Below are 60948 nucleotides of genomic sequence, written 5' to 3' on the forward strand. Positions count from 1 at the left end.
AGCATTGGTCAACTCGAAAAAGCCCGCTAGTTTCCGTACGCGTACACTTTTTTTAAAAAATATTATAAGTATTAAATAAAATCTAATTATAAAACTAATTGTAGAACTTCTAGACTAATTGGCGAGATGAATCTATGATTAATCCATAATTAACGGATGGTTATTGTAGTATCACTGTTGCGAATTATGGATTAATTAGCCTTATTAAATTTGTCTCGCGAATTAGCACTTATCTATGAAAATATCTTTTTAGACAAATTTAGCCTTTGGAACCAAACGGGATCGTAAACCTACATCCTTGTGTATACACTCCTACTAAGTATAGCACGTCAACATCAAATACTAGTTCGTACCATTGGATTCAGAATGTGTAGCTAGCCATCACCCAAAAAAATGATGTAGACTTGTTCATCTATATATATTCATAATAAATCATCTCCAATCATCTAATATATTGCTGGGAGTTCATTGCAAAAACGAGAGGAGAACACCATTTGAAATAACATTTTTAGGATTATTAGAGAAGTAGAATAATAAAACGCATGCACAGTATGTAACATTTGGGGGGCTAATCAATCGAACTCGGCGGGGTAGGCGCAGAAGGTCTCGTTCTTGACGCAGAGGAAGAGCCTCTCGTACGCGAGCGCCATCTTGGTGGCCGCGAACATGGACCTGGCGTACTCCCGGCACGCGAGCCCCCGCCGCCTGGCGCGGCGCGCGCCCTCCGCCACCACCGCCTCCAGGCTCTCCAGCAGCGACTCCGCGTTGGGCGCGAACATGTGCCCGAACTCGCCGTCCACCAGGATGCTGCCCTTGATGCTCGGGAACCGCGTCGCCACCACCGGCTTCCCGCACTGCATCGCCTCCATCAGCGTCAGGTCCAGCCCCTGCGGCCGCAGCGTCGGGTCCACGAAAACGTCCAGCGCGTTGTAGAACGCCTTCAGCCTCGCCGGCGGCACGGCGCCGAGCACCTTGGCGTTGCGGCCCAGGTCCATGTACCGGTTCTCCCAGGGCCCCTTGCCGGCGATGAGCAGGTACACGTTCGGGTGGCGCAGCACCAGCTTGGAGAAGGCCTCGTACAGCAGCGGGTGGCCCTTGTCCTTCACCAGCCGCCCCGACACGCCGAGCACCAGGTCGGCGCCCCTGGGCACGCCGACCTCCTCCCGGAACGCGCGCCCCAGAGCGGGGTCCGGCTCGAACTGCGCCTCGTCCACGCCGTTGAGGATGACGTGCACGCGCCGGGACGGGATCTGGTACACGTCGCGCAGCATCTCCCCCGTGGAGTCGCTGATGGCCACCTGGTGCGCGTAGCTCCGGAAGAAGCGCACCTCGGAGAGCACGCGGAACACGGACTGGCCCAGGCTCTGGTTCAGCGCCGGCGACATGGACTCGTCCTCTCCGCGGGCGAGGTCCTGGAAGATGCCCGAGTGCAGGGCCTCCAGGGAGATGCCGTGCCAGGAGACCACCAGCTTGTCCACCCCGCGCGCCCACCGGTGGAACACGGCCACGCTCTCCGAGTGGATGACGTCGAATGGGTCGTTCTCGCCCTCGGCCTCGTACAGCTTCCATGCCTCGTCGCAGCGCCACTGCCCCGGCTCGCCGTCCAGGAAGTGGAGCTGGGGCCCATCGGGGGACGCCGACGGCGCCGCCTCGGTGTGCGGCGGCGGGGAGGTGAACACGTGGACGCGGTGGCCCCGCGCCGCGAGCGCCGTGTGCAGCGTGTGCGCGTGCCGCTCCATGCCGCCGGGCGCTGAGGCCACGGGCCACTTCCGGGAGAACACGGCGATCTTGAGCTTGGCGGGCGGCGGCCTGGACGCCGAGAACGGCAGGTGGTTCCACGAGAACTCGATGTCGCGCAGGTCCCCCGAGAAGCCGTCCGCGCTGGCCCGGCGCGAGGCGGCCCCTGCGAGGGCCGGGGAACAGGAGGAGGAGCGGTGGAGGAGGAGGAGGGAGAAGAAGGGCAGGAGCAGGATGAGGGAGAGGAGGGACGGCGAGAGGGAGAGCATCGGGTGGGGCGGGCACCGCTGCTTCCTGGGCCTCGGCGGGGAGGCGAGCAGCGCCATCGACCACGCGGCGAGCGAGCTAGCTCGAGCTAGGCGTGCATGGACGGGGGCGCATGCAGTCTCCGAAATGGCGCCAAGGCGAGACCGGGCGAGGAGGGAAATGGGCAGGATTTTAGGCGCGGTTCAGAATTCAACGCAGCTATTGGAGGAGGAGCAGTGGGGGTGGAGTGATCTGCAGGCATTTGACCTTCACTTGGGAGCTTGCTAGCTGCATCATGCGTGGCTGCTTTCCATGGCTGAAGTTACTTACGGAGGCGGCGATCCATGCGAGGGTTACGATCGATCAGCTGTGAATCTTCCGCAGTCTCGTGCGATGCGTGCGGAGTTCCATGCACTTCGATGGTGCGCAGTGCTAGTCGGCCGGCACGTAAGCTCATCACCGGCATCGCCGTGTCGACCAAACCAGAGTTTCCGTTTCCATTTTTGAGAGGTCAAAACAGGGAGCGCAACTGGGGGGGGGGGGGGGGGCGCGGACCGAGGGAATCGACCAGTGGGCTGTGGCCCAACAAAAAAGTAACATGATGACTGTTTGGTTTATGGGCCAACCAAAACAGAGATCACGAGAGAGGTTCTGTTTCGGGGATAATGGGCCTGCCCAGCTTTAGTTTGGATTGTAAACACATCAACAGACTCACTGTTTGGTTTGCGTCCTTTTTTTTCCTTCAAAATAAGGATGATCGCCTTACAAAGTTCTTTCAAAAAACTAGAGAGCTCAGAAGCTGAGTATATCATATTATCTCTCGAAAAAAAAGATGCATGAGAATCAAACTGACGAAAAGTTTAAAGTTGGAGATTTTCGGAAATACCTGCGCAGTGTGCCCACTATTCAATCTTCGTAGCTGATCTAAAAAAAATAGACCTTAGGTAGCTGAGGATCACATCTCTCCTGAAGAAAGGTACATGCGGTTCAAACTGAGGAAAAATTTAAGGGTTTGATTGGTTGGCTAAAAAAACGTAGGCATATTAAAATGTGGGTATGCCAAAATGTGGGCATCCCAATCGTTTTTATCAAAATGTTGACAATTTTGCAATCAAGATGAATTTTGCATCCACTACTTTGCAATCAAGATGAATTTTTTGTAGGGCAAAACAAAACCAAAGCACGATGCGAATTGGAATGGTGGAGATGTACGCGCAAGGCAAACTGACCGGGGAGACAGCTGCACTATATTAACGTTGCTTCCAGATAACTTCAGAGAGAGAGAGACTTAAACTTCCGAAACCCACATGGGCGAGTGATTACATCGAATCTGGTAAAAAGCTGCGTTTTTGGCATGGTTGGCCGTACGATTTCTTGGTTCTAATGGGAATGCTGCATTGCCGTTCGCCCGTTCTGGATTGAAAAGCCACGCCTCTGACGAAACTCTGAACAAGTAGTGCAGTGATTTTTTTTTCCTTTTTTTGAAGAGAAGCTGGTGCAGTGAATATAGTACGAACCAAAGCAAAACTGCAGCTGGTCAGATTCCTCGAGGGGATAAAACTAGGGTTCCGCGGCGTGTGAGCCTCGATCGACCCATCTCTCCCCGCCGCAAACGCCGCGGGCTCCGTCCCCCGTTGCCAAGTTCAACTCCTCGGTAAGATTAAACAAGAGATCACAACCTTATTGGCCCCAAATCAAACGTTGATCTCCTTGTAATTTTCCCTGCAACGTCCCAAGTGTTTCGTGTGGACTACTGCTAGATCGATTGACGCCGACGATCGACGTGCAGGCAAGGCCCTTTGTAGCTAGGATTTTTGTTCTCTTTCCCGAAAGTTCTGAATTCTGACAGCACGATTATATCTGATCTACTAGTTTCTTTCAAAAAGAAGCTGTATCTGATCTATTGCATGATTCAGAATAGTAGTGAAGTTGCGAGTAACGACATCGTTGAACATTCGTACATAATTCAGAGACGAGGTTAGAATAGGGCCACTGGGACATTAACAGCACTGACACCAAAACGTATTGGTTGCCTTTAGAAAACAAATAGGATTAGGCGATGAGCAGCCGCCTGCTGTAGCCTGTGGTATCGAATACCGAGAGGGGGTTTACTAAAAAGAACAAGTCATGATGTTGAACAGTAGTAGCAAATATACAATTGTTGCCAGGCATGTGACCGATCGATCCGAAGAAAGTTCCCTTTCACCTCCATTTCCAAGCAGGGCAGAATTATGGGTTCTTTGTGACCTCACCTCAGCTCCGATCCGGTGTTACGTTGAAACAGTCGGGTAGGAACTAGGAAGGTTGGGCCTCTGATTCAGTATTAAGCAAAGGCCAAATGCCACCGATCCCGACGCTCACACTCTCCAGAGCACTGCACACTGCACAGCCGCCACAGCAGCCTGGTGAGTGTCTGAGTGAGCACTGAGCAGCTAGCCATGGTTCTGTGCTTCAAGCTCCTGTTCGGCCCCACGGCCGCCATCTTCCTCTCGGCCGTCGTCATCCTCTCCTGCTTCACCAACGTGCCGCGCCTGCAGCTGGGCTACACCGACGGCGACCTCGGCCGCTCGTCCTACCTCGCGGCGCCGGCGCCGCCGCCCAAGTGCGACATCTTCCGGGGCGAGTGGGTGCCGGACCCGGACGCGCCGCACTACACCAACGAGACGTGCGCCTTCATCCAGGAGCACCAGAACTGCATGTTCTACGGCCGCCCGGACCTCGACTTCCTCAAGTGGCGCTGGAAGCCGCACGGCTGCGACCTCCCGCGGTTCGACCCGCACAGGTTCCTCGCCGTCGTCGGGAACAAGACGATCGCGTTCGTCGGCGACTCGCTGGCCAGGAACCACATGCAATCCCTCCTCTGCCTCCTCTCCAAGGTGAGCTAATTATTTGGAGCTAACAGGCCACAGCTTTAGCTTCTTAAGCAGTTGAGCATGTACAACGAAGTTGGATTGGAAGCTGGCTCATGCCACGGATTTTGCAGGTGGCGTCGCCCAAGGACGTGTCGGTGACCGACAAGTCGGACCCGAACAAGATCCTCTACTACGAGGGCTACAACTTCACCATCTACCTCTTCTGGTCGCCGTTCCTGGTGCGGTCGGAGGAGGTCGGCGGCGACCGCCCCGGCGTGTTCAGGCTGTACCTGGACGAGCCCGACGACAGGTGGCTGTCCGCCTCATCCCGGTTCGACTACGTGCTCCTCTCGGGGGCCAACTGGTTCACGCGGGAGTCCTACTTCTACGAGCGCGGGCAGCTCGTCGGCGGCATGTACGTCCCGCTCAACTTCACCAGCTCCCTCACCAACCAGTACTCCCACCGCATGGCGTTCCGGACGGCGCTCCGGGCGCTCACCGTCGCCCGGTTCCGGGGCAAGGTCATCCTGCGGACGCTGTCGCCCATGTCGCACTTCGAGGGCGGGGCGTACAACGCCGGCGGGGACTGCCGGCGCACGCGGCCGTTCGGGGCCAACGAGACGGCGCCCATGGGGGGCGTGGAGCTGGGGTTCTACACGTCGCAGCTGGAGGAGTTCAGGGAGGCGGCGGCGGCGAGGGGCCTGGACGTGGCGCTCATGGACCCCACCGCCGCGATGCTGATGCGGCCCGACGGGCACCCCAGCCGGTACGGGCACTGGCCGGACGAGAAGCGGACGCTGTACAACGACTGCATCCACTGGTGCCTGCCAGGGCCCGTCGACGCCTGGAACGACATGCTGCTCCACATGCTGTCAGATTCAAATTAACACACGATTAAGATGGGTTTTTGCTTCTGATCATGGAGTTGGTTTAGTTTAGTTTTGCCTCGATACATACAGTGTACCCCGTGCATCATGCTGGATTGAGCACAGGTTTACCGTACCCTCATCGATTTTTATCATCTTAGGCATGAGCATTAGATCAGGGTTGTAATTGGAGTGTCAAACACCGTAATTATAATGGATTGTATGTGAAAGGATACATACTGTTTTCTTACCGCCAATCTTTAGGTCATTTTGTTGATGCTCTCGAAATCCTAACAAGAAAATTTGTTCAGCTTGCCAAGTCACACGGGCATTTTTAAAAAAAGGCCTAGCACATGAGCTCCCCCCCCCCCCCCCCGCCCCCCCCCCCACACACCAATTCTCTCCCATACTTACCAACCCTAAGGACGTTCGCCACCACACAACGAGCCCGAGCGCACCCTACACACGTACACCCTGGTGAATTTTAGCTTTCTTTAAGAAAAAAATAGTTTGATGAGGACTTGACGTAGGTGGTTGGGATGCACAGCTACACCTCCACCCCAACCAGTTGAGTTAGGCTCACTTCCTTCCATTTTTTTTCCTTGACACTTGTGGATTAAATCTTCAAGCAAAATATAAGATTGTGAAGCTTCATGCGAAATTTCAAGGAAACTTTCATATCTTGAAATGGAATCCACACATGTCCTAGAGCAGAGACCAGTATCTTTACAGTTTCTAGAAATGAGGCCTGGATTTTCAAGTTCTACTCCAGAGTGTCAGAATGAAATTTCAAGATCAAAAAATAGTGGGCCTGTAGCCTGGTCGCCTTACCAGATCACCGTCCCTGCTTCTGGCCCAGCCCGTCCACTGTTTTTTGTCGGCCTGCTTGAACGAAACTAACAATCGCCAGGCCGCGGCAAAAAGGACAGGCAAGTGAAATACAAAATGCACGGAATGAATTGATCCATGTCTCCAGGTGCTCAGAAAGTAGTGGGCTCGTATTGGGCCGTGCGGCAGTCTCGCATAGGTTTCCGGCAGCCGGCGTTCTTCCTTCGGCGGCTCGACAGCCGCCGGTGTCCTGGCCTACGGCTACTCCGCTCGCAGCAACAATGTCATCCTCCTGATCTCCACCCTCCATCCAGGTACCTCTCAACCGCCGCCGTCCGCGCCAAGGGAAGGAGAAGCCGCCACCGCCTCCGTTGTCCTTGCCTTGGCAGCACCTCGTCGTTGACTCCTGTTCCGCCGCGACGTCATCGACGGAGCTCTAGCCTGGTCGTCAGCCTCCACGCCAAGTCTTCCGCCCGGCCGCACCCGCCATCCCAGCAGCTACTGCTCGAGGTGATTTTTTTTCGTCGCCATTTCTTAGCGTGATGTGTGCGCTACTCATGATCAGAGTTTTGCTCCGAGGGTCCCTTTCAAGAAAACAGATTTTTTGGACTATATGGTTGGCTGGCATCGGGAACTTCTAAACTAGAGGACACATTTGAGGGGTAATGTGCTATATTCAAATAGTGTTTGGATCCAAAGTGCAAAAGGGTAAAAGGGCAAAAATTTTACCATTTGCTAAAAGTGGCAAAAGTTTTGCCATTAGAGGTGTTTGGATCCAAATGGCAAAAATTTTGGTAAAAACTCATTTAAACCTCTTTTCTCCTTTTTGCCATAGGATGTTCGGGTCCAAATGGAAAAAAAGAGCAAATTTTTTGCTGTTTTCTTTCACTATCTGTTTTTACTGTTTCCTTTTTGCCATAGGGTGTTTGGGTCCAAATGGCAAAAAAAGAGCAATTTTTTTGCTATTTGCCCTTTTGCCAAAGCATCCAAATAGGCCCTCAATCACAGATGGTTAGTCATTTATGTGCGGCTACTGCTGGAGTAATTGTCAAATGTTGTACTAATTTGGCAATGTGCTGTTGTGCAATCTAAGCTGGGGGTCTTTGAGCTGTAAAGCTACAAAAGATGCCCATCATCTTAATTGATGAGGCATTATGCTGGCCTTTGATTTCAAAAACTAAATTTGCAGAGTTGGATCAGATTTCCACGGCTACTCACACTTGAAAGAGACGATCCGCTATGAACCATGCTGAGGCTTCCATGATTTCATTAGTAGTAGGAGTGAGGACGCGAGTGGGCCGCATTTGATGACACCAGTTTACTACCCACCCGACCCAGTAACTAGAATTTAGAAAATGGGTTGACCCAAAAACAAATAATATATTACCCAAGAATCCACTAGGTTACCCAAAAGACTACAGAACTTGAGTCCAATCTGCAGCCACATCACCCTCTCCGCACTCACCTTGCCCGCTACGCTGTTCAAGCATCTCGAGGGTGAGCTCGAAGCCCCGTCATCGATTGCGTGACCTCCCATCCCCTGCTACGCCATGCGGACACAGCGGCACAACGCCATGCCTCTATCGACGCTGGCGCCGTCGCCATCGCATGGCTCATGCCTCGCTACCAAGAGAACGCCGCCGCATGGCTTCGCGTCTGCGAAGCAGATGTTGAGGCGGCCGTTGTCAGTAGTGATGGATTTGCAACCAAATCTTCCTTCTCCTTTCTTCATACTTGCAAGTAGCAACATGCGAGCTTCCCCCTCTTCTGTTCTTGCTTGCGGCAGCACGTAGCATCCATGCCTCCAACGAATCCAAGCAGAGGCACCTGTCCCTCCACCCATGCCATCCCTGCTCCGTATCGAGACAAGAAGTAGCACCAGCTCCATCCAATCTTTCTCCCTCACGGCCAATCCAATCCTGCAGTCCCTGCTCCGCGAGACCCGAATCGATCCACTAGCACCAGTCAAAGCGGAGCAAGCCCAACAGAAGCTGCTGCCCAATGCCACCGTAGAGTCACTGACTTACTCATTCCTTAAATTCCAGGCTATCCGCGCCAATTGAAGTTCTCGCCGTTTTCCCCACCACCGGCACCGTCGCAGGAGAGGAGGCGGAGTAGGGGTGCGCGGCAAGCGGGCAGCAACGGGACTACGGGAGGTGACGGGGTTAGAAGGGAGGTAGCGACTAGCAAACGGAGGAAGATGGAGGCTGAAGACGGCGGACGACGGGACGGGAACATGAAAGCGCAGGGACATTTGGGTAACCCATCGACCCACGTATTTAAAATCATTTTATATTAATATTTGCTAGGTTGGCCCAATGAATATATACACAATATTTTGTGTTTTGGGTAGTGGGTTATTGGATTGATCCACCAAAATCTGCAACCTGAACTAGGAGAGAACCGAAGAAATCGGACTATCGGAGTACCTACGAGTTTTTTAAAAAAAGAGGATAAAAAAAATTAAAATTCGAAAAAAGGGAGCCGGATGGGAAAAATTGGGAAAATGGGTACCCCCGCCCTTTGATCGGGTGGGAGGCGTGGGGCTGGGGACCTCCCGCCCACCCATCTGGCGGGAGGTTCAAAATTTTTTCCCAAGGGCCTCTTCGCGAATAAGAAAAATTTCTTATTCGTGAAAAGGCCCTTGAAGCAGGCGTTCCGCCCGTCCAGCGGGCGGGAGGCTTCCCGCCCGTCCAGTGGGCGGGAAGCTCCCCGCCCGGCCAGTGGGTGGGAGGTCCCCTGATTATTTTTGTTATATTTTTTTAGAATTTATGTTTCACAGACAATTTGAAATTCAGAATTTTTTCAAATACAAGATTTATTCGCGTTACTCTTATGTATGCATATAAAATTTTAATTCAATTTTACGAAGAAAATTACGGTATCTAAAACTCGTACGAAGATAGTTAAACGATACCGTTTTGCAACGTAGAATCAAAATGTTACGATAGTACAATACATGAAGTCATTAAAAATAAAATAATATGATAACAAACATTACAAACATTACAAATATTACTAATACATGAATCCAAATATTCTGTCTTTAGTCAATGCGGCAAATATTACAAATACACATCCAGGTCTGATACAATCTCAACGCGGAAAATATTACATATGAGCAAACAATGTTCAAATAAAATTACAACTAAATGATGCCTGATGATGTACTAGCACTCGATCGGCGACGTCTCCCACTCCTTGATGCAACCGGAGGTCTTCCATCTGTAGCATCACCTGTAGGGCCAGCTTCAGTAGAACTAGCGCCAGCATCATTGTTTGGACAACATTTATACGTGTGTCCAATCTGATTACATGCACTGCAGCGTTGTATCCTCGGACGGAGCTCTGACTCATCCATATCATTACGAATACGCCGTGTCTGACGGCGCCCTCTCTTAACCCGTGATGATCTTGGGTCTGGAATATGTATAACAGGATTCGTTGTCTCAGTGAACGATCCAACCAAACGGAACCCATAGATCTTATACTGCCAGGTGCTGGCAATTGTCTCCTTTCTGAAGTAATGGGAAACATATATATCGACAGGATGTCGAATATCCGTACAAGCAGCCATTACATGAGAACAAGCTAAGTGCAGCAACTTTGGCCTCATACATGAGCAACAACAAGTTCCATCAAACTTGAGAATGCATTCCTTTACAGGAGTTTGACGTCTCATGCCACGTCGCGCTCTGTCTTTAGAAGATACCTCAAACTTGAGCTTCTGTGTACCACATTGCCGTACGTGGTGTAGCCGGGCGCTTTCTGCCTTCTTAGTCATATATTCTGTTATCATTTTCCCAAAATATCGGTCAGGATCTCGCATGAATACCTGATTTTTAGTGAACTGCTCACTAAAGTAATCGGTACACCCGTGGACGATGAATTCCATAATTGCAACCAGTGGAAGCGCACGAACACCTCGCAGCACCCAATTAGAAATCTCGGCGAAGTTGGTAGTCATTATGACGTACCTTCCACCATCGGTATCATAAAGTAACGCCCACTTCTCCTTGAGTTCATTCTCAATCCATTCAGAAAAGGTTTTCACCGCTGACCCAGACCTTCTACGAGTACGTGCAGTACCTGTTGGCAAAGGACACAAAGCCTCTGCTTTATCCTGTGCAGTTATATTTTTTGATACGTCCTCGGCTCTTTTCTTCCCGGTCAATTCATTAAGATTCTGCTATTGCTTTTTAAATTTTTGCTGATTCGTTTTCTTGCATAGCCTCTTGAACATATCCATAAGGTGCTTGTTTTTGAATTGCCTGAAAAAGTTTGCACCGATATGTCTCATGCACCACCTACTGCGAACATCACGCCACTTGACGGCTTTCCGGTCTCCACACACCCCTGCTGCAAATCTAGTATTGCCCTCGGTATGCCAGCGTGACGATCATGAATCAGGCAGACATCTTCCCTATCCCGAACGACTGCAACCTTAACCCGTTCCAAAAAATAGTACCAATTGTCTGTATTCTCACTCTCAACAAGAGCAAAAGCAACAGGAAGCAATTGATTGTTTCCATCCACTCCAATAGCTGTCAGCATTTGTAATCTATACTTTCCTGTGAAAAGGTCCCGTCGATGCACAGGAGAGGCCGGCAGTGATGGAACGCGTTAATGCATGGACCCAAGCTGAAAATGACCTGCTGCAATGTGTAGGGCGGACCTTCTCCTCTGTCTAGAGTTTTCAGGTAATAATAGCTTTCAGGATTTCTCTGACATAGGACGGCCAGCAATCGAGGAACATTATCATATGCAGCCTCGAACTTACCAAACCTAATCTACAACACCTTTTGTTTTGCACTCCACGCCTTGCTATACGAGACGGTATACTTGTATTTTTCTTGAAGATACCTGATAATAGACTTTGGTTCATATGACAAGTTCTCTACTATTGTCCCGTACATCTCATTTGCGATGTATTGCGACGTGAGATTGTGATGGGTCTTCTGCACCCCAGGCAAATGACAAGTATGCTGAGTGACAATGGAGCATTCCCTGTAATCTTTACATTTACCCTTATAGGCATGCACCCGCCACGGATAGCCCTCCTTCACACATATCACATCGTACTTATGAGATTTGTACTCGACTGTTTTAAACTCTCGCATAAGAGAGAGACCAACACTTAACAGCTTTCTTCACCTCTTCAATTGAGTGGTACCTCGCACCCTAGACAATTTCATTCTCCCTGCAATCCGAAGGCCAGCTAGATCCATCATTTACGACAAGATGACTGAAGTCGCTGCTTACCCAATCTTCAGGCATATCATCGTCATCATCAGACGAATCGGCATTCATTGCTTCGTCCAATTCACGTTCTTCGTCTTGCAGCTGTTCAACAATGAAGTGTATGTTCTCCCCTCATCAGCCACGCATTGAGGTGCTGCGGTGCCACCTGCCTCAATGTTTGCCTTCTCAACTTCTTCATCAATATTTTCATCCCCCGGAGCAGCTTCAATATTTATCAAAGGATTCTGGTGCACACTGACAAGGAGTACCAGTGGCCATTGCCAATGACTTGCATTTTGCAGATAAGTTAACCAGTCCTCGTTGCTTGCAAGTGGCATCAGCTCCCAGATCAAAGCGTGAGTGGTACGATTTATGACGCATTGAACACTCACAGTGTGTGTCTCCTGATTAATCCTTAATCCCCTCATCCTCTCGTGCGGTCTGGTAATTCCGCTGGCCGCACAGTTGAATTCACTTAAATCTACCCGATTTAGCCCATAAATCACATTTCCTTCTCCGTAATATATACTGAAAATACCCTTCTCGGAAGACATATCTGAAAGTACTGCACAGTTGAATAAACTAGTTATACTACATATTAATACACAACGACGACCCTAAGTTTCAGCGATTGTCAGATTATATTTTACAAATTCTAAACTATTCAGAACATAAATTATACTAAAAACAAATGAAAATACTAAAAACTATTCAAAATATAACTACTCTAAGAAATATTTTCTAGATTATAGTTATTTGAAGTAATTATACGGCTAGAATGAGAATATACCTCCAAATCGACGTGTGAACAGGGCTTCGCCGCTTCCTCTCCTCTCTTTTTTTCTGATTTTTGCTGGATAAAATAAAATTTTTGGGGCAGATTGGGGCTTATATAGCCGGGGGGACCTCCCGCTCGACCAAAGGGCGGGATGCCCCTCAGGGCAGCAGCGGGATGCCCCCGCAAGGACCTCTTCGCAAATAAGAAATTTGCGAAGAGGCCCTCGGAGAACCTCCCGCCCGCTGGATAATTTTATTATTTTTATCCTTTTTTAAAAAAAAGTCAGTACCTAGACCATCCAGTGCAGCAGCGTTTCCATCACAACTGTGACAAAATGCAGTGGCAGTTGGGCCTTCGTTTCTTAAATCTGACGAACCACAGGATACGGCAAGTCGCAGCCCATGTGATTATGTGGGCCGTATAGACACGGCAAGTTGGGCGGGCCGAATTTCACACTAGCAGGTGGGAATCTGTGGGCTGTTTGTGGTCGCTAGCTGTCCGACTTCTGACTTCTGAGCCTCTTGCCACTTTCGCTGGTCCGTTGTTCTGCCGTGTTCGTTCAATCATGCCTGCTGGTTTGGTCTGAAACTGAAGCACGATAAACCCTGCATGGTCTGGATCTGAATCTGAATCTGAAACTGAAATACGATTGCCTTCCAGAATCGGATGCCGCAATTAACGGCTCCAGTCGACTCCAGGCAGAGCCAGCAGCTGGCTGGCTGCCTGGCTTGGCTGACGGCGACGGGGATCGTGTTGCTCTCGTGGAGCTCAAATCGCGCACCACGACTTCTCGGGACAGTAGGCAGGTAGGTGCCAACCCTTGCTCCAGCGGCCGTTCGGAATGAGGCAGGTCTAGGTTTTGATCAACGCCAGTCTCGCCGCACCACGCTCGACTCGACGCTATGATAGAAACCACGTTGGACGAATGATTGGATGGATCGCGCTCGTGCCAACAATTGCAGGCTCATCCATCGATCGGCTGGGGCCAGCTGAACCCCATTCACGCGGCGCGCCCACGTTCAAGTTCAACACCAGCAGCACGTTGTACCACGTCCCGGTTGACTGCTGACCCGCCAGGGACCGCCGTGCTTCGTGCGCTCCACCACGCCGGCCGGCGACCGACCGCCTCGCCCACCGCTTTGTTCACGATCACGGGGCGGTGGTCTCCCGGTCCTAGGCTTTGTTTCACCGCTCGTTTTTATTACCGCCTCCGTTTCCACCGACGCCGATGCGTTAGCGGCGGGAACAATCACGGCTTCGTCTCGCGCCGGGCCAGGGCTCTGTGTTGCTTCCGGTACTGCGAAGCCAGTTACCCCTAGCGTGGCAGCGGCAGCGGCAGCCACTGGTCCGAATCTACCCAGCCCAGGCCCAGCAGAGGGTGTCGGTGCGCCACACTGTGCTAGGCGTACAGCGCGTACGATTTCTTTTGGACGCACGCCTCACTCCTCAGCAGGCTCAGGCTGTCTGGATATGTTTTTCTACTACTTTACCAACAGTAAGAGGTAATCATGATTAATCGATGCTCGCCGTTCCTTGGATCGGAAGCTTGGCCGGGGCGATCATATGCTGCTGGGCCATGGGCCACGGCTGCTCTCGGAACAGTGGGGACACGGCTGTCGATCGCCCTGATAGCGTGTGGGTTATAAGGGTGAAAACTGAAAAAGCTCACCCATGCACAAAATAGTACGGATGCCAGCACCGAAGCTAACAATTTAATCGGTTAATTACTTTACCTTTTAACCCGTGCTTTAGGAGTACTAATAGTAACTTTTAGTTGTTGGCAGGTCCACGTGCAGGGACAGTTCACCGCGGCCCCCATGTGGCGCCCAGTGACAGTACCGGCTCGGAAATTTACGCCCCTGCCTGCCGGGCCGGGGAAGCTAGCTGCAACCGCCCCAACCATCGAAATTCAAACACCCCGGAGATGGCCCAGAGCATCATCTTTTCTCCCCCCCTTTGGTTCGCTTTTCTTTCCTTTTTCCTCTTGGAATGGATGGCCCTGAGGTGAGCTGAAGATGGAGGTGGGCTTCACATACATTGGAATGCCTTTCCACTTTGTTGAAGAAGCATGCAAGTACCGGCTGTAACACGCATGTGTTTTCATGGCCCCTGAACCTTTACCTCCCCTCCCAGATCTAGAAGATTTTACTGCAACGGAATCGTCTCGCCTGTGCGTGCTGCTACTTGACTCGAATGTATGTGAGCAAAGATCCAACGCCAGCTTCGCACTGCTGTACGATTACCCGTGCTCTGGGGTTCTTCAGGCCATACATCCCGATCCAGATCCTGCTTGCAGGATTAAGAAAAAGAGCAGCAGGGTCATCCCATCTTCCATGCATGGACTTGGCAGGATAACAAGAACGCACAGTGAGACCTCAGTCTGTGCAGGTCGGTTCGATTATTTTAGCTCCTCTGCTCATGTCCATTGCTTAGCTTTGTAACCATGCAGGCATGTCGTCGCCGTCTACCGGATCCCGGCCCCATGTGCCGTGTACAGACATCCCCACGAGCCATTGATGGTGTCCACGCATCGAACTGCGGACTCCCCGGCGGAAATGGTGATTCGAGCTTTCCGCCTCCCTCGCCTTCCTGCTTTGCCATTAACTGCTAATTTTCTGCTTGGGCCGGCCGAAATGGGAGCGCTCGATGGAAACGGCTCGGGCGCCGCGGATCTCCCTTGCCCAACCCCAGCCAGCTTTCCTGCCATGTGCAGCACTGCTGACGAACATGAACCAACCTGCCCCGCCCCTGCCGCCTTGTCGCGTTACCGTCACCGCCGTCGCCGTGGAGCCCTCTCGCCTCGCCCGGTGAAAACTTAGCAGGCGCAGGAACGCTCGCGCGCGGGCGCGGGGCGTGTGGTCGTTGTCCATCATGGTCGCACGCGGCCATGTGCCGCCCGGCAGCGGCAGCTCCTGCGCTCGCCGGCCCTACGGAGCGAGCCGGCCTTTGCCACTGTTACGTTACCAAATCTACCGATCCACCACCCTGCGCCTGCTCTTTCACGGGGAGATGAAAAGATTTCTCGGGCGGTTTCACCTTCACGCGCCCGGACGCTGGCCTGTGGTCCCGTCCCGCCCGTTGCGACAGCTGTTCCGGCTGTCCACGCCACGTAGCCTTGTCTCCTTGCACGGTTCAGTTCTACGAGCTGCTTAACAAAACAATCCTAGCAAGAGGCGTCGTGAGCAGTACGGGCGCCGGAGAAGAGCCATTTCCCTTTCTCTGGCCGCCACTCTTTTTCTCTAGTACGGCCCGGCGTCTGGCGTTGCTCCTTTCGCCTCGCGTCACTCCTTTTCCGGTTATCGCCGTTGCACATGCGCGGGTGCACGTCTGGTTCTGCCCGTCTCAAGCAACAGCTCTCGGAGCTGATCGCATGCTCCATGTCGCCATATGGTGGCACAGACGGCGCCCGCGTCGCCTCGGGGTTGACGTCCTCTGCCGACCCGCGCCGGTTCGGATCAGAGGCGACCCCGGACGGACAGCAACGCCCGTCTCCGTGATGGCTACTCGGGGCTAAGCTCATCGCGTGTCACGGTGCCCGGTTACTGTGTGCCTTGCCACTCTACCGTGGTTGGTATCCCAAGCCGAGCCGAGGCCGACCAGAAGCATCTCCCTCAAACTCCACCCGGACAAACATGCTAACCAACATACTACCTCTGAAACCGCGCGCGCACGGCGCCCGCTCCCGCAAACACAGAAACTAACCGCTGTTTTTTCTATCCATGGGCGCGCGCGCCGGCGTATCGACCGCTGTTCTTCCCCCCCTTTGTTTATCCTCCTCGAAACGGAAAACGTTTGCTTCCCATTCGTCGATTCCTCTGCTGTACTCCAACATCAGTACAAACAAAGCATAAAAAAAGCCTGGTGCCGTGTTGGTGCAGGGGCACGACCCGATCACTCGCCGGAGGCCAGCTCGATCTCCAGCTCGGCAAGTGGCGGGCAAGCAACGACTCCAACACTCAGCAGCAGAGGTCACGCGTGGGGGGGTGGGGGAGCTTAGCGCCGTGGCCTGTTTACTAGGCGACGATAAATATTTGACAGGGACGGGCATGTTCCTTCCCTTCCCCCGCGAGCCCCACCTGGCAGTATTATTGAAACCGGCCGCGCACCTACTCGCCGTCGCGTGCCCACCGGCCCGCCCCGGCTCTATTCAAGGAGAGGGGGCAAAAGGGCTTCGGCGCGGCGTGGATGGATAGCGCTCCCAGCCTCAGCTCGTAGATATCTCCCTCGCGGGCGGGCGGGCGGGCGGGCGAGCGCGGTGAGGCCGGCCACCAGCGCCGCCGGAGCTCGTCCTGCTTGCTCCCCGCAGAATCGCTAGCGGCGAGCGGGCGGATGAGAGATTGCTAGGCAGCTACGCTACACATCGGAGGGGATCGATTGAATTGCGGATAGGGTTGCTAGCAGGGCCGGGATGAAGCTCCACTGGCTGGTGCGGTTCCTGTTCGGGCCGGTGCCGGTCTACTTCTCGGCGCTGGCCATCCTCATCGTGCTCACCAACGCGCAGTACTTCGGGCTGGTGGGCGTCGGCGTGGCGCCGCGCGCCGCCAAGCTCGCCTCCTCCACGCCCGTCGTCAGCGTCATGAAGTACTGCGACATCTTCCGCGGGGAGTGGGTGCCCGACGCCGAGGCGCCCTACTACAACCACAAGACGTGCCACATGATCCAGGAGCACCAGAACTGCCTCAAGTACGGCCGCCCCGACCTGGGGTTCCTCAAGTGGCGGTGGCGGCCCTCCGGCTGCGAGCTCCCGCGCTTCGACCCGCTCCAGTTCCTGCAGTTCGCGCGCGGCAAGTCGCTGGCCTTCGTCGGGGACTCGCTGGCCAGGAACCACATGCAGTCGCTGCTCTGCCTCCTCTCCCAGGTGCGTTTCGTTGGGTCGCTGTGCGCTTGGTTTCACCTCTCCAATAATCTCGATTCGTTTCCTTTCCTCCTCTCTGGTGACTGGGATGGATGGATAGATGAATTCGCAACAGCAGCGTCTGAATTCTCAAAAGCAGCAAGTGGATTCGCCACAGCTAGCTAGCAGCGGCTGGAATTCGCCAGAACAATCAATCACCTGCTACCTCTACCTGCATGCTGCTGCAGGTGGCGTATCCCAAGGACCTGTCGGCGAACCCGTCGGACCAGAACAAGGTGTACCACTACCGGGCGTACAACTTCACCATCAGCATGTTCTGGTCACCGTTCCTGGTGCGCGCGCGGGAGCCCGACCACGACGGCCCCGCGCACACGGGCCACTGGAGCCTCTACCTGGACGAGCCCGACGACAAGTGGGTGTCCCAGATGCCCCGCTTCGACTACGTGCTGGTGTCGGCGGCCAACTGGTTCTCGCGGCCGTCCCTCTTCTACGAGAAGCGGCGGCTGGTCGGGTGCAGCTTCTGCAGCCGGCAGTACGGCGTCCCGGACCTGACGCTCTACTACTCGCAGCGGCGCGCGTGGCGGGTGGCGCTGCGCGCCATCAACGACCTGGAGCGCCTCCGGGCGCGGGTGATCGTGCGGATGCTCTCCCCCATGTCGCACTTCGAGAACGGGACGTGGGACCATGGCGGCGACTGCCGGCGCACGCAGCCGCTGCGGGCGAACGAGACGAGCATGGAGGGGCGGGACCTGCACTTCTACACCGCGCAGATGGAGGAGTTCCGGGCGGCGGAGAAGGCCGCGCGCGACAAGGGGCGGCGGCTGATGCTCATGGACGCGACGGCGGCCATGCTGATGCGGCCCGACGGGCACCCCAGCCGGTACGGGCACTGGCCCAACGAGAAGGTGCAGCTCTACAACGACTGCATCCACTGGTGCCTGCCGGGGCCCATCGACATCTGGAACGACATGCTCTTCCAGATGCTCCTCGCCTAGCCGCCGCGGGCTCATCGATCCGACTTCACCAAACGAAATCGCCGGTAACCGTGCACAGATTCGTTTTGTTTCGCTCTGTTTCTTGTTCAAAAAAAGGGGGAAATTTTTGACAGGCAAGGATTCGTTCCTCCCGGCGTGATTATTCCATCTTTTTTTTTCTCTTTGGTCGGTCGGCGCCGTGAAAAGGAACAATCAAGAAAAGGCCGGCCGCGGCAGCAGCTGTAGTGCGCATTTGATTCTGGAGTACATACATAGCTGGCTGGCGCACGCAGGCAGCAAGCTGTCGAAAAGGTCGCCGCGGCAATTTCGAATCCAATCGAATCGAAACGAAAGAGGAGCAGTTACCCCCGCCACGCGCTCACGCCTGCCTTTAACATCACGTCCCGTGTCGGGTTTGCAGTTCCAGATCTGGGGCGCGTACGAGACCGGGGAGTAAAAGCGCCGCGCGGGGTGACCCCGCGGGACGGCGAGGTGGGTGGCGGTGTACGGCAGAGTCCGGGTCTGGGACCGGGAGGGTGCGGTGGCAGCTAGCGCGGTCCACCGATGGATGGATCGCGGCACTGATGGCGCCGGGGCCGGACCAAGAAGCGGTGGCGCGCACCGCACGACGGGAGAGACGCGCCTGGCGGTGAGGCTGGCTGGCAAGTGGGAGTGGCGACCACGGACCACCAGGCGCCCGCGCTGCTGGAGACAGCGGATGGGTGTGCGTGAGCCGTGTGACTCCTGACTTCCTGAGCGAGGATGTGCTGCGGGGTGGGTTGGTTGGTTGGCGTGCCGTGCGCGTGTGCCAGTGATGAGTGAAGCCCGCACGGCGGCGCAGGGCGCAGGCAAGACCAGGCCCGTGCTGGCGCTGGCGCACGTCCGGCTCCGATCGCCTGTCTGCTCCCGGCGGCCGACGTCGACGTGGTTCCTCCAAAATCAAACCAAGCATACGCACTCCTGCCGCTTCATTCCTTGCCAGAGTCGCAGCTCCTCCAGCAGTACTAGTAGCACCTCCTGCGCAGAATTCTCTCGATTTCAAACAAACACGCTCCGACAGCGCGTGGGCCCATACTACATGCAAGATCATTGCCCGTACATGGGCGGCGGGGGAGCGGGGCCACCGGCTGCCCAAGTCAGACGGGCCATTTTCGTCTGAGGCTCGTGGGATGCGTAGCACTGTAGCAGAAACCGGGAGCGTGAAGGCCGGCGCAGCAGACCGAGCGAGATTCTAACCTGAAGATTTCACTCCCGCGAGAATAACGTGAGCGCGCAGAGGCGAGTAGGCGACGGCCCACCCTGCACGGCCACGTCACGATCTTACTAACTGCGACGATGACCGCACGTACGTATCTCATTTCCTGTGCCCCCATCTACGTATGGTTGGGCACACGGACCGAGTTGAGATCGAGCTGCGCCGAAAAGACTAGAGCAAGTACGCGCTCGATCGACCCGTACGTCCCGCGAGTGACTTGATGCACCGCTCGTGGCTTGGCTTGGATGCCATGGAATGGAATGGAATGTATGGATGATCCATGGCTTCGAGAGCAAGCGTGTCGTGCACTCTTGGAGGTGGCCAGCACTGCCCGGTGCTAGTGGGGAGTAGTGGTGCTGACGGGGGACGATCGCGGGGCTCCGTAATTCTGGGGCGGCCGACCGGATGCGGATGGAGCGGGTCGGAGCCGGCCGGGACCCATCCGGGTAGTGCTCGCGTCCACCCGCCGTGCGGTTTTGCCGCGCACCGACGCTTTCGCCCGGGACTTTGCTGGCGCCCGGCCGTCGGCGCCGGGTCTAATGATCGATCACGAGACGCGGACACCACGACGGGCGCAAGGCGAGTCCAAGCGAGGACGAGGCGTCGTTATCGGCGGTCATCGCCTGCACCGAGCACCGTGAATCTACGAGCGGGGGAACACACCGTTTCCGTCCCAGGCTACTCTAACGGGCCCCGCCTCCGATCCCACCCACACCTCGCTGCATACAGGCGCCCCTCATCGGCCCGACATATCTTAACCCAGGCCGGGAGGCGTAGGGAGCGACTGCCCGGCCCAGATGAATAGGCGGACGCGGGCCTAGGATGATCCAGAACGAGTGGGAGGAACAGAAGCACCAACACCACCAGTGTTCACAGTTCCCGGTCTCAATTCTCAAACAACTGTAAGAACCTTTCGTATAGCAAATCCATCCTGACAAAGCACTCATGATTGAAACAGTACAAATCCATCATCGTCATGGCGCTATCCTCGGCCGTCTAGCGCGTTTTTTTTATATAAATTATGCGGCAAATCAAGCAGCAGGGTACGTGACGTATAGCACCGTGCGGTTGCGCGCGCGGCGGCTACTGCCCCGCGGCGAACGCCTCGACGGGGAAGGTCTTGGTGACGCCGGCGAGGCTCTTGAAGTGGATCTTGCCCGTGGGCGGGTCGTCGACGGCGATCTCGTTGACGGGCGGCCACAGCATGAGCTCCTTGGCCTTGACGCCCTTGAGCTTCTTGATGCGCTTCGCCTGGACGTACCCCGTGACCTCCACGTCGTAGCTCACCTGCTTGCCCACCAGCTTGAACTGGTGCTCCACCTTCTTGCGCTGCGCGATCCACATGTACCCCGTCGCGCGCACGAACCCGACCTCGATCACGTCCGCCAGCGGCAGTAGGCCCAGCGGGAGACCGAACTCCTCCAGCAGCGACACCGCCATCTTCAGGCCCTCCTCGTGCCCCTTCTTCACCACCGCGCCCTCCCGCTCGGCCATGGCTGCTCGCTTGGTGATCAGCAACTGATGGGAATCGCTTGATCGATGATGTGGTTTGCGTGTGTTTGCTGGGAGTTTATATAAGAGGGCGAATCAGGAGACGCCAAACGAACGAGTGGTGACGGACCTCGAAATAATCGTTGGGGTTTAGGAGTTTAGCGTGCGGATGTTCGGCGACGAGATGACCGAGCGATGCTGCATGTCGGTAGTGCCCAAGGCAGTGTTGTCTGCTTGTCAGTGTTGGCGCAGGGTTTTGCATTGCCTAGTCCGAAGGGCCGGCACTGTCGCCGGTGCAATGCTTAGCCTCGTCCCTCCCAAGAAAAGTTTCCAGAGATCGCTGACAAATAGTTCGGGCTTCCCTTCCGTCACAACTGAAAGCGACGAAAGAATGTGAGAAAAATATCACCGTGACCTCTTCCTGACGAAATTATCCTCCTTAAATGTGAGAAAAATATCACCGTGACCTCTTCCTGACGAAATTATCCTCCTTTTGAGACATGATAGCTCAGATCTTGATGCGCCCATATGGACCCTGGCTTCATTAAAACTCAAATAATTCAGCTCAATTTAGCAAAAGAAGTAAAAAATGGTTGGCAGAAACCGAGCTGGGTCCATGATGATATTCAGCAGCAGACAGATCACGTCGATCTTCAGCCATCAGCTCCACAGCATCCACATTGAGAAGGGCATAGTGAAACAGATATTCAGATCAAACCACTTATTTTTATTCATGCCAAATATAAGTTCAGTGCCATCGCATAACAGTTGTCCTACACTCCGAGAGAGTACTTTTCCGGTTCGCAAACAGCAGCAATACATGGCCTAATAAGAGTTCAAACGCCCACACTCACAGTACTCCTTATATAACCTAACCACTGAGACGGACTGCAGATTGATACAAACTTTAGGAAGACTGCCGGAGCTCTGGGCGCACAAAATCTGCATCAGCAGGCACTGAGATGTCGACGGTGGGCCTCAGCTGAGCACAGACTTCAATGGCACCATGGACGGGATCAGACATGAAGTTGCTAATGAGGTCTTGGTTGATTGGTGCCTTCTTATCAATACTAACAAAAGCTTGTTGAGTCAGGATGTAGTCGAAACGCGGTGCCCACTTCCTTGATCCCAAGCGAGCAGTCGTGGAGCAGTTATCAACCATGAAGGCCACCCCACGAGCATGCATGAATGGGTTCAGCGAGTCCACAGATTCAATCAGGCTCTCATTGATGATCTCGGAGTAAGAGTGCCCCTTCTTCCTAAGGACCTCAATCTGAAAGGGCACAAAATAGAATCAATTGTAACATTTCGCCAACCAATGTATGACCAAATCCTATTTTCAATTTTGGGATTCAGGATCCAACCTGAGCCATCATTAATGCAACATACACTCCAGCAGTGAAGGGATGCAATGGGCCAAGGTCACCTTGTGGCCTGGTTGAACGCACCCTTTCACCCACCTTCCACATACGTGTTTGATCAATATTGCCCATGGGGAAAGCAGGAAGCCCTTCCTTTTCCTATAAAAAGGAAGAAAATCAGATGAGTCAGATGTTTTATTGTTTCATTGGATATCCATGAAAGAACTATGATTTAGCATTTTAACTGGATAAGAAAGCATACATAAAATCTCCTCCCAGCCAACACCACGCTTCTAATCTCACTTCCAGAAGAAACATCTTCATAGCACTCATACAAGATGTCCATGCATGGGTAGTATGCCGCGCTATAAGCCTCAATGAACTGCTTCTTTCCTTCTTCAGTCAAGGAGTTGTACACTTCAAGCATACCCTGGTAACATGGAAAAATATGGAATGTGTAAAGCATAAAAGATGAAAAGAGACATTAGAAAGATAAAAAAAAAGCTCCATGTACCTTCTTTGAAATAGTTTTAGAGATGATTCCAGTGATACTCTCTACAGTGTTCTTATATGCTGAATCCTCGTCCATTCCTTGCTCTGTGTATCTCCTGAAAAGAGCCTCCACCATGCCATGAACAGCACCGAGCAAAATACCTGCATAATAAATAATTAGTCACGCAAGCGAACCTTTATTCAGGCAAACATGAAAGTGGATCTCACCTCGCTCTCCAAAAATATCACTCCGGTACTCCTGCTCTAGAGTAGTAGCAAATGTGAAAGGGGAACCTAGAGCAACTGACCACCCCAGAGCTACATCTGTAGCCCTTCCATCAACATCCTAAATGCAAAGAATAATACAAGGACATCAACATAGATTCAAAAATACATATTGAAACGAACAAAAATAGCATGTGTTCTTTTATGAAAGTAAACTAGTTAAATAGTAAACTGTGCGGACGATACCCATGTGTAACATACCTGGTGAACAGCAAAGCTAGCATTGATACCAGCACCATTTATCTCTTTTCCCTGAACATAAAGCCTTCTAACTGATGGGCCCATTCCCTTGGGACAGACAGCGATCACACTGATGTTGTTAGGGAAATCCAGGCCCAGGGATTGCAAATGTCCAAGGAGAAATCCGTGTGACAAACCAAGAATACTGTTGGGTTTCATGTGTGAGAAAATTTTCTCATAGTTATCCGCCTGCACATAGTATCGAAATGCTGTAAATCAAATTCCATAGAAAAATTGTGTAGGCAAAACAAACTAGAGAAGCAAAAAATTGCTGGAACGAGAACCAAAACAATAGCAAGCATAAAATAAGTATAAACTAACAAAAACATTCATTTTTTAAAGAAACGGAAGTGCTGCTAAGATAAAACAATTGCAAACCATAGAATTAGCCAGAGAATGACCACGCTGAATATGGCGAGACATGTAGGAATTTATGCCACCGCACAACTCTTTTAAGACAAACAATATCAAAATTATCAGAGTATGACCAACAAGAATCGGCCTCATTCCAAAGTAATATAAATAAAATATAGTTTAAATCAATAGAATGACAGCACTATACCAGCAAATGGTCATGGAAAGGACACAGTATATGAGCATACAAATCACTGGAGGAACAAACCTGAGCAGAATCAGATATCAGAAGCAATACAAGATCACTGCCTGATATAGTCTCCCATATGTCACCCAGCGTCCCACTCTCTTCAGTAAATCCAGCTGCACGGGCTTCTTCAAAAGATTTAGAACCTTTCCGGAGACCAATCTGAAACAAAAACAACAGAATGAGAGAGGTAAGAACTGTTTAAGTACTTAGGTACCAGTTGACAAATCCATGATCTCCAGCAGTTAATTTAGCTACCTATGGAAAGTTGAGTCAAGAAGAAATTAAGAAACATTTGATGACCTACTCAAGTAATGATTTAGAGCTAAGACCTGTGATAAATTTTAACCTTATCTATCAGGGCAAGATATGCTGTACTGGAAGAACGCAAAAGAAGGCCTAACCTTAACAACAATGTCTGACTTTGCCTCAACAAGTGAATCTCTCAAGTTCTGAGCTTGTGCAGGACCCTGCAAAATCAACACCATCTATGTTATTGCCTGCATATTGTTTATCAATGGAAGAGATCATGCCCAAAGATCAATAGAAAAATTCTTGATGGGGAACAACTATAACTTATAACAAGGAAACATCAAGCAATTATGCACTGCACATTAACATCTATGCAAAGTAGATAGTTCTATTGATGCTCCTACCTTATTTCTATAACAGAGGCATTCACTGCATCACACGCCAACAAACATAGCAACACCAAAATTGCTTCCTAGTAATCCAAACTATATCTAATATTAACACTCGAGCCCAAAAAGCAGGGGCCAAATCAGACGATATGTGCTGTGGTAGTAAGCTAGCCTGGCATTAGTAGTTGGAAGCAAGTAATACTAGTCTACTAGCATATAATGTTTTTTTTTTCGCCCAAAGTCAAAACCACTATCAAGCAAAATTGGCAACAAGGATCATTCCGTGAGAACAGAGTTTGCAGACTTTTAACCTGCGAGCCCCAGCCAATGACGCCAATCTGTTTGATCCCCTTGAACGACTCCGGCAGCAGCGGGAACAGATCCCTCCCACCCCTGACAATATACTGCAACATAAGCCCACCAAAGTCAGCAGCAGGGTGCGGGTTCGCACGACGGCTCGAACTAATCACCGACGGACAACGGAGGGCAACAGCACAGGGCACAAATCAGACCTCCTCATGGCCCGCCAGGGACACCTTCTCCTTCTTGAAGACGGAGGTCTCGAAGTCGAGCGACGGCATGGCGGTGCCGACGACCGACGGCGACGCGACCTTCGCGGCCACGGCGCGGCGGCGGCCCGCGGAGGCGGCGAGGTGGCATGGGGCCTGCGCGGCGGGGAAGGAGACGGAGCCGGCGGCGGCGCCTGGGGCTCCGGAGGGGGCGGGGTTTAGGGTTTTGCGGGCGAGGGCGAGGTAGGTGGTGGAGGAGGTGGCCGCCGCCATTTGGGAGGACTAGGGTGAAGCGTGACGGCGTGAGGGTGGTGGCTGGAAAGAGGGGGGGTTCTTGGAGATGCGTCCGTGGGCCTTTTTATGTGTGCGATTGTAGGGCTGAAAGTGGTGACAGTAGGAAAGTCACATCGCTATTGCTATGGCTACTGGTACCGGCAGAAATTACAAGTCAGCACGGTATGAAATTTTCTGGAGAAAAACCATCGACTCCAGTCCAAACATTCATTGGTTATTATTGAAAGAAAAAATTGTGCAGAGGTGTATTGTGCACAAGATTTATTGTTTTTACACATATATACTATAGTATATGAGTACTCCCTGAGATGATTCGAGATAAGAGCTTATTTGGCATACGTTATAACTTTTGACCGAAGCCACATTTGTTTTATTGTATGTTGACTACCAAAGTTAAGATGCTATAGTGCTATCTATTTGTATGATGTATTCCTCGATTAAATATTAAAATCTTATACGGATGCACCTTTTGCAATATAGCACAGATGTAAAAGCTAAGGATACTAATATGTTACAATCACACACTCCTAAGTTCTACGCATGGTACGATACGATTCGTAGAGTTGTGCCCTTATCTATTTGTTTTATGTCTCAGCAACATGGGCTTGACTGTATTTCTCGCTTAGTCACCCTGTACAGCATGCCGTACACTTCTTGTGCTCGTAGCTATAAGCCTTTGTTAGGCAAAGCTCAAAGGACAGAGGAATTTGCGTTTTTCTTCCTGACGATTTAGTATTACTAGGACGTGAGTACGTGGTATGGGGCCCTGCTGCAGCCTGTAGCCCGCTGCAATGCAACTTGCATGGTTCCCCAAAGGTGAAATGGCTCTTCTGCGCAGGTTAGGGCCAAACCCGCCGGCTGATCCACTGATGAGCGCGCGGACGGCGGACCGCCTCCTCTCTCCTCCTGTCGCGCTCGTGCTGATCAGCTGGTCACCGTTAAAGAATTCGCACCTTTCCCTGCAATCCGGCGCGGCGGCCCACTGGCCCACCCTCGTGGCCCAGGCCGGTGAGGCGCTGACACCGGGCCACCGGGGTTTCTATCCATCAAAGCAAGCTACGCGGCCAGGCAGGGACCCGGCGTCCATGTACAGCATGCTCAACGCCAGGGAGCAGCGGATAATGGATTGGAGACTTGCAGTGCGGTGGCATCTCGACTCCGTGAGTGTGCACGGGGTGCATTTGGTGGCGCAAACTCCGTTCCATCCTCTGTTCCTGAGACCGCGCTGCGGGGCATTACAAGACGATAAACTTGTGGCTTGTGGGGGCCCAGATGTATGGGCCTGCACGGTCGCCCGCTTCTATTTGGAAAGAGGCCCAGCCCAGACTGAGATATATGGCAGGTCCGGGTCGAAATCCTTTCCAAATTCCGATCGGCCTGAACAACCACCCCATCACATTCACGGCGGTCGCGGCCGGGCGCGGGTTCAGGCTGGAGGTGGACCGCCGGGACGTGGCACACTGGCGAGCAGCAGGAACGTGGACGCGCGCCGAGGGAGGAGCCCTAGCTCTACCTGCCCACGCGACTAGCCAATCTTCACATCCTGTCCTCACCGCCGGACCGATCGACGACGAAATGCGGCGCATTGATCCGGGCCGGTTCGGGCCAATCAGGTCGTTGGTTAGTCTCTCGGTTTCAACGGATGGAAGTGGCCATGTGCGTGCACGCATGGCATCCACTGGCACGACAGCGACCGCGGAATGCAAGCAGCTCCGCCCCCACATTAGTATCTGGTCCGTGCAGTGCGGCGCGCACTCCAATCGGCACCGTTACCGTTTCCATGTTTCCGATATGATCACCCTCCCTGCAGGCGATGTAAAGCTGAATCCTTACATCCAGCACGTTTCTGCTGGACCAGTGGGTCAATGACCTGACGGCTCAATTTAGGGCGAGCTGAATGCTGGTCTACTGGTTCTGAACCACACTGGAATTTGGTTCAGTTTTCAGAATCTGCTTCTACTTCTGGAAAGCAAAAAGTGAACTAAAGGTTTCAGATTTTCTGCAGCTGCTTTAAAAAGCTGCTTTTCTGTAGTACAAATTTAAAAACATGGTATTCTTAGTACAAATTTAAAAGCAGGTTATACCCTGCTTTTGCAGTTTTTCCGAATTTGTGAAAACTACACACCTACTATTGGTCACATATATATACCCTTTCAATTCTTTTTATATATATAAGAAAATAAAGATTTTCATATATAGAAAAATAAAAATAAAAAGAATAAAAAAAGTTAACTCAAAATATTTTCATATATATATAAAAAATAAAGATTTAAAGGAAAAAGAATTTGGTCATCACAAAGAAATATTGTATACTGTCAATTTGTATAAAGACAATATTTAACTTTTTCACAGTCGACAACTCATAGCACTTTGAACCAAACGACTTTCAGCTTTTTCACAGCAGGCATCTTACAGCAGTTTTTTCACAGCAAACATGTGACAACAGCTTTTTCACAGATCGCAGCTGAACCAAACGCACCCTCCGTGTTGTAATGCAACCTCCAGCAGAAATTTCTTGGAATCCCGTAGAAAATGCTGGGCCGCAGGGATCCCAATAACCGACGCAGAACAGGGGTTCCTGAATTCTACTTCATCGATGAGGTTGCAATTGTTACGTCATTTTCTGAATCAGGATCCTGCTTCATCAATGACATGCAGCAAGACACTGTACGTTGCAATGAAAATCTACTTGGTTCTTCGACCGAGCTTTTGGTTCCAGGGGCTAAACTTAGCCCCATCACATAAAAAAATATTATCATTTAAAAGTATTAAATAAAATTTATCTAAAATACTTTTTTATAGATGTGTGCTAATTTGCGAGATGAATTTAATGAGTCTAATTAATTCATAATTTGCAACAGCTACATTAACCATCCACTAATTATGGATTAATATACCTCAGTAGATTCATTTTCGGAATTAGTTCGGAAGTTCTGCTATTAGTTTTATAAATAACTAGACTTTATTTAATACTTCTAAATGATAAGAAATTGTCTTTAATGTTACGGAACTCAAGTTTAGTTTCCATGAACACATCCTCTAAATGCAATGCAAGCACACCTCTGTCACGCTGTGGTGCAGATGCTGCAACCGATGCATGGGTATCAAAATAGTCTGTTGGCTACACAAGGGAGCGAAGAAGATATGCAAACGCACGCATGCATCTGACGCCCTAGCTCGAATTTTGGCAATCCACACTGAAGTCGCCGATCAGCCAGAGCCCAGAGACATGCGCGCACGCAAGAAATCGTAGGCGGATACGTCATACACGGACGCAGTACGCGTGTCCTTGGAATTTGCTCACGCCTCACTGACCGTGCCGACGACGTGCGCGCCTGGCGGTGACAGGGTGACGCCGTCGTCATGGGCCGTGGACCTCGCCCAATCGCCCCGGCCGCCGGCCGGCGACCCCTGTCTCTCTGACCCTGCTGCAGCCCGAACAGAGTCACCGTCGCATCATCACAGATTGACAGATGACGGCCTCTGTCCCACATCAGCCGGAGCAGCAAAATGAAAAGGTTTCCCCTCCACTCCACGGCTGCCCGAGAATCCAACCGGAGATATACCCGGCCGGCCCGCCCACAGAGAAAGGCAGCAGACAAGCCCAGGATAAAAGGCGTAAAACCCGTTGCTCTCCTTATTATAAAGCTCGCCGCGCCGCTCTCTCACCCGCCCGTCTCCGTCCGCCACCCGGCCACCCCCAACCACAAGGCCCAGCCAGCTCGTAACTCGGTCCTCACTCCACAGCGCCGCGCAATGGCGCGGCGGCTGCGCCTGCTGCCCCTCCTCGCCGCGGCCGTGGCGTGCTCCCTGCTGCGCGCGTGCGGCGCCGGCGCCGCCGAGGCGACCACCGGCACGCTCGGCCTCCGCCACAAGCCGCCGAGGCAGCAGCACAACAGCACGCGGCACGCCGGTGGTGGGCGCCCCCGAGCCGGCGGCGGCGGTCGCGGCGCAGCAGGCGGCCCCGGCACGGGCATGGCGACGTGCAACCTGTTCCAGGGCAGCTGGGTGTACGACGACTCGCTGCCGATGTACGACGCGGCGGGGTGTCCCTTCGTGGAGCCGGAGTTCGACTGCCAGAAGTACGGCCGCCCCGACAAGCAGTACCTCAAGTACCGGTGGCGCCCGGCCTCCTGCGAGCTCCCGAGGTAACGTACGCACGCGCCCGTTTATCTATCTACTTATCCATCCGGAGCAACGAATGTCGCGCTGAAACTAATGGCGGCGCGCCTCCCTGGGCCGCCATTGCCGCCGGCGATGCCACAGGTTCAACGGGCAGGACCTCCTGAGCCGATGGAAGGGGAAGAAGGTACTGTTCGTGGGTGACTCCATCAGCCTGAACCAGTGGGAGTCGCTGGCGTGCATGCTGCGCGCGGCGGCGCCGGCCTCCAAGGTCGCCTACACCAGGGGCAACCCCGTCTCCACCGTCACGTTCCAGGTTCGTACACGTACCGCACACTGCCCCTGCCGTCGCGTAGGGGCCCCGTTGCATCAGCGCGAAATGGAAAAGAAGCCACAACGGCTGGACCCGGTACGGTTCCATTCCGTTTTTCTTTTCCCCATTCCATTTCAGCGAGACTAGCACGGATGGAATGGATAGCCCAACGTTCCAGTAACCTTTTGGGCGAAAAGGGAATGTATGGGCCGGAAGGTTTTGTTACTCTAGACCTGATGTTTGGCAAGTTTTTTTAATGACGGTGCGAAATAGGCAAAGGCACAAGCTTTCCCAAAGGCTTTCTGTGCTTCATTGTGCCTGTGCCTGGGTGCTGGCCTTTTGGGAGCTCCGGCCGCAGGCTTTCGGGCGATACCGGTGGAGCGGCGCTCTTGTCTGGCGCGGATGGAGGCGGGTGCCGCCCACCGGCGGCGGCAGAGCGCTCGCACTCACATCCGGACGCGCGCGCCTGCTCGCTCATGTGCGCGGGAGGTGGCGGCGGCGGAGGGGTGGATTGGGCGATCATGGGCGCTCGTGGGGGGGGGGGGGGGGGGGGGTCCGTGACGGCAGAAGACGCCATGGCCCGGGGGATCCGACAGCACCAAGCGGCGCATCATTGCCCCGTCCCGCTTTCTCGCTTGACGTCTTGCTGATCCGTGATCCGCGAGCAAGGGTCAACCTGCTGGATCCTCTGTCCTCCAGATGCAGCCCGTTTTTATACAAGAGTGGATCGAGTAGGCTAGCTGCAGAGAATCGGCACATGGGAGTTCATCGGCCGACCAGATTGGTGGAGTAGAGTGCTCTCTGAATGTTAATCTAGACTTGTTAGGCAGCAGCAGACATGGCAAGATGCCCTACTTTAACCGGACCATGTATCTATCCACCAAAGCATGGCACTAGCGCTGTAGTGGACCACCAAATTGCACGCACTGTGGCCGGTGAAACACGAGCTACACAGACAAAGCGGGATTTATGGATGGAGATGCCTGATTGCCTGAATGAATCGTAGCACGTCTAGGGATGGGATGTGCAACGGACCAACGGCGACTTTCTGGGGGAGCCTGCCGTTTCTAGCTTCTGTACAGAAGCAGGCAACCAACCCGTCTATAGGACGTGGTACCGAAAGTAACTGGTGCCGCGCTTGCATCGTACTGGGGATTCATATACTCCTACGGTACAAAACCGATCCTCGTTTCCAAAAATGGAAAAGAAAATGATCGCGAGTCTCTCAAAACGAGGTGAAAATAGATGATAGGTTCGCCTTTGATGTGCTGGGCGAGCTAGATGTGCAGATGGCAGCCACTGTTAAAACGGACTTTTGTCTGATTAACCAATCGTGATGCTAGTTGATTCCACTATCCAGGGTCATGAGGCCAGACCGCCAGATCTTGCAGGCGTTGCTATGAACTAGGACGGCCTAGAAAAACATTGTAGCCAGCGGCGTCTGTTCCTTGCGTCGGACGTCAATGTAGCATTTTTCAGATGGTCTGGGCAGCTCAACCACTCCTTCGTGTCGAGTGGGATTTCACTCGTCCTCGGCAATAATCTCACCTCGCCCCTTTTCCCATCATGCATGGCTGTTCGCAACTACGCCGGAGCTTACTCATCATCTGCAGCAGGATGAGTCCACTTCGCCGGGACCGATCGCCGTCCAATGATCACCGCCACGAATTGCATACATGCTGCATTGCTGCTATAAGCAGGATGCTTGCCGTTTCACGGGCCCAGCATGCAAAAGTACGCAATGGCACGGCTCACGGGCAGTAACAAAAAAACTGGGGAAAAAAAAGGAAAGCTAAGTACGGCCATACGGGGCTCACAGTTCTGTGCCTGTCGTTTGGCCCCATCCGGGCATCGCCGTGCTACGGCAGTAGTGTGCCAGTGACGTCGCATCCGCTCCAGTTCGACGCACAGGTAGCCGCAGACGCGGACAAGCAGAGATATTTTTCTCCAACGACTACAGTACTAGACAATCGCTCGCACCTGCCAGTTTGCCGCGCCCGCTTCACCGGCGCCGACACCTTTGGAGCTTTGTGCATGCCGATCGATTCGGCGGTGCTCCGGCCATGTACATGGTCGGACAAGATCGGCGCTCTGTTTTGGTGGGCGCCCGGATGAGGCGCGCACGGGCACGGCGCGGCGGATCCGGCCAAAAGTTCGCTCGCCGATCGGCGATCGCCGGGGCCGCACCGCACGCCAGCTAACGTGCGGGTGTCTTTTCGCAGGACTACGGGCTGTCGGTGGCCTACTACCGGAGCACCTACCTCGTGGACATCGTCGAGGAGCCCGCCGGCCGGGTGCTCAAGCTCGACTCCATCACCGCCGGCGGCGCGTGGCTCGGCGCCGACGTCCTCGTCTTCAACACGTGGCACTGGTGGACGCACACCGGCAGGGACCAGCCGTATGTACATTGCATTTTTTTTTCAGAAGAACTGTACTGTACGTGCAGTCTCGCGGAAGGCAAGATCACGCGGTGATTTTTGTTCTTGGTTTTGATGGTGATCATCCAGGTGGGACTATGTGCAAGACGGAGGGCAGATGATGAAGGACATGGACCGCCTCACGGCCTTCTCGAAGGGGATGTCCACATGGGCCAGGTGGGTCGACACCAACGTCGACACATCCAGGACCAAGGTCTACTTCCAGGGCATCTCTCCGACCCACTACAAGTAAGGAACCCATCAAAGCCCAAATCTCAAAATCCCAACTCAAAAAAAATAAAGCCCAACTCAGCATCCTTCAAAGAAGAAAGCCCAACTCAAAATTTTGCAGCAGCGCACCCATCTTTCTTGTCGTCCTCCGCCTCCTGCACTGACACCACCGCGTTGTTTGTTTGCAGCGGAGCCGAGTGGGGCGAGGGCTCGAGGAACTGCGCGCAGCAGACGCAGCCGGTCGCCGGGTCGGCGTACCCGGCGGGCCCCGTGCCGGCGCAGGCCGCGGTGCGGGCGGCGCTCGGCGGCATGTCGAAGCCGGTGTACCTGCTCGACGTGACGCTGCTGTCGCAGCTCAGGCGGGACGGGCACCCGTCGGCCTACAGCGGCGGCCACCCAGGCAACGACTGCAGCCACTGGTGCCTCGCCGGCGTGCCCGACACGTGGAACCAGGTCCTCTACGCGTCGCTCCTCGCATAGGACCCCCCCGGGAAAACAGAAAGGCATACCATACCGGCTGATCCAATTGGCGCAAGCTATAGCCATTTCCCATTTTTTTCGGTGCTGTTGTTTCAGGGGAGTATTTAAATTGGTGATTCAGTTGCTGTTCAGCATCAAAATCATGTACTACTACAGAGGATGGATTTTCTTTGCTCTTCGATAGGAGAAGATAAATTAGGGTGACCTGAACACAATTTGAGATGTCTGATAGCATGGATTAACTGATGGCAGCAACCAGCAAGTGGTTATGCCTGAAGGTTGATGCAGCTCGAAGACAATATTCAGAAAGCACTGAAAGTGAGGTCATTTCCTGAATGTGATAGAATCTAGCTTGCACCATATAAGAGGGCTGTGGCACACAAATATCTGCAGAATTTATAGAGCTAATCACAACTTGACAAAAACAGCCATCAGAGGAACGAAAAGATTTCTCCTAAAAAAAGAACAAAGGCTGTTCATTAGTTACAGTACCGGAGCATTTTACAGCAGAATCAGCAACCGACTAATCCTCGCAAAAAGGAAGGGGGAAAAGCAATCAACAAATCATACTATGCCGCTGTGGTGACGACGAGGTGATGGGCGCATGACACATCGACCAACCATACGAGGACGCGATGCTCCGATGTTCAGGTCCTGGCAACGAGCCTGTGCTGCCGCAGGTGACGGTTCTGGTTCTGCCGTTGCATCCTGCACATGGACGCCTTCTCCTTGAGCTCCTGGAAGGCTCGCATGGTGTCCACGTCGAATCCGCCCGCAAACTGCACGAAGCAAGGACCAAGCAGTGTGGAGTGTTTTAGTGCGGCTCTAATGATGTAAACTTGGATGTATGAATTCTTTTTCTGGTATACTGCGATGTTTTTTTTTCGAAGAAAGGATACTGCAGTGTTGTGCGTACAACAACCAAGCATGCATGTACCTGGTGTACTCTGAAGGCGAACCGTACTCCTTGCAGCATCAGTTCCTCCTCTTCAGGGCCTCCCTCGATCGCCTCGAGCTCAGAGGAAACCCGTTTCAGGTACTTCATTGCCAGCTTCACCGACTGGAGTTTGATCTGTATACATCACAGCTCTCATCAGTACTCGATCCTTTTGGAACAAGTGGCCGTAAGAAGCCCGGAGTATGCCCATGTGGTGCAAAAACAGCAGCAGCAACGAAATGAAACACTCAGCAATATTTCGCTGCCCCTCCTAAGCCTATACCCGTCGAGTAATGTTAAGATAAACTATATCCATCGAGTAATGTTTTTTTCTCGAGTGTGCCCGAGCACGTATTTCATAAGAGGAAAGCAATATGACCGTTACGAATTTTAATAGGCAGAGATTACTAAGGTGGTTACAGAGCACCACCAAGCAAGTGGCAGACGTCCTCAACACCGACTAAGAATAGCAAGAACTACAGGGGAGGAGACACATACAAACCTAAAAATCTAGACACGACCACACCTCTTGAACCTGCTAAAAGAGACCACAACATCAAGAGTGCACAAGGTCTACAACACATCAAAGGTGGCAAAGCATCCATCCGACCAGCACAACCAAGGCAGCTAAGCATCCGCCTGAAGGACAACGCGACGTCGGCGGCAAAGCATCCGCTAGAACAAGCAACAGCGGCAAAGCATCCGCCAGACGACCTAAGCATCCATCGAGTAATGTTAAGATAAACTATCTGCGCTGGTCCTTTTTTTCCAGTGAACGAGATATAGTCGCTAGTAATGCATGCAACCATTAAAATAGGACACTAGAACCGGACTAATGGTGCTTTACCAATTACCATCCACGCAAGTCTACATGTACTCCGTACCTAACTATGTATTAGTTTCACCTAGCACCATACTGCACGTTCAGTCAAATGCAACAGCAGCATGCTGAACTTGCAGTGAGATGCAAGACACAGGGGAGTACGTCCATCCACCAATTCATTTTGGCCTCTGGGAGATGGTCCAGAGTGGAAGCAGATGCACAACCAGCCGGTGTAAGTACGGCGCAACCAACAAGATACAGTACAGTGGACCTGCTGACCTGCATCAACTCCGGAATCCGGATGCAGATCCAAGGGGCTATTTTTCTAGTACTTTTCGTTGATGAATCGAAGGGTCACGAAACGATTCAGAGCACCCGCAGCCCATCCAAGCAAACAGACCAGAACACGCGAACCGCTGTCCATGGCGCCCTGCCGAGCACGGCAGTAGCAGCGGTCTGGAAACAGCAGGGCGCGCGACATTGGCTGCGCATGGCTCCTTCGCCGGCCGCGAACAGATCGGGCGGGGTCACGTTTGACGAGGCCCCCGATTCCCGCACCCGTGCCCCGCCCGTCCCAGCTCAGCCAGCCAAGCCAAGTGACCAACCGGCGCCGCGCGCAACGGACACGGCCGACGGATCCTGCGGCGTGGCGGGCTTTGTTCTCTAGCTGTTGCAGCAGCGGCCGGCGAGTGGCGAGAGCGGAGCACGGGCGCTCGGCGGCACGCTCACGGGATGCCGCCGCGCGCGGCTCACGTGCACCGGGGCACGCCCCACGCCGCGCCCCAACAGAGGCCGAAAGCGACCACGCTTATTCCTCCCTGACGCCCGGTCCCGACGGGCGGGCATCGACCTTGTCGTACGCGGGGGGGATGAACGCCGACGCATCCAAAAATTCCATCCACCTCGAATTTCCCTGCACATGAAGCAGAGGCGTGCCGGATCACGCGCGGACGGCGGGCGATCTCGCTACGACGCTACTTGCGCGTACGTGACACCCCGACATACATGTGCGGACGGCATCCCAAGAGAAAAGTTCTCTGCCGCGCAGCTTGTTCTGTCCTCTTGAAAACGTAGAATTCACTCTCCAGCACGCTGTACGGTGTCTACTGCGAGGATGCCCTGGACCCAAGGCGAGTAAATGAACGGGACGGAAGGTTAGTTACCTGGCTGACGATGCCGGCGTCCTGCTTCATCCACTCCCACGGGATCTGGAACCGGGCGTACCGGCTCGTGGCGGCGTCCCGGACGCGGGCGAGGTTGTACACGCCGTGCTCCAACCTGGGATTCATTCGACCGCCACACGCGCACATCTTTAGTCAGAACATTAGAAGCAGCAAAAACACCGGGGCGCTGCCGCGATCGCAGCGCCGCCGGCCGCGAACCGTAGGTAGCTTACTTCTCGAAGAGCGCCTGCATCTTCTTGAGCGCCGCGGCGCAGGGCTGCCGGGCGTCGTCGCGGAAGGCAACGGCCTCCCCCTCCAGCTTCTTGAGGTCGCAGTAGCCGAACGCCGCCTCCCGGAGCGCGTCCGCCTTGTGCTCCGGCCACTCGAAGTGCTTCAGCACCGCGCGCTCGTCCACCTGCACGCACGCACGAGTGGATCAGCAACCGTCGGCCGGTGGATTGCGCATCATCCCGTCGGGTAGATGGATCAATCCGTAACTAGTTAGTAAACGCACCAGGCGCGAGAGCTCGTCGTCGAGCCACTTGACGAAGGTGACGACGTCCTCGATGTCCACGAACGCCGCGCCCTCCACCTCCTTGATGAGGAACCGGATGAAGTCGCCCTGCCTCTCCACGTCCGACTTGATCTGCCCAGCAAAGTCAGGCACGGTCAGTTTGCCAGCATTTAGTACTGGATCGTTTTCTACCATCAGCTTCGAATCACTAGCCGTGTACTGCTATCTTCCTAAGTTGAGATCGAAGTCAACCGGAACGAGACACTAATGCATGGTAACACCTGAGTACGATTAACCTGAGACCGTAACTAACGCATCTAAGCTCATCTACTGAACTGAAGCAGACCAAGCCTTCACTGCGCTCCGGTTAGCCGGACCTGGCTGCATGACCCGTCCACCTCAGATTCCGTACAGCTGTTGCTGCTCCAGGTTTAACTGCCTGTACTCTACTACCACACTTTACCATTCATTCAGACATTCAGAGAGCTCGCCGTCGCTTCTTCCGATCAGCATCCAGCGGGCAACGCACTGCCAAACAACGTCGCTGCTTCAGATCGCCAATGGAGGGCATGGGCATCAGAAAACAAATCTAGGGCCCTCGCCTTCGGAATTCTGACATGGACATCGAGGATAGACAGCCCGATGGAGAACGCGAAGAAAACGGGTGGTCTCCGTTTTACTCTCTGCATGGACCAAGATTTGGCAGAGCATGCACGCGCTGCGTTCACCGCCTAAGCAATAACTAACCGTACCCGCCCAACCAAACCGCCTGTAACCTTGCAATAACGACGGAGAACGACGCCTCCACTGTTCTATGACTGTGTTACCAACCAGCCTCTCCTACACCACCACCATGAAGCATCCATCCTTACGAGCCGTTCCAACAGTGGTTAGCCGCTGGGGAGGACGGCAACCTAATGCGTGGCCTTAATGTAGCTGCGTGCCGGTGGTTGTCGCGGTTCTTATTACTGTAGAAAGCGAAAAGAAAAAAAAAAGCAGAGGTGATGCTTCGGCTGTACGCACCGCGAGGAGGTGGGCCGACCGGTTCTCGATCTCGCCGATCATGTCGCGCGCCGCCGCCGCGCCGCCGCCGTTTGATCCTTCGCATGCGGCGGCGCCGTCCCGCTTGGACTCCCTCCGCATCAGCGAGTGGTAGAACTCCACCACCTCCGGCACGCGCCTCACGCATTGCCCCGGCGACGCCGCCCCCGCCGGCAGGAACGCGGCGCCGAGCGGCCTCCTCGCCGGAGGGGGAGGGGGAGGGGGAGGCGGGGCGGCGGGAGGAGCGGAGGGTGAGGAGCGATTGCTCGTGCCGCGCGGCAGTGGCGGTGGTGGAGGAGGGCAGGGCGGTGGGGGCGGGGGGATCGGCGGCAGCTTCGAGAGCTCTGGCACGCGGGGTCGCGGCGCAGCCGCCGCGTCCGAGGACGAGCGGGAGTGCGATGATGGTGAGGCCGACGTGGAGGAAGACGGCGAGGGTGGCGACGAACTTGCGGGCGAGGGGGTCGACGAGGCCGAGAAGTACGACTTGGGCTTGAAAGGCGCTGGTGGTGCCGGTGTCGGCGGCTGGATGTGCGGCCGCTCAGCTCCAGGTTGAGCTAAACTCGCATGACGTGGCGCGGCGCTGGAGGTCTCGAGATGCTCGTTCGACGCCGAAGCGGACGAGGAGCAGTCATCGGCCGCCGCCGCCGCCGCAGCTTCTTCCTGCTGCCTCCTGAGCTCCGCCACCTCCTTCTCCATCTCGACGATCCTCTGCTTCCTGCTCGTGACCTCGAGCGCGGCGGCGTCGAGCTCGGCGCACAGGCGCGCGTTCTCGGCCTCGAGCCGGTCCGCGGTCTCCCTGCACCTCTCGAGCTCGGCTCTCTTGGCCGCGAGCTCGGCCTCCAGGAACGGCACGATGGCGACGGTCTCCTTGAGGATCTTGTGCTCCAGCAGCTCGACGCGGAGGCGCGCCTCCCGCTCCTGGAGCTGCTCGATGGCGCGCAGCAGCTCCGCGACCTGCGGCGGCGCGCGGGCGGCGGCGGGGCGCACCTGCGCGGACGAGCGCGGGAAGTAGGAGCCGAAGGACCGCGCGAGCGCCGACGCCTTGGACGGCGCCGGGTCGCAGGGCGACGCGGAGCCCGGCGGGGGCGCCCGGCCGGGCGTCCGCGACGGGGACGCCGGTTCCGGCGCCGGCGCCGGCGACTTGGGGCTGCGCTGGAAGCCCATGGCCGCCTTGACGCGCCCGGCCACCATGGCGCGGCGTACGAACGAGGACGCGAGCGCCAACCGTTCAACCGTGCAGCACGAGGCGTACGTGCTGCCACACTGGTCTAGTGCTGCGGCGGCGGCGGCGGTGGCGGTGGCGGTGCTGCACCGCTGGGTTACCGCCCGCCGCGGGGTTTAAGCGGGAGGCGCGGCGTCCGAGGAACGGGCCTTCGGGTTGGAAAGGGGGGGTGGCGCGGGTGTGAGTGAGAGCAAATACGCAGCGGCCGCCGATGGTGTATCTGTTATCTAATCCGCCGGGGACGGGCATGAGGAAGGGGACCAGCGCGAGCGAAGGAGTAGGGACGCGAGGAGTGACAGCGCAGGCTGCGTGCCGCTACACGTCAAACGTCGGCGCGTCGTCGTCGTCGACGCGCGGGCGTGCGATCGGTGCACCTCCGCCGTGCCGCTCACCAAAAGCTCTGGAAAAAAAGGAGAAAATTTCGGTGTGAACGAGTCGATAACACTGCTGTCTGTCTCCTAATAAAGGCCGGTCGACCACGCCCAGGGTCCAAAAGAACAAGGGACCAGTGCACGGTGCACCCTAGCTAGACCTTTTTTTTGTTTTATATATTACAACCACGAAAGAGAAAAGGAGATTGTGGTTGCATGTCAGATGCTAGCGGATGTGAGAGCTACTGGACATTGGTAGGTTATTGTGCTCGCATACCCACACGCTGAGACTCGACAGCTCTATCTGGGCTACCACATGCAGAGATGGCGACATCCTCCGGTTCCTACTCGTCAACTCGTAGTTCATACGGACAACTGTACTGATGTACTAGTTCGTATCGGCACATGCTCCAGACCCTCCACTAACAAACTTAAGCATCCCAAGTGCAATCATTCATAAGCAAGTCTGTTTGTACAATTCTCTCGTGTTGCTGTAGAAGAAGAAAAAAAATGGGCGGTTTATTCACGTGATCAAGACTCTAACAGGAGCACGCTACGAAGCGAGGATGTTCGGCAGTAACCAGACTCGCGTCCTGGAGTCGATGTGAAACAAAAGACACAGCACTCCCGGGTCTCCTCGACAGAGTCCGAACTATTACCCTTGTGAATCTGCATTGTATTATGCAGGATCGACTTCAGCTTCCCTCCTCGGAGGTTTACACGAGGTAAGGGATGTAATGATGTAGGTAGGCTATGGATTTTAGCCTTGTACAAATGATGCATGGTATTGTCCATTTGCCCTCCCGTTGATGGTTGACCTAGGGCTGACCCGGGGTACAATTGTCGAGTACAGCATATCATATCGTGCTTATGTCCATCTTTGTCTTGAATGTGCCAGGTTCGTTAATGTGTGGGCCCCGTGCGATGTGGATGCATCGCCTAGTGGACTTTCATCTAGGGTCTTCTAACACGGCATCGTCAGGTTTTTCATAAGACAGAGGGAGTAGATCAGAAGGCTAGAAGCCTCACGTCTTTGAACCACCGGCTTTGGGTCTTTGAATGCCTCGAAGGTTTGAGCGTGGCTACGAGATCCTCCTTTCAAATCCGCATGTTAATACGTTCCTGAGCGCATGGATTATTTGAGCAGTTTTGAGTCCTTGGATGATAGAAAAGATACGTCCAACACTCTTATCCAATTTCAAACCTCCCCTGCACGTTTACTTGAAAAACTCCAACATGCTGCGCTTTTTCCTTTAGTGCCATCCAAGTCATTATTAGACACAGGAGCAACATGGCAAAAACGACAATAGACTCACAGCAACAATGATTTTGTAAGCTTCTTGCAACTAGTGCAGCACCTGTGTCCTTGACTTGAATTGTTTCCACGTCCCACTTCCGTCTTCAAATTTAAGCCCCCAACTTGAATCTCCAAGCTTAGTTTCAACCTGGAGGCTCCTGTCGAAACTTGCAGAAACCTCATCTCAATAAAGCACTACCAGAAAAGGAAACTGAATTCGCAGCAGATAGCGCTGGAGGCGGTTCCATCCTTCCTGCCCCATGCAATGATTGCATCATGGTCCGGGTAATTTGCGCGACGTCGCGCCAGGTTGAATCGAAAAATTGTTGACACTGGCACGTCGGGTTTCGTCCTGTCGCTTCCTCTTGGCGTCTCCCCTTGCGGGTACAAAACGGGTGGGCTGGAGGCACCGGACTTTTACAGGTCTGCTTGTAACCCGGACCACGGCAGACCTCGGCTTCCACTGACACGACGACCCTGTAGAGTTCTGGCCCCGCAAATCAGCGTCAAACCTTCGTAGCCCGTGGGACCCTGGAGGAGACACACGTCCTCTGCAAGCGGGGCCATGGGATCTGCACCAGGTGCCGTGGACCAGGGGAGTGACTGCTGCTCGCCTGCCTGCAACGCTCGCACCGCTCGAGTAAATGACTGTTTGGTGACAACCGTGACACAAAGCGCTCCGATTCCAAACGATTTTTTTTTTTGGCAATGTGCGGTTCAAAACGAGAAATGAAGCAGCACGGTCACGTGAGTCTCCCTCCATTCCTAGAGGTTCAAAAATGCCGACTCCAAACGGAGCATAAAGCTTGAAACGTACCTCTTCCATCTGTAGCACCACTACCTACGATTGGTTCCTGCCACGCTCAGCCTACAGCAGTCTAGACTCCAAGTCGTTGTTTCGTTTTAAAAGACAATAAAACCGTTTGGAGCGCGGTCGACCGTCCATCAAAATCATCGACGTGGCCGTCCCGCGACGCGCACGGACGGAACGGGACGGGAGCCGGCGACGGATGGTCCATGCGCGCGAGAGCCCCCGGAGTTTAATGCCACGGGCGCGGGCGCGCCGTACTGTCATTGGCTGATAATGCCCCGATCGCCCGTCTCGCTGCAGGTGCTGCTGGCGCCCCCGGCCCGGCCCGACAGCGAGCCGATCGTGGCGGGTACGCTTGACCTTTTGCGAGGACTGCTCGCGACGTGCCCGGGCGCCGGCGGAGACACAGGCCGTCCTCGCGAGACAAGTGCTCACCGGAGTTACGCTCGCACCCACCCACCAGCACGCCGTCCTCCGGCGGCGCTGGCCGCTGCTACCGCGAGCGCGATCTGTCGCTTTCCCTGGCCGCGCCGCCGTGAATGCGTCGTGTGCGGCGGCAGCGTAAGCCCGGAGGCGGGCGCGATCGGTCTCTCTCGTCCTGTGTCGGCACTCAGCAACCGGCCGGCCGGCGCGCGAGGAGCAGGGAGATGTGGCAGCCGGTGACCGGGGGCCGGGGGGAGGGGGACGCATCGCCCTGCCAGGATCGCGTCGGCCAGTTCACGATCCCGGTGCGCGCGAGGACGCGCGGCGGATGGGTGGAATTCATTGCGTTGCTGCCTGGGATCGACGGAGCGGAGGGGATCGGAGACGAGCCGGCGAGGCGACCGCAGCGCGCCCATCAATGCGGGCGCGCATCTCAGATCCGTCAACGTGGTGGCGCCCATCCGTGGACGCGATGCAATGGCTCGCGCGCGTGGCCAGCCCCACGGTACTGGCCACGCACGCGGACGCATACACCAAACAGCCGCGCCGCGCCACGCCCGATCGTGGACCGTGGTAACTATCCGGGGTGAATCGTTCTGCTTGTTGGACCGATCCGGCCATGGTGCCGAGCGGGGGCCTTCTTTTTCATGGGCACGCATTGGTCGATCTCCGTAGCATGCAGCCGAGCTTGTACTGACATGTGGGCCCCGCCGGATTGTCTTCGACGCCTCGCCCGCCCACCTGCCGCCATCGCTCTCGCTTCCCACGCGTCCCGGAATGAACTTGTTGGTACCCATGGGCATGGCAGCGCTCGTAACAGAAGGCTTTGGCTGTCGAGGGGGACCAGCTTACGTGCGTGGCTCTGCCAGGTCAGGGAGCCAGGAGACGAGGGCAGCGGGAGGACGTGCGTACGGCTGAGCACGACGCTCGATTCCAGCTCGCGATGAGGCGAGGACGTGAGGTCTCAGTGCTCTGTAATCAGTCGTAACCAACCCCCCGCGGAAGCGGACACGCGAAGGACACACCGCGCGGTTGGGACTGTACCGGACGCCGGGGCTTCCCTTCCAGCCGGCCGGGGTCCGGCTCATCATCACCACCACCAACGCCGCGGCGTCCGCAACCGGCGGTCACCCCTCACCCGGGCGGCCCGCATGCTCGCTCGGTTTGCCAGTTTGTCACGGCTCGCGAGCACGACCGGACGACGCAGCGCTCTTTGCGGCCAGAGCGGACCGGCCGGCGTCACGCGCCTCGCGTCGAAAAGAGCTCGCTGAGGGCGCGCGGTGAACAGGAGCCCGGCCCTCACGGCTCGCCAGACGCAAGGGAAACTGGGGCTCGGTTGGGTGCCCTGCCATATGCGGTTGTAGATGAGAGCTGTGCGGTGCTGCCGAACGTGGCATGACCACCGCGAAATGGCCCCCAAGATGAATAAACGCCGCGCGCCGCTCGTGCACCGGCGTGCCCCCCCAGGATGGCAGTACCGTGCACGCCTGCACGGTGGGCACGGCCGTCCTTGGGCCCGGGGCAACAGACCCCAGAAAGGCGAAGGGGGACACGGGGGGAACGAACAACCGATGACGGCCCATTGGCCCCCAACCCTAATCGCAGCAAAAATTGGGGCACCCTTTCTTCTCAACGTGATGCCAAAGTCTAGCGCTCTAGGCTAAGCTGGAGCCAACTTTCGCCTCCTTTTTCAGCTCCGGGCACACCGCGCACACGCTGAACTTGTACATGGCAGTAACAAACTTTTGGTGTGGGGAGATGCCCGGCGACCCGCTCTGGCTGCCGAATCTGGCGAGGGCGCGTGCGCATCCTCGAAGCAAAGGATCTCGCGATCTCTTTCGTGCGTGCTGCGCTGCCAAGCTAGCTAGCTGCATCCATCCTCGCAGGAGAATCTGCGGCGCGGAAGTGGCTTGACGCCGAGATCGGCGGTGGAAAGGGGAGCGGAGCTTTTGCCTCTTCGAGATTGGAGTGGCTGGACCGGGTTGAGTACGAGTTGGTGAAACTGGTCCTGACGTGTCCAGCGCTGTTTCAGGAATTCAGCTGACTGTTTGCAGATGTGTTGTCGATGTACAGTCTCGCAGAAAATGCAGACCGAGCCTAGCTCGGTTGGTGGAGTCTCCCGGTGTGGAGCTCACCCGACCGGGCTCGAACCTGGACGTGCAGTCGTGCACGCGCATTAAGCCTCCTATGAGGCCGGGGGCAGCAGCGGGCCCCTTCTCTAAAAAAAAAGCAGTCTCGCAGAAAAATGTTGAACATAGGACGAAGAATGCTAAAACTAAAAATGCAGATTGGTCTCCCCATTCTCGAATGTGTTTTCAAGATATTGTTGGTCCAGCTCAATTTCAGCCCAATACCTTATGGATCAAAGGGTCATCTTGGGCTCAGTACCACAACTCTCTCTCTCTCTCTCTCTCTCTCTCTCTCTCTCTCTCTCTCTCTCTCTCTCTCTCTCTCTCTCTCTCTCTCTCTGCTATTTCATAGCAGCGATCGGGAAACCTCATAATAGGCCTTTTACCACAAGATACAGGGGATTGTCAGAACTTGAATGAGATGATCTTCATAGAAATTATATCGCATTTGAATCAAGCTCAGCCAATTTTACCTGTTGACTGCGGTCCAAATATTCGGCACTTACCTTTTTCCCCTTTTACCCTTGTTTAGCTACTCAAATACGCAATAATTTCATGGAAAAATCTTACCTTAACCAGCTAAAATTACCATGCTGCATTATCTACCCGCAACGCAAGTCACCAGCCAAAACTCATCACATGGCGAGGTTACCCTCCTCGTGATCCTGCAGGACCCACCGCCCGCTCGCGTCCTTGACCATGCCCTTGTTCCCCTCCACCCACCACGCCGCCGGCACGGGGTACTCGTCCGCGAGCGCGTCCACCTCCTTGTTCACCAGTGCCAGGTCGCGCTCCACCTCCAGGCGGAACCCGGCGCCGCCGCCGGCGCCCTGCGTGCCCGCGACGCCGTGCAGGTAGCACTCGAGGTTGTGCCACGCGGCGGGGCCCGGCCCGGGCCTCTTGAGGTACGGCGACTTGCGCGTGTCCAGCAGCAGCTCCGCGCCGACGTCCTTGTAGAAGGCGGCCGGCAGGACGGTGGGCACGACGTCGGGCGCGTTCCGGACGCGGAGCAGCCGGGCGCCGGGCGTCGACTCGAACGCCTTCTTGAACTGGTCGTCGCCCACGCGGGGGCTGCCGAAGACGATGGCCGCCACGGGCACCGTGTCGTTGGCGCCGCGGACGTTGAGGCCGTTGCCGACGATGTCGATGGCGGCCAGCGTCGAGAGCGCCGCGCCCAGGCTGTGGCCGGTCAGCGTGATGCTGCAGTTCTCGCCCTTGTACTCGTCCAGGAGCCTCCTAATCTCGGCCAACGCCTGCGTGGATCGATTTATAGATAGCTTACTTGAGATTACCGTTAACTGTCGCGCTTGAGCAGACTAGCTGAAACAAATTTTTGCAGGAAAAAAATAAACAAGAAAGCTCTAAAAGTCGGGCAGTCAGGAAGCGGACAGATAAAAACGTGATTGGGCTGTTCGGCCCAACCCAATGAATCGAAGGCCGGTTGTCGTTTCGACCAACCCCTATCATTAATCCCACGCGGTTTAACAGAGCATATCGTGTGCTTCCTCCGACTCTATCTACAGCTATCCTAACTAACCTAAACAACAACACAAAATTCCCTATCAGCGTAGCTACCGGCAACGCAGCGTAAGCCGCCAAATCATCCGCCAATCCCTACAGTGTGTGAAGCACGGAAGCGTGTCGCCACGCAGCGCACTGCAGTTCCGGGGCCTCTTTAAATGTGCTCGTGTCGGTATCCGCAGGAGCATAGCTAACTGTCTGCACCGTCACAGTCTACTGCTCAATTCATTGTACTGTGGAGGACGCAAAAGGTCCAACATTTGACGTTTCCTCATGCAAATGTGTGAACGGTTCGCGCCAGAGTGGCACGCACAGGCGCACAGCAGCATGTTCAGAGTATGGCGCAGCCCACAAGCAACGACTGCGATCTGCAACAAATAATCAGTGTCCTATTGTACGCTGGAAAAACAGCACTAATAATCTGCAAGATCACGGGTCAGATATCTTGATGACAATGTGGCTGCCTACCTATGGCCATGGAAGCACACGGAAGCAATGGCAATGCAGATTAATAAGTCAGGAAAGGAAAGGACATGAGAGGGTGGGGGGTCGTCAAGGCTAGATTACCTGCTCCCTGGCGCTCTGTTTGTTGAACCGAGACGTGGAATTCCTGGACGTGTAGACGGACAGGAAGCCCCGGTGCACCGCCGGCTGCGACCACCCGGGCCCCGGCCCGACGACGCCCGCCGCCGGCACCAGCGTGATGTCCAGGTCGTCGGCCCACTCCACGGCGCGCTTCGTCCCGCGCCACGCCACCACGATGTCCCGCCTCCCGAGCCCCGCCGCGCCGGCGTCCGTGGCCACGGCCACGTACCCCATCCAGTTGGACTCGGCGCTCCACGCCCCCGGCGGCGCCGGCCGCGTGAGGAGGCCGTCGGGGAGCCGCGCGCCCGACGTCGCGTACAGGAACCGCGTGACGCGGTAGTACGCGCCCGGGTCGGGCCCCGCCTGCGCCCGGCGGAGGAACGCCCCCGGCGCGTACCGCGACGCGCCCGCGTAGGGCGACGCCGGGTCGGCAATGAACGCGTCCGAGGTCGCCTGCGCCAGCTCGCCGTACCGGATCACGGCGCGGCGGAGGTCGGCGTCAAGCGGGTCCAGGAGGCCGTCCCAGTTGTCCCGCCCGCTGAGCTCGGCCCACGACCTCTGGCTCTGGGCAATGGCGGTGTCGGCGGAGAGCGAGGCGGCTGCGAGCGCGCAGACGAGGAGGAGGAGGAAGGAGCGGTGCATTTTGGAGACTTGTGCTTGCAACTGCTGATTGAACTGGGTGTCGCCGGCCGATTTATGGAGCTGTGTGGAGTGTGGACATGTGAATGGCAGCGCGTGCTGCTGGGTGGACTGCATGCAGCGGGCTGCAGGCCAGGAGGTGGATGCAAAAGCTACAGGTGGAGGAAAGCAATAACTTCTCGAGGGCAGAGGTGAGAGAGAATCAAGGAAGGAATATGTAACATGAGACAAAGCTGCCTCGATAATTTTTCAAATAAAGAAACAAGAAATCAGTTCTCACGAACCCAAGTGATGACCTAGCACATCTCTTAATACGGTGTGCATACCGAGCACTGCAAATAAATGTTGGGCTGCTGTAATAAACCTCGAAGCGAGAGTCACTGTGGTACCACGCAGCCACAGGCTCTCTGCATGAGAGCTCGAAATCGTGAACGGATTTTGTAAGCAATGGGGCAAAAAGAATTAGGGTAGTTTGGAGAAACTAAGTGGTAAATTAACTTTAGTATATATTAGCACTTATATATATGCTAAAATTTTTAGTTCTCAGTTAAAGTTTAACATACCTTATTAGCACTTTCGTTTAGATACACTAGTGTTAAAGTTTAGCACTTCACCTATGAGCACTTAGATCCAAATGTGATCTTAAATTATTATCATAAAAAAAATTGTGTTATATTCACCGTCAATGTTTGAATAACATTTTCCTATGCATGTCTCATTTATAGGCCCGTACCTAAGTATTTGGGACCCCGGTGCGAAATATAAAATATGAGGATTTATATTTAAAAATTAAAATACAAATAATCAAATAAATTTAGGCTTCATCATCTAATTACCATAAACATTCGTGCTAAAGGATTCGAGAACAAAATCATCCTTATGGATAGTTTAACGTCTATTCTTCGAAGAAAATGAAGTCTTCAATTATATCTTCTACATTCAGTCTTGTCCATTACTAAACTACAAATACAACAAAACAAAATTAGAAATGCTGGTGACTGATGAAGGATTGAAAGTAACCAATAAGGAGAAAATTGCTAGCGATCGAGACAGAACCTTGGCAATGCTGCAGGGTGAATAGAATTGGAATTGAAACCCAAACATCTGAGTCCAGATTTCCAGCCTAAACCCCCTGAGTGGCAGTGTAGTGTAGTACAGAAGCCATTCAGGTTACTTTTGCAATTAAATCATCGAGCCAAAAACCCCCTGATTGGCAGTGTAGGGCACTGATTCACGCACCTCCAACCACGCATACCTGCGCTGCAGTCCTGCACTGCTACGTACGTCCGTCGGCCTGCGGTCCTGGCGTTTCTCGAATGCTCGGCGTCGGCGATGGCGCGGCGTCAGGCGTCGGCAGCACAAAATAGTATCAATATTTATGTTAAAAATAAGTATCATTAGATTAATTTGGTTAAATTTGAAATCGTTTGACTCCTCGAAAAGTGAAAGTTGCATTCTTTAGGGTACGAAGGGAGTATTCGGCACATACATATGGGATGGTTATATGCCACGTCGACAATGGAATTGGCAGTTATGGGGTTGGCTATTCGTGAGACACGGTGTTAAAAGTTCAGTGTAGAGGTCTAAAAAATTAGGAACATGATACAGTCAGCCCACTTGCACTGGACCATATACAGGCTAGCCTGCTTATTTATTTTACTTTCAATATTGAGGCATATGCACCATGGTTGCAAGATTAGTCGGCCAAATACAAGAGCAGCAGAGCTTGTTAGACTATCTTCAACAACTAGATAAATCCGATAGGAGGTGACTAGGCTGAGGGGCCTCTCCACCTATCCTTATTGGGAGAGGCCTCCTCCTCTTCCAGCCCCAACCCCCACACTGTAAAAAAAAAATCCATCACAACGATCTCGCCTTCGTTGCTTGCTGTGTGCTCGCCCGGCCTCCTCCCTAACCGCCATCCTCCGACACTGTTAGGGATAGATCCTTAGATACCCGTAAGGAAGCTACCTATAGGAAAAATAAAGTCGGATTCCAACTAGAATTCTTCTGTGATCCTACTAAAACTCTACCCTATAATTCTACTAGAACTCCTACCTTATAACCGACTACCTTGTAACCGACTAGTAACCCGCCCCTGTGATATATAAAGGAGAGCAGGAATACCTAGATCGGCAGAGCAGCCAACAGGCAACTCAGTACCTAAGCGCAGGACGCAATATACAATATCCCTAAACAGGATCCCTCACTAAATAATCTCCTATCTTACGGTATTCCTAGATAGGCTGGCGGTAAAAATGCCGACAGTTGGCGCCCACCGTGGGGCAAAACGATGAGATTATTGGGCGAGCTTGAAAGACCTCATCTTCAAACTACTTCAACTTCGCGAGGACGCTCGGCGACCCGCTGACGACTACTTCGACTTCGCCAGAACGCTCGGCGAACCGCCGACGATTATTTCGATTACTCGTTTCGACTAGAAAACTAGTCGGGAACGAGCTTCATACTATTAATAATTAGTCGGAATCGATTCCGACTAGTCGGGCTTCATCAACGACCCTCGCGGCTTCATCGAAGACCGCCACGGCTTCATCAACAATCGCCCACGAATTAATCTAAATCACTTATACTTTTTCCGACCTATTCTTCACAGAATTGGCTACTAGTTTGGGTACACCTCTCGACGGGAATTAACCTCGGGGGCTTACACCATGATCGACTACATCTAGGGTTTACTGACTAACAGACCACACGCTTAGTAGATCGAGTTCATAGGGCACCGCCTACGCGCTTGGTACACTGAGTTGTGTCGGGCTCACAGCGGCTACCCTATGGACATGCGCGCTGCAACACGCGCTCTCGTCGACTACTTTATACCAACGAGCATTTTCTTTATCGCAATACCGACTTCTTATTTCTGCATGGTGTTTTCTCTTAATGCTCGCTAATCTTCTCGGGTAGCACATGCCTTAATCCTGTTCCTATACGCGTACACGGAACAAATATCTCATACACGCTATGAGCAACGGCTAAAATAGAACCAGATGCTTAAACGTAACATGCAGACTACTTGAAAGATTTACATGGCCTAAATAAGAGATCGACATAGCAAATTTATTTTTATATCGAATAAATTTTGGTATATTCAATACCAAACATTATGCTACGTAATGTTTGTATTGTCTTTTTTCAAACGACAACTCTCCAGACTGCTCGGCACGCCATCACAGCATCGCTAGCTTCCAAGCTCGGGGGCTAGACACCAATAACTACTTGATGTGGCTTCTATCGCTCGCCTAGCTTGTATTGGGGGGGGCTGGATGCTGCAAAACTACTCGGATGCTGACTCATGTGAAGCATGAAGGTGAAAAAGGTAACCCTAACTTACTGCGTGGTTAAAAAGCCAGCGGCTGCCTAAGAGTTTTTTGGGATAAGATCTGTTTTGAGCGGTATTTAAACCATCAATTTAGATTCTACAAAATTCTACAACACGTGCCACGTTCTTTTGGATCCTTTTTCCAAATTTGGGGATTTGGATTCAAGGATCGGTGGTTGCATGATACATGTCATTAGTGATTTGTTTTTCAAATCTATTTGGAAGACAAATGAAAGAAGATTTAAGACTAATCGGACCCTCAGCCTAATTCTTCGATTCAACCTAAGACTCGGAGGCTACTCTATATGGAGTGCGATTTTCATCGCACCCCATGCAGAAGATAATTTTTGAAGACTTGACATCACTCGGGCAAGAGCACCTCACAGCCTCGAAATAACCAGGAAAGTACTCAGGAAGATACATTTTAGACGAAGTTCACAAGAACTCGAAGATGACCCCAGAAGTACTCGGAAGCCTGCACTACTTGGCTACAAAGAGCTCAGGAGTTTGTTAGGGATAGATCCCCAGATACCCGCAAGGAAGCTACCTGTAGGGAAAAATAAAATCGGACTCCTAGTATTCCTCTGTGATCCTACTAGGACTCTACCCAATAATTCTACTAGGACTCCTACCTTGTAACCGACTAGTAATCCGCCCCCCGGGATATATAAAGGACGGCAGGCATACCTAGATCGGCAGAGCAGCCAACCGGCAACTCAATACCAAGCGCAAGACGCAATATACAATATCCCTAAATAGGATGTAGGGCATTAAGCTACTCTGGCGGTCCGAACGTATCTAAATCTGTATTTCGTGTCTTTACTTTTACCTTTAAGTTCCAGATCCGGTAATCTCTCACCAAATAATCTTCTACCTTAGAGTATCCCTAAGTAGGCTGGTGATAAAAACACCAACAAACACCGGCGAGGACCAACCTTCTCTCCCTCTCCCACTTCCCCTTCCCCTCCCCCTCCTCTCGTTCCCCACACCCCCATCCTTTATGCCTCCTCCGCCGTCCCTTCTAGCTCCGGCACCTCCACCAACAGTGCTGCCCAACCGACCTCTTCCACCGCCCGCCTGGCGGCGCCATTGCCGTCAAACTCGCCGCCCTCGACCCGCCGCCACCGCCAGACTTGCCGCCGCGACCAACCTCTAGACCCGCCATCCGTAGAATCTCCCAAACCCAGAAACCGTAACCCTAACCCGAACCCATCCTTCGCCCCCGCGGGTCTAACCGCCTCCCCGCAGCCGGCGGCGACCCCGCCGCCGACCGCTCCGCCCACCTCCCACCGAGTTAGAAGAGATCGTCGGAAAATAGGTAACCCATACCGTACCAGTCTTGTCTCTTTAGGTTGTGATTGGTTGCCTGCACAAGCTGTTGTCCAGGCTTATAGAATGCAATCCACTTTTGATTGGATGCCTGCACAAGCCTTTAGCGTGGCCGTGGTAACAAAAAAGATATGCAAGTCTGGCCAGTGGGAAACACAAATGAGTTCCGTTCCCCACTATGAGCATGGCCAGTGGAAAAAATGATATACTTGGCTATTTTAAGCCACCCAGTCAAATATGAGCACCTTGCATTGATTTAGTCTGGTTATGATTGGTCTGAGTTAGAACTAGCCTGCTAGAAACTAGTGCAACTAACCAATCATAACCTTAATGACCTTTTGGATGCGAACCATTTTTATATACGCGTGGGATAGTTTGCCAAATTTCCGACCCAACGAACTTGCCAAATTTCCGGCAAGTATTTAACCACTGGGTAACATCGCATACTCGCAAGAATCACTTAATCTGTGTCATATTAGTAAAAAGTAGGCCATGAATCACTTAATTTCCTTATTATACCGTGTACACAACGATACAGTATTTTTAATCACTAAGTTGCCCATAAATCGATTCGCCTGCCTACCAGCCTCTAGCTTGAAGCTACCCCAGATGGACGGATCAGATGCTTCGCGGCGCTCCAAACCATGGCCACCAGCGCCGTGGTTTCCTCCGTGAGGCGCACGTCCGTGCCGGCTCTCACGAACGGCCCGAAGAACATCTCCGAAACGGTGACCACCATGAACACGGTGACGAGGAGGTACGCCGCCGCCTTGGGCGGCCGCCACAGCCCGGCCGCTCTGGCCCACCGCTCGGCGATCTGGGACGCGGCCTGGAACATGAAGAAGAGCAGCATCTCGCCCGTGGGCCGCCGCAGCGTCATGTACCAGTAGAGGAGCTCGTGGAGCAGGCCCGACATGAGGAACGCGGCCAGCACGCCGGCGTCCCGGCCCCAGCGCGCGCGCACGGGCTCGTACGCCGACGCGCGGAGGAGGTCCACGGCCATCAGGTTCCACTGCCGGCCCCAGAAGTCGTTGAGCGACGTGACGGCGAGCGGCGCGCTGAAGTGGCGCTCCATGCTGGCGCCCAGCACCGCCGCGGAGGCGAGCGCGACGGAGGAGAGCACGAGGTCGAGCGTGAGGAAGATCTGGATGCAGTAGAGGTAGTGGAGCGCGTAGAGCGGGAGCCACCTCGTGTAGGGGTACGCCGCGGCGAGGAAGCCGAGGAGCAGGGCGCTGCGGGCGCAGGGCCTGAGGAACTCGGCGACGGGCGGCGGCGGCGGTGGCGGCTGCTGCTTGCTAGCGGTCTGCCGGCTCTGCACGAGATGGACCTTGATGGGGAGGCCGGCGCAGAGGACGAAGGGCAGCAGCGGGAGGCCGGGGTGGAGCGGGCCGCGGTCGAGCGCGAGGAGCACGAGCTTGTTGATGGCGAGCCAGGTGTGGAAGAAGGTGGAGAAGAGGCGCAGGTGGAGGGAGGCGAATGTGCACGGCAGGTACGCGAACACCGGGAACGTCGGGAAGAGCGCGGCCAGGCGCGGCAGGCCAGGGCGGAGGCGGCGGGCGGCGAACCGCGCGTACGCCGCGCACGCCGGGGTGAGCAGCGCCGCCCACGCGAGCGCCCGCAGCTCCGACTCCATCGTGGGAACGGGGAGGCCTTGCATGACCATGGCTGGCGCACGCGATCGAGCAGGAGCCGGCCAGCTCCCTCCAGAGCGCGACGAGCGAGCACGCTTACATATATACGCGCGCAAGAGGGCAAGATGCAGAGGATGTTTGGCTTGTCTGCGCGGCGCGGTGTGCGGGGGTCATGTGGATCGCGGCAGGTTGGAAGGGGATCGCGGGGATACGCCACGCCACATGCGCCTGAATCCTGGAGCGCGCAATCGCTCACGAAAATGCCGTGATCGCAACCCAAGAGACACGCAATCATGGTCGTGGTGTCGAACTCCCAACACTCCAAAAGGCATCAAGCACTAACTTCACTCTGGACGTTTATATTGGCACTATGTTTCTGGGGCATCGTATGGATCTTCCCCCCCTCCAAAACTCACAGATTACAGACGCAAACGCTCACAGGTCACATCAGCCTTTGTACTACACACACAATTTCTAACTGCACCACTTCTGTTCTAGTGAAATCTGTCAACCTTACTGTACCCTGTGCCTGAGACGAAGTTGTCTGTAACGTCATTGCAGCTACACACGTACGTAACTCTGATGTGTTACCACTCTACAGCTTATAACCATGTATATAAGAATGAATCTAGTAAGGATCAGCGGGCCATCCGGAGGCAGAAGGCTGATTCGACTTTCAGCAGGTCTCGGCGAGAGGGACCGGGGACGCGTACGGCCCGTGCAGCACCCCGTCGGCGATCACCTTGTACACCGCCTCCGTCGGGTGCGTGCCGTCCCAGGACCCGTACGTCGACGGGTCGTCGCAGACGCGGCACCCGGGCTTGCCGCACGGCACCGTCTGGTTCCCGCAGCAACTCCGCAGGGCGTTCGTGAACCCTGCACCCATTCATTCAACAGCAGTGAGCAGTCGCAGCATCAACCAAGATAGCTTCCTGGCATGTGGTTCTACCTCATTTTTGTTTGGGTTTGAATTCATGACTGTCGGTATATACGGACAGGGTACCTCCTACTATGGTGTCCAGGCTCTTAGCGTCTCACCATCCGTGATCTCTCCCTCATCTTTTGGGTGACGAGGCGTACGGCCCGGGCCCGACTGCTGGGACCATGGTCTCCGGACCTCCCCCGTGCTCTTAGAGGTCCGGGGCCTCCACGTGCACAGGAAGGCAGGCGAGCTCTCGGGTAGCCCCCGCGGACCCGGACTCCTCAGGAAGGTCCGGGACCGCCACGTGTGATGGCCAAAGCCATCACAGGCCAGACCGCTCCAACCGGCCTCGGGGGGCCGGACCCCCTTTCCTCCCGGGAAGGGGTCCGGTGCCGCCATGTGCCGCCCCCGCGGCGGGAGCGGAGCTGGCCCTGCCATGTGCCCGTGGCAGAAAGCCTTTCGCGGGTCTCCAGCCCACATACCAGCATTTAATGCGGTAGTTGGGCCGGGCGCGCCTAAGTCAAAAAGCATGGCCTGCCACTGACACACGGGGCAGGTAGGCTGACACCACGGTAAGCCCGCCTGTTTCCAAGGCAGCGCGTCGTGTCACCGTATGCTGTGCGCAAGCAGCGTACAGTCCCGTCACGGCGCCGCGCGCGGCGTGATGATGGCCTGTAACAGGCGAGTCGAGGCGTGCGCTGCCACAGTGCACGCGGAGGCAACGGCGCAGCGGGTCAGCGCTGCTCCTTTGCCTGATAGGTTCCCACCCAACAGTGGCAATACGGCTTCACTGTTGGGCAACACTGACAGCGGTCACTGTGCAAGACAAGGCTGCACACGGCCATATCCTGGCTGTAGATACGCACATCAACTTCTCGATCGAGAGGACTACGGAGAAGAGCTAAGATGAAGATCTCCATATCTCTCATAGAACGGGCTCCTGTTGGCCGGGCCCACCTATCGGGGCCCCGCACGGTGTAAGCACTTCCCTTGGACTATAAAAGGAAGAGTGCACTTGTTAGAAGACGGTTCAGATAGGTTCACACGAACACAAGTTCACGTTTAGGTCCATCTAAGCTAAGATGGCAAGGTTCAGATAAAGCTCACACAATCAATATAACACCAAAGTGGACGTAGGGTATTACGCTCCGGCGGCCCGAACCACTCTAAAATCCCCGTATCTTTCCTGTGTTCATCCACGCATCGATCGAGCGCTCCTAAGTCTCCTCCAAACCATCCTTAACTGGTGCATTCCGCCACCCGGCTGGAGATTTCCTCCGACAATGACCGCATCTGCACGTGAACCCAGCCACATGGCTAGACGCTCCTCTAATTTGTTGGCTCGTGCAGCAGCTGGTGGCCACAACTGGGCCCGGGCCCTATAAGCGCAGAACCTTTTTGCCATAACTGCCTAACTTGCCCTAGTGAGGACAAGCCTGTCCCTGTGCTCGCCTTGCCTGACCGTGCTTCCAATGGAACAGGGCCCTACTGTACGTGCCAAGCAATCCGACAGGAGGTGTCTCGTCTCGCCGATCGGTGCGCCGTCGCCGTCGCAGCGAACAGAGCCAGAAGGGCAGGCACACCGTGCCGCAGGCGGAGTCGCTCGATCGGAATGAGTTTGTTATGCACGGCAGGGGGCGCGGCACGTACCTTGCTCCCTGGGGCCCCGGAAGATGCTCATCATGGCGCCGTACCAGTCGGCGTAGACGATGGTGACGCCCGGGTGGCGGCGCCGGAGCCTGTCCAGCCGCGCGGTGAGCACCTGGTTGTGGTACTCGGCGAAGCGGTTGAACCAGGCCAGGCACCCCGTTGAGGCGTCGTAGTCCCAGTACCCGGCGTCGCCTCCGAACCGCCGCAGGTAGAGCGGCGTGCAGCCGAAGGGCAGGTTCCCGGGCACCACGAACGTGCGCGCGCCCATGCCGACGAGCTCCTCGACGGCCGCCGCCAGCTTCTCCACCACGGCCGGCACGAACCCGCGCACCGTCTCCCGCGGCACGCCCCCCGAGAAGGCCAGGTTGTAGTCGTTCCCGCCGATCTCGCCCAGCGCCACCAGCGCGCCGCCCAGCAGCGCGCCGGAGCTGGCGTTCTGCTGCTGCCCCGCCGCCGCCGCCGCCCGCTCGAGCTGGCCGAGGTGGGTCCGGAACCAGAGCATCTGCGTGTCGAGCGAGAAGGGGTTGATGTTCATGCCGTTGCCCGCGAAGAAGGTGCCGTTGTTGGCGGTGGCCGAGATGATGGCGAAGTTGGCGCCGTTCCGGAAGTCCGCCAGCGCCGTGCCCGTCTGGATCGCCGTCACGTTCGCCAGCCCGAACTCCTCCGCTGCGGCGGCGGCACCAGGCAACACGAGAGCGTCCGGTTAGTTAGCTCGTTGGCTACAGTGCGTCGTCGGTAGAATAGAGAATGGACCGCCACGCCGATCGATTTCGGTGACTGCTATGCCGGTAATCTCAACTCAAAGCGCTTAGCTGTACTACCCGTGCAACAACACATGTACCGGTGCCGGTACAGCTACAACTCAATATTGTACCTGTACTGGACAGAACTCAATCGCGTAAGGTGAGATAAGCGCCACGCACTCGCCCCAGAAAAAGCGAACTGGACCGGCACGTACTCAAATCATAAAACCATGTTGTTCTGGCTTTCCGGTTCATAAATACTCTCTCCATTCTAAATTATTAGCCATTTTAGATTTTCGAGACACGTAGTTATTAGATAGAGAACCAAATCAAGACTATGCATGCTCGCCATCAAATTTGCTATCTACTCTTCCATTACCGATACATTAGTGCTTAGATAACCGGGTAAAATTAGATGGAGAATCAAATCAAGAGCGTGTTTTTTTACCATCGAATTTGCTTTCTCTACACTTCCAGACACGCAACGCAATACATGAGTTGCCTGTATTAACGGTTGTGCTCATCCCCCCCCCACCACCACCACCCACACACACACAACAAAAGAGGACATTTACTACGTTCATTTGAGCGCGGCAGGGCAGCAATGAGCTGAGTTCAGGCATCCGTTCCCTTTCTTCTATTAGAAAGTAGGAACCTGGGCGCATTTCGGCAACTCGTAAAGGTCGCACATCACGCTGCTCTACTGACGAACAACAAGATGGCAATTCGGGGTCGGCACTGACGTTTCTTTTGATGTTTTGAACGGAGAATGGGTGTTCGAGGCAGAGAAACGAACGCTGCACGGCACACACTAGCTCAGAGTAGGCTCGAACGGGGGCACACACGAGGTTCAGCGTGCCAAGCAGAGAGGAAAATGCTCGGACCAACCAACCAAGCGCAGGCAGCATGCTCACCGATGAAGTCGATGACGAGGCGGCCGTCGCTGGCGCGGCCGGTGGGGAGGCCGAAGAACGTCCGCCCGTAGGGCGGCGCGCCGTAGGGGCTGTGGCTCGTGGCCGTCAGGCGGACGTAGTTGCCCGTGTCCGTCAGCGAGTCGCCGAAGCTGAAGATGCGCGTGTAGCAGCCGAGCGCCGCCGCCGGCGGGACGCCGCCCCCGAGGACGGCGGCCAGGAGCGCGAGGGACCACCGCGCAGCCAGCGCCGCCGGCGAGGGGGAGCAACGATCCCCCGGCAGCCTCGGCATGGTCGTGCGAGGCACCAAGCTTGCGAGCGTCAAGTGCCTGATGAAAGAGCAGAAGCAGAGTGGGAGAGAGCTGATGGATGGAAGAGAGGGAGTTCACGTACAGGTCTCTCTTAAACGGACGAATGGAGCCGGCGGTGCGCGAGACACCGGCCGCTCACCGAGCTCTATGGTGTGCGATGGGCTAATGGAGTTAACACTGAGCAGCCAGCCAGTGTGCAGCAGGTATTTCTTGTTGAACGTCCGTGGAGCTCCACGCCCCATAAATTCAGGCATGGGTAGCCCGTCCAAGGATTTTGCTAGGACACTGGGCAACAATGGTAACACACACGGCACTGTGCGTGTGTGCTGTTCACACAAACTACAGCCATGCCTGTGAAACCCCTGAACTTACCTGGTACGGTAGCAATATTCCTTCTGAAACGTCCCTGTAACAACAGTGTAGTACCAGACCAGTCACACCTCGTTTTCACCTCACCTTTTCCCCTTTTTACCAGCGCGATGTTCATGAGCCAACAGAACGTAGCAGCAACAGCATGCAGCTCCAAGAACTTCCAGGCATGTCGCTCGCGCGAAAGGACCCCGCGCGTTGTGCGTACATGGCAGCCGCTGGGCCCTGCAAGAACAACGTGAGAAACCGGCCAGAAGGGCATGAATGCGCGGAAACAGATTTGATGCCGTCCCTGCGATCGGTAGCTCGTGGACTCTAGCCCTTCGCCCGGCCGTTCCATCTTGTTCCCGTCCGCGCGAGGAGGTTACCGCGGATGTGGCGCGGCCGCGAAGCACATGCCCAGCAACGTGGGTGTGTGGGTGCTATTGCCAATGGGGTCGGCGGGCATTTTCAGTTGTCAGTTTGCTAGTTCCCGGCGCAAAACGGCATGAACGGGTCGTTTTCGGTGGAAATGTGCTAGATTCTCTGCACGAAGGGACTGTACTTATTTTTTGTGGGAAATAAAATGGGGAAATAAAATGGGCAAATCTCTCCCTCACCAGTTGATCGAGCAGAGCTAACTTTTTCTGTGGGAAATTTAGGTATGCATAGTTGCTATTACACTTTCGTCATTTGCTATTGCTTTTCACAGAATTAGGTTCATGCCAGTATGATGCAACAATGCCGTCCTCATTAAATTCTTCTAAAGCAACAATGGCGTGATTAAGGTTAATTAGGCTCATAAATGCCCAACTGATCGGTCAATGGGCTACCACGGTGCCAAGGGCTCGCCATCGACTTCACTTTTGAAGGTTAATAGTGGTGGTTGGGGTCAGCGTGGAGAGAGAGAGAGAGTAGGTTGGCGGCAACGCTCGGTTAATTGCATGAGAGGTGAGACTACGCCAAATAGCCAAGGAGAGGTGATTTAGGGTATTTTCTTGCTTTAATTTTGTTGTAAGTTGAATTTCTCTAATTTTGATCATAAAAAAATATATCAAGTAGACATCCACCATGATTTTCTTGAGCTACATTCATGTGGTATCGTAGACGCTAATGTATATTTTTCTATATGCTTGTAAAATTGTCATACAAGTACGGTAAGTTTTAAATATTCAATTTTAAATTTATAAGCCTAAAAATTTAGCATGTTTATAAATATATTATAACAAAAAAATAGCGGTCAAAGGAGACCATAAAAATCAAAAGTGACCTAAGCATGAGCAACCAAGAAAATGTATTGGAGATATCTCTTAAGATGAACTCAAGTCTTAAGTACAAAGGTGCTCCCTTATAGGAGTGATGATGACACATATCCTTGATAATAAACATCGCTAATGCCCTAAATCATTCTTATTCTGACCCCTATTTGATTTACATGGCTTCATAATCTTACTATTACTAATTGAAAGCTCCTTTTAAAGCCTCCATGTAAAGACACCTAAAATCTTAGGTGGACACTTAAAAATAAGAGAAATCATAAAAAACTTCCACGTGAAACCACTTAAGATTCTTTAGTGGGCAGTCTAGAAAATGAGAGAATAAAAAAGAGAGAATACCAATTATCTCTTCACGGAGGGGTGCCTCTTTGCCTTCTGACGCGTGATTTTCAGCCTCCGTTACCATATTCCTCTAATTCCCGGGACAGATCAATCATAGATGAATTCAGTACTGGACTTGGCATTAATTGTCTACAATATGACATTGCCACCCAAGTCTAATAAACACAACTATGAAAGCATCTCCTGCAGATTACTCATATGTCTCACTAATACTAAAAACTGTCATTTTGATAATAGGAGGTGCTCCAGCAGATTACCAATTCCATCGCTAATACCAAAAAGTTTTTGGTAATCACCAAAGTACAGCTCCTTCTTATCCAAATGTAGGGGATTGCTCCTTCCACCCTATTCATTGAGTAATCTGTTATAATACTCACTGTCAAAAATAAAAAAAGTAGTATTAACAATGGAGAGAGAAAATATATAGGATACGAGAAATGAGTAATCTGCTGGAGATGCTCTGATATAGCAACATGGTATTTTTTTAGGCATGAAATTCACGCAGCTGCAACTCTACATTTGCAAAGATCTCATCATTGCGATTCACAGGTCACTTCAGATATCTTGCTGCCCCTCCTGCAGCAACGTTCAAATTCCACAGTATGAACGATGGAGTCCATAACGTTAAAAGGAAGTGTTACAAACCTGTGCACGTATAGATCCATCACGTTAGAAAAAAAAAACTGTTATGCACCTATGCATGGGATCCACACGTACGTTAGGCTAATTCCAAGATATTTTGCCTACTAGAACTAATTGCAAGATATGTTGCCTATTTTCTCCTATTTTCCAAAATAAAAAATATATGAATATATATTTCTCCTATTACCTCCTACGTAAAAATATTCATTTAGATCTATCTAAACGGATGGTCCAAATTCACTTCAGAGTACCGTAGCAAAGGCAATAGCATTTGGATCACCATAAATTACCCATCCATACCATTACATGGAAAAATATCCAATATCCTATGATCCATCTACCAAAATTGATTTATTGTTTCAGTTAGGATATCACGGCTAACAAATATTGTATCTGATAACTACATGTATCAAAAGGCTCGGAACCAAAGCTGTTAGGACACGTACTCATATATTTTATAATATAGAAAATAACTTAACAACTCCACTCTTTTTAGGACTCAGAACTAGATCACGTACAAGCAAACCACTGGCCGAACTCCACGCTTTTATAGACTCAGAACCAGATCATGTACAAGCAAACCACCGGCCGTTCTCACGTCGTATCTACTCCGCCGGCAGGAACATTCGCCGGCCGTTCTCACATCATATCGACTCCATCGGCAGAAACTTACGTGAGAGTACACACTTCGATCTATTCAGGCTTCCGCAATCAACGCAGGTAAACAAGTTCATCTCAACTAGAACTAAGAATAAAAACCGAAAGAAAGACTTATGCCATTAGTTTAGTGTAAACTAATATAGCTTGCAGTTTTAGATCCGTTTCATCATCTCAAGTTCAAAGCATTAAGATTCACTATCTTTATCTCAAAGGAACGATAGTTAATCCATCTAAGAGTATCTCCAAGAGACTCTTTAGAT

General features: G+C 53.9%; 10 protein-coding genes across 10 annotated transcripts; 3 read left to right on the forward strand and 7 right to left on the reverse strand.

Moving 5' to 3' along the window:
• Positions 1-419: 419 nt before the first annotated feature.
• LOC112894923 (D-inositol 3-phosphate glycosyltransferase) lies at positions 420-2509 on the reverse strand. The gene has a single exon (XM_025962768.1). It carries the CDS (start codon positions 2061-2063, stop codon positions 573-575), a length of 1491 nt encoding a protein of 496 aa, XP_025818553.1. The 5' UTR covers positions 2064-2509; the 3' UTR covers positions 420-572.
• A 1742-nt stretch (positions 2510-4251) lies between these two features.
• Positions 4252-5929, forward strand: LOC112895155 (protein trichome birefringence-like 19). Its single transcript, XM_025963035.1, has 2 exons — positions 4252-4859; positions 4967-5929. The coding sequence occupies exons 1-2, from the start codon at positions 4422-4424 to the stop codon at positions 5720-5722; spliced, it is 1194 nt and encodes a 397-aa protein (XP_025818820.1). The 5' UTR covers positions 4252-4421; the 3' UTR covers positions 5723-5929.
• A 10743-nt stretch (positions 5930-16672) lies between these two features.
• Positions 16673-18545, forward strand: LOC112894983 (protein trichome birefringence-like 19). Its single transcript, XM_025962838.1, has 2 exons — positions 16673-17406; positions 17631-18545. The coding sequence occupies exons 1-2, from the start codon at positions 16957-16959 to the stop codon at positions 18396-18398; spliced, it is 1218 nt and encodes a 405-aa protein (XP_025818623.1). The 5' UTR covers positions 16673-16956; the 3' UTR covers positions 18399-18545.
• Positions 18546-20601: 2056 nt separating this feature from the next.
• On the reverse strand, positions 20602-21160 carry LOC112895572. Its single transcript, XM_025963535.1, has one exon. It carries the CDS (start codon positions 21124-21126, stop codon positions 20716-20718), a length of 411 nt encoding a protein of 136 aa, XP_025819320.1. The 5' UTR covers positions 21127-21160; the 3' UTR covers positions 20602-20715.
• A 669-nt stretch (positions 21161-21829) lies between these two features.
• Positions 21830-25525, reverse strand: LOC112894611 (ketol-acid reductoisomerase, chloroplastic-like). Its single transcript, XM_025962374.1, has 10 exons — positions 25256-25525; positions 25055-25147; positions 24507-24572; positions 24124-24264; positions 23463-23690; positions 23205-23322; positions 22999-23138; positions 22747-22914; positions 22488-22643; positions 21830-22396 (listed from the first exon to the last, which is right to left on the reverse strand). Exons 1-10 carry the CDS (start codon positions 25523-25525, stop codon positions 22031-22033), a joined length of 1746 nt encoding a protein of 581 aa, XP_025818159.1. The 3' UTR covers positions 21830-22030.
• A 3744-nt stretch (positions 25526-29269) lies between these two features.
• On the forward strand, positions 29270-33445 carry LOC112891398 (protein trichome birefringence-like 38). Its single transcript, XM_025958244.1, has 5 exons — positions 29270-29694; positions 29813-30077; positions 32204-32379; positions 32489-32647; positions 32818-33445. The coding sequence occupies exons 1-5, from the start codon at positions 29303-29305 to the stop codon at positions 33107-33109; spliced, it is 1284 nt and encodes a 427-aa protein (XP_025814029.1). The 5' UTR covers positions 29270-29302; the 3' UTR covers positions 33110-33445.
• A 175-nt stretch (positions 33446-33620) lies between these two features.
• Positions 33621-38982, reverse strand: LOC112891397 (protein CHUP1, chloroplastic-like). The gene is made up of 6 exons (XM_025958243.1): positions 37570-38982; positions 36547-36678; positions 36266-36447; positions 36033-36147; positions 34047-34181; positions 33621-33888 (listed from the first exon to the last, which is right to left on the reverse strand). Exons 1-6 carry the CDS (start codon positions 38776-38778, stop codon positions 33757-33759), a joined length of 1905 nt encoding a protein of 634 aa, XP_025814028.1. The 5' UTR covers positions 38779-38982; the 3' UTR covers positions 33621-33756.
• Positions 38983-44267: 5285 nt separating this feature from the next.
• Positions 44268-47087, reverse strand: LOC112891976 (phospholipase A1-II 3-like). The gene is made up of 2 exons (XM_025958994.1): positions 45929-47087; positions 44268-45093 (listed from the first exon to the last, which is right to left on the reverse strand). The coding sequence occupies exons 1-2, from the start codon at positions 46700-46702 to the stop codon at positions 44476-44478; spliced, it is 1392 nt and encodes a 463-aa protein (XP_025814779.1). The 5' UTR covers positions 46703-47087; the 3' UTR covers positions 44268-44475.
• A 485-nt stretch (positions 47088-47572) lies between these two features.
• Positions 47573-53077, reverse strand: LOC112891981 (probable long-chain-alcohol O-fatty-acyltransferase 5). Its single transcript, XM_025959000.1, has 2 exons — positions 47825-53077; positions 47573-47717 (listed from the first exon to the last, which is right to left on the reverse strand). Exon 1 carries the CDS (start codon positions 52912-52914, stop codon positions 51841-51843), a length of 1074 nt encoding a protein of 357 aa, XP_025814785.1. The 5' UTR covers positions 52915-53077; the 3' UTR covers positions 47573-47717; positions 47825-51840.
• A 144-nt stretch (positions 53078-53221) lies between these two features.
• LOC112891980 (GDSL esterase/lipase At1g28600-like) lies at positions 53222-58119 on the reverse strand. The gene is made up of 3 exons (XM_025958999.1): positions 57112-58119; positions 55455-56120; positions 53222-53758 (listed from the first exon to the last, which is right to left on the reverse strand). The coding sequence occupies exons 1-3, from the start codon at positions 57398-57400 to the stop codon at positions 53559-53561; spliced, it is 1155 nt and encodes a 384-aa protein (XP_025814784.1). The 5' UTR covers positions 57401-58119; the 3' UTR covers positions 53222-53558.
• Positions 58120-60948: the final 2829 nt, after the last annotated feature.

Source organism: Panicum hallii, chromosome 5 (genome assembly GCF_002211085.1).
Source record: "Panicum hallii strain FIL2 chromosome 5, PHallii_v3.1, whole genome shotgun sequence".
Classification (NCBI taxonomy): Eukaryota; Viridiplantae; Streptophyta; class Magnoliopsida; order Poales; family Poaceae; genus Panicum; species Panicum hallii.

Coding starts and splice junctions, on each gene's coding strand:
- LOC112894611 (XM_025962374.1), bottom strand. CDS start 25,525: ATGGCGGCGGCCACCTCCTCCACCACCTACCTCGCCCTCGCCCGCAAA. Junction 23,323..23,462: donor CTAGCTTTGCTGTTCACCAG/GTATGTTACACA, acceptor CTTTGCATTTAG/GATGTTGATGGAAGGGCTAC. Junction 23,139..23,204: donor TGATATTTTTGGAGAGCGAG/GTGAGATCCACT, acceptor TTTATTATGCAG/GTATTTTGCTCGGTGCTGTT.
- LOC112894983 (XM_025962838.1), top strand. CDS start 16,957: ATGAAGCTCCACTGGCTGGTGCGGTTCCTGTTCGGGCCGGTGCCGGTC. Junction 17,407..17,630: donor TGCTCTGCCTCCTCTCCCAG/GTGCGTTTCGTT, acceptor ATGCTGCTGCAG/GTGGCGTATCCCAAGGACCT.
- LOC112891980 (XM_025958999.1), bottom strand. CDS start 57,400: ATGCCGAGGCTGCCGGGGGATCGTTGCTCCCCCTCGCCGGCGGCGCTG. Junction 56,121..57,111: donor CCTCGTCATCGACTTCATCG/GTGAGCATGCTG, acceptor CCGCCGCCGCAG/CGGAGGAGTTCGGGCTGGCG. Junction 53,759..55,454: donor CCGGGGCCCCAGGGAGCAAG/GTACGTGCCGCG, acceptor GAATGGGTGCAG/GGTTCACGAACGCCCTGCGG.
- LOC112895155 (XM_025963035.1), top strand. CDS start 4,422: ATGGTTCTGTGCTTCAAGCTCCTGTTCGGCCCCACGGCCGCCATCTTC. Junction 4,860..4,966: donor TCCTCTGCCTCCTCTCCAAG/GTGAGCTAATTA, acceptor CGGATTTTGCAG/GTGGCGTCGCCCAAGGACGT.
- LOC112891976 (XM_025958994.1), bottom strand. CDS start 46,702: ATGCAGTCCACCCAGCAGCACGCGCTGCCATTCACATGTCCACACTCC. Junction 45,094..45,928: donor AACAGAGCGCCAGGGAGCAG/GTAATCTAGCCT, acceptor CGATCCACGCAG/GCGTTGGCCGAGATTAGGAG.
- LOC112891397 (XM_025958243.1), bottom strand. CDS start 38,778: ATGGTGGCCGGGCGCGTCAAGGCGGCCATGGGCTTCCAGCGCAGCCCC. Junction 36,448..36,546: donor ACGACGAGCTCTCGCGCCTG/GTGCGTTTACTA, acceptor GCGTGCGTGCAG/GTGGACGAGCGCGCGGTGCT. Junction 34,182..36,032: donor ACGCCGGCATCGTCAGCCAG/GTAACTAACCTT, acceptor TGATGTATACAG/ATCAAACTCCAGTCGGTGAA.
- LOC112891398 (XM_025958244.1), top strand. CDS start 29,303: ATGGCGCGGCGGCTGCGCCTGCTGCCCCTCCTCGCCGCGGCCGTGGCG. Junction 32,380..32,488: donor CACACCGGCAGGGACCAGCC/GTATGTACATTG, acceptor GTGATCATCCAG/GTGGGACTATGTGCAAGACG. Junction 32,648..32,817: donor ATCTCTCCGACCCACTACAA/GTAAGGAACCCA, acceptor GTTTGTTTGCAG/CGGAGCCGAGTGGGGCGAGG.
- LOC112895572 (XM_025963535.1), bottom strand. CDS start 21,126: ATGGCCGAGCGGGAGGGCGCGGTGGTGAAGAAGGGGCACGAGGAGGGC.
- LOC112894923 (XM_025962768.1), bottom strand. CDS start 2,063: ATGGCGCTGCTCGCCTCCCCGCCGAGGCCCAGGAAGCAGCGGTGCCCG.
- LOC112891981 (XM_025959000.1), bottom strand. CDS start 52,914: ATGGTCATGCAAGGCCTCCCCGTTCCCACGATGGAGTCGGAGCTGCGG.